General features: G+C 39.4%; 1 protein-coding gene across 1 annotated transcript; it reads left to right on the top strand.

The window, feature by feature from the left end:
* The first annotated feature begins 6,146 nt into the window (after nt 1-6,146).
* CUL3 (cullin 3) lies at nt 6,147-60,030 on the top strand. The gene is made up of 16 exons (XM_058030756.1): nt 6,147-6,268; nt 24,754-24,951; nt 30,937-31,050; nt 37,701-37,861; nt 38,744-38,858; nt 40,118-40,346; nt 41,974-42,119; nt 44,972-45,148; nt 46,183-46,353; nt 47,727-47,834; nt 50,757-50,881; nt 51,239-51,335; nt 52,283-52,417; nt 57,332-57,518; nt 58,254-58,399; nt 59,037-60,030. Exons 1-16 carry the CDS (start codon nt 6,203-6,205, stop codon nt 59,166-59,168), a joined length of 2,307 nt encoding a protein of 768 aa, XP_057886739.1. The 5' UTR covers nt 6,147-6,202; the 3' UTR covers nt 59,169-60,030.
* Nucleotides 60,031-60,948: the final 918 nt, after the last annotated feature.

The raw sequence follows: 60,948 nt of genomic DNA on the forward strand, positions 1-60,948 counted from the left end.
ACATTTGTTCACCTCTTAAGAGCAGATTGTTGTGATGTGATAGGGAAGATATCTGAACCTGAACCATCTGTCTGACCGCGCCACTGCAGCTTTCACCCTTGGCTGGAACTCTGTAGCATGATTTTTTTTTTCTAATGTGAGCCTTGCACAAACAATGTGCTCCAACTACATCTCCTGCCACGCTGCTGGAAGCCTGTTTACACTCTGCCCTCGATGGTGAAGCAGTGGTTTCACAGCTCAAAGCTGGGGCAGTAAGCCAGGCAATGGGACAGCCTCTCCTCTTGCAGTGAGGACACACGGACACACAGACACACTGACCCATGGTGCTGCTGCAGCCCCTGCTTGACACAGACCCAGGCAGGGCGTGGATTGCTGCCATCAGGGAAGCTGCAGTGCTGGGGAATTACAGGAATTACAGGCCATGGTTTGCTCGTGTCTTCTGCAGCCACATTGTGCAAGATCACTGCCAACGACCTGCATCAGAGATGGGAGTCTGCACTGGGACTGACACTTAGCCTGTTAAGGACTGCAGTGTTATTCCAAAGAACTTGAAGTGGGTCAGGTACTGAAAGGGAAGCCAGTGGTGTTTGGACAGCATTAATTTTGGTTATTATGTGCATTGTCTGGTTAGACCTGTTTTTGAAATGTGCCACTACATGATGTGCTCATTAGGGCAGCCTCATCATCTCCTCCTGCCCATGCTCAGCACCGTGCTGTAAACAGCCCACTGTGAGCCGGCCGGCACTGCAGGCAGCTCTTGTGCAACCTGTGCTGCTGAGCCTGCTGCTGCTGCTGCTGCTGCTGCTGTGCAGAGCCATGCTCAGAGCTCTGAGGGACAGCCTGCCTTCTGCTGTGCCCAGCAGCCAGGGCTCTGTCCGAAAGTCAGGGCAGGAACAGAGAAAACTGGCTTGAGACAGTACCTCCACATCTCTTCCTGCTTGCAAAAATATTTGAAAGTAATTTAGTCTGTTTTAATTTTGAAACTGTTGAGTTATTTAGACTGTCATATTTTAGCATTTACTGTGTTTGTGGTGGCATTTAAATGCAACAGAAATTAAATTTAAACACATCCTTGCTAAATGTTCCAAGCAACAAGTTTCCATGAGTGAGCAAGCAAATAACTTTATGCTGCTTGTTTTTCTTCTTGTCTTGCCACTCCACAGCCTTTCACTGCTCCTCCAGGCCTCTCGGCCACCTCTACCATGTCAAAAAGACCCCAAACAAAACAAAAAATAAAACCCAACGGTGATCCTTGTTAAAGCAAACAAAATATTTTGTACTTTATTCCAGAGAAGGAAGAAATAAGGGAAAAAATAAACAACTCCAAACGTACAGATCTTCCTGAAATGTAAGTAGCTTTATTACAGTGAATTATACCTTTGCCTAAACTTCTCTGAAATAGTGATTGAGGAAGATAAAAACAAGTTTTTCTTTATCCAGGACATACATGAAAGGGAAAAAAGTCTCTAAATGGATAGAGAAATAATAATGTGAAACGTTATGCCTTGAAATGGTTCTGTTTCTTCAAAGAGAAATGTAATAATGTCCTGGTAAGTCATATTTCTAAATATTGATCCTGTTTCTACAGGAAGCTATTGTCCCTGTACCTACTGAAATCTAAGAACCCTGAACACAAATCAGTCAGTTGGATGTGATTTGCAGGGAAGGGATTAAGGCACTACAAGTATACATTTATCAGGTTGTCTTGAGCATTTTTTTTTTTGTTCTTTCAGTGACTCAGAATAAGATTCTACTTTTGGCAGAATCCTCAATATAATCAATTAAAAGCCAGTCTGTGTTCATTCACTGGATGCTTGAACTGTCTTGTGTATGGTTACTGTGTCACATATCAATTATGCAAATCTGACAGCAACCATTGTGTGCAAACTGATGCAGGCACTCACAGAAACAAAAGTGGAAAAAAAATAAAGATTTGGGGTGAGAAAAGCCCTCCTGCTGAATCTGGGCTTTACAGGGAGGGATCTCAATTTTTCCCACCAAACAAAGAATTTTTTTTCCACCTTACAGTGAGTTCAAGCCCTACAATGTTTGTCCCTGAGTTTGCAGTCAGGCGTTTAGTGCTCTGCAGACCAGGATGTGGTCATTCTGCATCCTTCTGTGATAGAAATGCTTTTTTCTTTATCTTTTTGTATTTCAATCCCTCACCCCTGCATAAGGAAGACCTGAGAATATGAATGTATGATTCTTGGAAAGGATGATTACTTAAAAAAAAAAGTCACAGTTCTTGGCTTTGGTGAAACACAAGCCTTACCAAGCAGAAATTCATGATTTGAAATAAAGAAATCATATTTGCACAGGTATATATTGAATATTTTTCTGGAAGTTAGCACAAGCTATGTTCTGCCTAAAGGCCTAATTATAAAAATGTAAATTTAGATCAATTCCAATACAATGTGCTCTTTACATTCTTCTAAAATTTCTGATGCCTTTCACATGATTAAGATTTTATGTTAAGCTATAAATCAGATTATAAACCCAGTACTTAAATAATTAAAGATTTGCTGTGACCTTCAAGACATCCAGGTCAATGCAAAGGGCCATCCTTCTGGTGCTGACAGCAAGGAGGTGGATGTGTTATTCAGGTGGAGATATTCTGTGTGGACTGGTGAGCACCTAACCAATGTCCCCTGTCATTTGTGAGATCATCAGTATCTAAAATCAGAGGACTGATAGGACTTCAGGAAAACGTAAAACCCAGACTGTAAATGACTTAGGATCATGCTGAGCTGTTCTCTGCACTAGGGTAAATGATTCTGGGGCTGTTCATATCTCTGCATATTGTGGTTGCTGTAAGCTGGATTTAAGGCTGCTCAGAGCCCAGATGTGAATTTTCCAACAGGGTGACCCTCCTGTGCACAAGAACCATTCCCTCATGGCTGGACCACAGAAGGACATGAGATGTTTGGGACACAGCTGGGGTGACCTGGGAAGCCACAGGCTGCATCATGCTTCCTGTGCTGATCTGTTCTCCACCACCTGCCTGTCCTCCTTCTGGTTTGACCCACCTGGAATTAACACTATAAGCACTTAACAAACACCTCAATTAGTTCCCTGTGTAAGCTCAAAGGCTAACTTTTAGTGAAACCTCCTTTTTTATATTATGCATGGAAATAGAAAATTTGCACTAAAAAATAATTGTCTGCACCTTGGACAGTCACAGAGCTCAGACATGAAAGGAGGAGCTCCAGAGGAATCTGTGCTAGCAGATGTGACACACTGGGTCATAAATCTGCACCAAAAGAAGGCTCAGGCTCCAAATTCAGCATTAGGTAATAAAATCAGAGCTATCATTACACTTGTGCTAGTGTGTGGTAGCTAGAAACTCATGTGTAAAAGAAAGCTATTTGATGTGAGAATTGAGATTACTTGGTAGGAGAATATTTTATTTTTTGTTGGGTGTTATGTGCCAGCCTGAAGAGTGTCTGAGGGTGAGTCAGCACTCTTCCACTTTTAGATAAAAAATGTGCATTAACTTAGAAGGCAAAAGGCTGGTTGTCCAGGGCTGCCATAAGCATAAGGCCAGTGGCAGGAAGCACAGAAACAATCATTAGAGAATTTAATTCCAAACTCACTGCAGTACTGGGGACAGTAAAAGTTGGGGTTTTTTTTTCTTTCTTGAAAGAAGAAATGCCAGTTCTTCAAAAATGGTTTGTGGGGGAAGTTTTGAGTTTTGAAAAGTGCACTAAATTTGCTGAAAAGCGTTCTTGCAGCATTTTCAAAACGAAAAAAATCTGTGTTTTAATATAAATTTACTTTTATTTTAGTTCTGCAAACTGTTTTTTCAAGAGTCAAACATTTTCAAGTTTTTTTATCCTAACTGTTATGGACTGGGAAAAAACCTGCATTAACATAAGAGGTTGTCCTCATTTGGCAAAGAAAATACTTAGGAGGAGAAATGACATTGAAATTATATTGAAACAATGTGTAAGCCATATTCTTCACATTAACAGCCAGTAATCTTTCCCTTCTCATCTCATCTTTGATCTGCATTTTGACTATACTGTAATTTTGAAAAGGACTGGTTCCTATTGCATAGTCATGTTGCAATCATTGTTGATTGTGTTGCTCTTATATAACACCTACTCTAGGCGTATATACTTAATTCTGATTAGGAGATTAAAAAAATATGTCATATAAGAACATGCACAGTCTCAATAGGAAGTGTTTGTAACCAACTCCAAGAGACAAAACTGGTGAAATCAGTGGGACAGAAGGTAAACTAGCTCAGAGAAGGAAAGCTGTTTGTGTGCCCTGTGAGCAGGTGCAGTGTACAGGCACCTGTGGAAAACACGGATGATGGATTACAAATTGTGCATCACACAATGCCGTGGTATTCAGAGTCCAGTTCAAGAGTCACCCCAAAGAAATTCTCTTCCTGGCTATGGCACCTCCTTCCTTTGGGGAATCTTGAGCAAGACATGTTTTGACGCACATTTCACTCCAAAACCCACTAACTTTCCAGTCAACCCCCTGGCATCTGGGACCCAGATTCTTTCTGGCTGACCAGCCTAACTTCCAGAAGTGCCCCTCTGTTAACTGACAGAATCTGACATTTTCTAACCATTCTACAGCAACTGCCCTTTGCTGAACGACCTATATTTAACTCTGGGCACATATAAGTGTTGCCTCAGGTGGCACCCTCATTTCCCAAGCATGCATTGCAAGGCAGACACAGAGCATTGGTGAATACACCTGGCACTGTGCAGCCAGAGAGAATCACTGAATACACCTGGCACTGTGCAGACAGGGGGCATCACTGGATACACCTGGCACTGTGCAGACACAGAGCATGGGTGAATCACCTGGCACTGTGCAGACAGGGGGCATCACTGGATACACCTGGCACTGTGCAGACACAGAGCATGGGTGAATCACCTGGCACTGTGCAGACAGGGGGCATTGCCAGATACACCTGGCACTGTGCAGTCACAGAGTATCTCTGAATACACCTGCCTTACATCACGGCTCTCTGTGGCAGGACCCGCCTGCCACTGGCATGATTCACAGGGGCAGCACTGGCAGCCGGGAGATTTCCAAGGGCTAGGAACACGAAAAGAGCCGCGGTGCCAGGCTGACACCCGGTACCAGGCTGAGAGCAGGTACCAGGCAGGGGCAGGTGCCAGGCTGACACCCGGTACCAGGCAGGTGCCAGGCTGACACCCGGTACCAGGCAGGGGCAGGTGCCAGGCTGACACCCGGTACCAGGCAGGGGCAGGTGCTGCCCGGCCAGGCCGTGCCCCGTTTGCCCGCGGAGCTGCAGCAGTTGCGAAGCCCACTGGCACAACTCTGTAGTGGCACCAAAACCTGCGCTTTAGACCTAATAAAACAACTGGCACAAGCCCGACGAGTGGGATGTGGAGCAGGCGGTGGAGTCGCCATTCCTGGAGGTGTTTAAAAGGCGTCTGGGTCTGGCGCTGGGTGTGTGTTCAGTTGCTTAGGGGTTACGGGGCAGCGCTGAGTGGCCGGTTGGATTTTATGATTTTACAGCTCTCTTCCGCCCCCGACGCCGCCGTGATTCCCGCGGCACCGGAGGGGCTGCAAACCCTCCCGGGCAGCCGCGGCCCTGCCGCCCCTCAGGGGACGCGCCGCCCGCCCGCCTTGGCCCCGCCCCCCTCGCGCGGCGCCGCTTTCCGCCAATCAGCGGCGCCCTCCCCGCCCGCGCGCCTTCCCCGCCCTCCGCTCCCCGCCCGCCGCGGCCGTGTCCGCCCGCCGGAGACAGGACGTCTCGCGAGAGCGGCGGAAAGCTCGCGAGAGCGGCGAGGCCCCCCTCCGCCCCCGCCCCCGCCCCCGGCCCTCCCGCCGCCCCCGCCCCGCCGCGGCCGGATCCGAGTGTGCCGGGCGGTGGGAGGGGAGGGAAGGAAGGGAACGAGAGCAAGGGAAGGAAGAGAAGGGAAGGAAGGGAAGGGGGGGCGCCCGGCCCTGCGCAGTGAGCGATGTTTGTCCGCCATCGCGGCGGAGGCTGAAGGAAGCGCCGCCAGCGGAGCGAGGGGCCCGCGCCGCCGCCTCTCCCGCCCGGCCCGGCCCGGTCGGCCCGGCCCCCGCGCCCTCCGCGCCCCCCCGGGGGCCGCGCTCGCAGCGAAGGTCGCCAGCGGCCTCCCCCGGCCCCGTTCCCGGGCGCACCGCCCCGCCGCGCGTCCCCCGGCTCTGCCGCCCCGCGCCGGAGGCGCCGCCGGCCCCGAAGATGTCGAACCTGAGCAAGGGGACGGGCAGCCGGAAGGACACCAAGATGCGGATCCGCGCCTTCCCCGTGAGTACCGGGCCCGGGCCGGGCCGAGCGGCCTCCGCAGGCCCCGTGGGCCGCGCTGTGCGGCGGGGCCGCGGGCAGCGGGGGCAGCCGGAGCTGTCAGCCGGCCTGGGCGCCCCCGGCCCGGCGCGGCCCCGGGAGGAGCGGGCGGAAGGGAAGGCGCTCCTCGGGGAAGCGGTGCCGCACGGAGAGTGGGAGGCGCAGGAACTGCTCCCTGCGATTATCGCCTCCCTCATCGAACAAATCAATTATGGAAATCCACGGACGGCACTGGGGAGGGGGGCAGTGGGCACCGATTTCTTTGTTTTCAAGGAAAAGGCCTCAAAGAGGGAGCCGAAGGTTATGCGCCTTCATCAACAAAATTAGTTAGCCCCGGAAGGTGAGGGGGGGAATATTTATTTATGTCTTCTGCGGAGCTTCCTCTTGCTGAATTTATCTCTCCGCTCCGTAGCAGAGGCTCTAAGTCGTACGATTATAAAATTTAGGTGGCACAATGCCAGCTGTGGAGAAGGTGCTACTATAAACATGTAGGCATAGGTAACTTCTGCAGGTTCGCTGGAGTCGTGAGCGTTCCTTAGCTTTGAGTTGCACAGGGGAAGGAGCCAGATTATTAATTTGCAGTGCCATAACGCTGCTGTGTTTTGACAGTCGGCTCAATTAAAGCTTACAACAGAATAGCAACTACAGCACGAGTAATGGCGTTGGGGAACGAGAGGAATAGGAAAGGTTCGGGCTGCCCGAGGATGACCAGGAAGCGTCTGTGTGTGTGTGCAGCGGGGGGTGTGTTAAAAAGAAGATACTTAGTTGAGTCTCTGGCTTTTAAGGCTTAGCGTTGGCTTCTCAGGTTTAGTGTGAACTTTTCAATGCTCTGTCTGATCCCAGTAGGCAGTGGTGTAGCACTAATGTGCTGTGCCTTTACAGAGAAACTGGACATACCTGTTTATCTCATTTCACTGGCAAGGCATATATCAATATATTTGCTTCATCCAAACTCTTGCTGATGAAATTAGAAGATTCCTTATAGTCTCAGCAGCCAGCTTTACAGCAATCTGAGTTACACTGTTTTGCTCTTTCCTCTACTTTTAATCACTGATAGTTGCATTTAGTGGTATAAGGAAAAAGAAAAAGTGGACTATGAGATGAGGAATTTGAGCTGATGATAGGATTTTCATCTCCATATTTCATTTATTTCTATAAAAAGCCTTTTCCAACAATGTCAATTTGGATTATAGAAATAAAGGAGAAGACTTCCTGCCATGTGGCCACGGTTTTACTAACAAGCAGTAGGAAAACCTGTACAAAAATAAACCACGAGAAAAGCAATGTTTGTGTCTTGTAGCAAGCTGCATCTGAGATAGCAGTATTTTAATTTGATAAACAGATCCATATATTCCTACTGTGAATATGTAGCTATGGGTCAGACAACAAAGGCAGACTTGGCAGTGTGATAAGCTGAAGTTTGTATATTTCACCTCTTCTGTTTGTGAAATTTGTTTTATAGTGGTGAGAAATACTCTAATGGAGCCCTGTTGTTACGTGCAGTTAAACATTGTCAAGTTTTTTATACCTGTTTTTACTAGCATAGTCTTTCTTTTCAGTTGCTATAGAATATCTAGGTTAAAATGTGAAAAACAAAGTGTCTTCTTCCTAAAATAACTCAGTAAGTCACAAGTCATCAAGGCTTGCAACTGTATGGGGACATCTGTTGATAGCAACTTTCCAGGTGTCCCCTCAGATATTGGTTTTTACCTAAGACATTTTGTTGACAATCCTGTTGTTGATCAAGTGTTTATAGAAGAGAAGCATGTACTTTGTTGAGAGATTTGGAGGGGTGTCCCTTTGTTAATTGCAGAACTCAGCAGCTGCAGTTGATGCAAAAATCTTAGCATACATTTTGTGTATGTCTGAGTGGTTGTGCAGCTTGGTCCAGGAAATGACTTGGTGCTGCAGACTGCAGTGGGATTGTTTGTGTCACTGGGCTGCATTTTCGTGGGGAGTGGAGTCTGTGTTTAGAAAATGTGGTACTCATGCAGCAGCTATGGACCCTGGCTCCTTTGTCCCAGATGTGGTGGTTCTGCTCTTTGGCTCTCAATTAAGAGTGCTTCCAGAGGTGCTTTTGTAGGCTGCTTCAGTTTGTCTTCTTATTGATCATCTTTCCTCAGGAGGTCTTTCTGTTTTAGATTGGTTTGCTCCGTGCATGGAGGCAGCTGTTTACTATTGCATGAGGTCAGAAACAGCCACATTGGAATGGTGGTGTTCCTGGAGCAATATTAGCATAACTTCCTTCATGCAGGTTCTGGGTTTTTTAATATTTTACGTTTTTATAATGTTCTTCATACTTCTGTTATTATGTTTTATAATAGCTAAAGGAATTGAGTAATAGTCATTTGCCAAACATTACCAAAGTTTATCTTTTCTGCCCTATGAAAAATTTGATAGAAGTGGGCCACAACATTGGAAAAGCACCAGTCTTCCACCTGGAGATCTTAATATTTAGGAGTTAGTTTCATTCTAGATTTCTTTTTTATTATTCTTGTAATTGGTGCCAGATTATCTGTCATCCCAAGGATCCATTAAGATTTGCTAGCTCCTGGTGCATGCTGTGGTGTGCTTTTTCTTACCTCAGGGCAGTGGCATGGGGTACACTGTTTTGCCTGTACACAAATGGGTTGTAGAGTAATCAAAAATAACTGAGGAGAAAGTTTATAAATTAGGCAAAGAACAACTGGTTAAACACACAGAGAAACTATCTTACTACAAAGAACTTTGCACTCTCTTGTTCATGCTGACTTAAAGATGGTGATAATATTTTTGTCAGAGGTAGTCCAGATGAGGATGCATTCTCTGAGACTTCAGACTTGAGCATATTCCAAACCTAGAAAGAATAACAGAAATAAATTTCTGAGACAGTTTGTTGTATATTCAGGAAAGCAAATCATGAGGTTAAGCTTGTGCAGTTATCCTTATGTACCACCACAGAAGACTTCCAGTGTGCTACTTTCAGGATCCACTTCTGGTGCTTTTAACACCTCCATAAAATGTAGCTGTTCCACATTTACCTAAGGTCTATCCAGAGAGCATTCAGGGTGATGTTAATGCCAGAGATGGAACAGTGCAAGAGGGCTTGCAAAAGACAGAAGCTTCCTTTTTCTAAAGCAATCTTCAAGCTTTGGTGTTTCAAATTCATACACACTGCAAGAGATATGAATATGGATGCTAAAAATAACAATATATGGGAAATGTCATGTAATTGCCATGAAATATGTTGACTGCAGTTAGTAAGTTGGGGTTTTTTTAATTATTTGGAAGAGTGCAGTGGTTTACTGATTTCACGTGCATTATATGAAAATGCAGGCTTGATGCATCTACAGAACATGAATTGCCCCTGTTTTGAAGTGTTGGGGGTTGTTTTCTTCCAGGTTTAAAGGTGCTCTCAGGGTCTCAGATTGGCTCTCACTCCTTAACTCTCAGTGAGCCCATTACTGCTGGCTGCAGGAATACTTTCAAAGCTCTCAAACAAGTTTGCAACAAATCTGATTTTAGGATGATTTAGTTCATCTGTCAAAAATGCTGCCAAAAATGGTATGTTTGCACTTAAAACTTTGGGAGAGATGTGATTTCTGTAAGGGAGATCTAGAATGTGTAAATTATGTTTCCTGCAAGTGTATTTGAGCTGTTTTGCTGTGACTGGTTAGCTAGTGGAAAACTGTAGCCTTAAATGTATTTTGACTGAAAAGTTGTACATAGTAAAAAAAAATTTGACATTTCTTACAGAAATAATTAGAATGTGGGAATTCAGAAAGCATTTGGGGAATTAATTTTCAAATTTTAAACAAGCAGCATTAAGCTGTGTTGAATGAACTTTTTTTGGAAGAGCTCATTTGTCTCTCATTGCAGTGTCACCATAAATTGGTTGGACAGATCTTTCTGAAAGCCAGCATGACCCAGTGTAGGTTATTTGGTTTGATCATTACAGTTGGAGGGGTTTTTTTGAATGCTTCCAATAATTTTCCTTTCCTGCAGAGATATCTTTCTTCTCTAGAGCAGTGCTACAAAGTAGTGTTTTGCCTGTTCTCAGAACTATTTTGGTGGATCGGTGTTACACAGTTACATTATGAATTCTGCCCAGCATTTAGAGAGAGATTCTACACGTGCACTTGGAATGGAACAAGTCTTTAAAAATATGGAAGCTTATGACTAGTTTTATTTGAAGTACTTGTGCCCAAGGAAATTCTCATTTTGATCAATCTTGTGCAGAAAGACAGACAACCTTTGGCATCCTTCAACTATTTATCAAATGAAGTTATGTAAACTTAGAAGCAAAGAACTCCAGCTCTTCCATGAGAAAGTATTAAGACTCATATTTTCATTTTCAACACTCCTTTCTCCTCCATCTAACAGCCACTTGTTCTAGGCTTTGTGTAGGCAGAAGGCTTTTTTTTTTTTCAGGGAGCACCAACTGCTTCTGTGGTTTGTTTTGAGTCTTGGGGAATTGATGATGCAAGTTGAGATGAGCTTTGTTAAATTTATGCTTCAGCCTACAACATGAAGATCTATCAGTTCCAGAAGTTGGTGTAAATTTGGTCCATCTTGAGCATCTTAGAGCAGATAGCCCCTAGAAAAAACACTGAAGTGTGGTTAAATTTTGAAGCATTCAGGTTATGTAAGAGGATCTGCTGTGGCGTGTAACCCTCCGAGCCTGTGTGAGGTGTTGGGGAGAGCAGGGAGAGGCAGGGAATGTGGGAAAAGAGTGCAGTGGGGGGTGCTTTACTGCAGCCTTTTTCTGCTCTGAATGAAATAATGTGAACATACCAAGTGCTGTGAGATCACCTGGTAACTCCATGTTTTACATGTTTGCCTTGTGGATCTTGACTGCTCTGTGTTCTCAGACATATTTATGAGAGCATCTTGGCTAAACTTATGTAGCATTCACAGTCATGAGTTCACATTCAGAACCTGAAATTTGGTAGGCTTAAAAACTAGGAATAAAACAGACCAAAACACTAAAACATTCAAAGGTAGGGGCTTTGTGCAAATTAGGAAAAACATGGAAATACTTGCTTACTGGACAGTTAAGCTTATGAAATCCTTCCAGTTTTCACAATTTATTTTTTTTAATGAAATCCTGTGAGCAAATTGAATGTCCTGATAATACATTTAGAATTTTTAGAAGGTGAGAGCACTAATTGCAGGGCAGTCTGAGTAGTTAGTTGTAGGTGGGTTTTTATTTGGTTGTTTTATTTGCAACACATGGTGCATATTATCATTTAGTTTTTGTTAGCATCTCTTTAGCAATCCTCAGTTCTGTAGATGTTCAGGTTTCAGTTACAAATTTTCTTGATTTTCCTTGTTAACTGGATCTTAAGTTCTGAGCAACCACCATTTGTGTTGTTAGAGAGTTTTGAGCCAGTGCCTTTGCGTGGCTCAGGAAGGAGCAGTGCCATTTATGAATCTTGCTGTATTTGAAATTGCTTGATTTTGCACAGGGCTGCAAGGCTAAAGCTGAAGTGATCTGTTAGGATTTTTGTACTGGCTAATTCAATCTGATCTGTTAGGATTTTTATACTGGCTATTTCAATCTGAGCTTTTTCAAGTGGCTTCATTAGGGTTCTTCACTCAAGTTGTGTAGTAATGCATTATTAAACAGGAATTACTATTTTTCCCTGGTAGTGTTAGGTAAAGGAACTCTATGAGAGTACTATAAAACTGATGAAGAGTTTTTGATATTCTACATGAATGATTGTAATAGCAGTATGTAACATAAAATTAGGCTTTTTTCTGTAAAAGATAGTAAAATTTCTCAAAATTTTCCTTTTAGTCTGTTCTGGACAGGTACACACAGCATAAGTGACCCCATTTTTCAGAACTTCAAGCAAGTATTCTGAGGTCTTGGGCTTTGATCTGTAGGGCAGGTAGTCCAAGTGCAGATGCTTTTAAATTTCCATCACCACGACTGATGTGCAGTGTCAGTGTCTCTGTATGTGGTGAAAACATTTTGTGATGGACTGGGACAGATTTTTCTTAAGATAGTTTGAGTGAGTCCATTCATAAAACAGAGTGATTGTGTTACAGTCTGTAATAGGTTCTTGACCTTGTACATATGCTCACTGGATCTTATCTTTGATTTCTAGTAGCTGTACAAGTGGAAAAGCAGCTCTTGAGAAGTAAGGTCATGCTTTTCATTCTGAGTCAGGTTTTGTGGAAACACAGAGCAGGAAAGTAGCATTGTAGAAACTGCAGCACAGCCAGGCACACTTTTAATCACATGATTATTTTATTTTTCCAAGGTCAGTTAAAGCCAGTAGAATTTTTAAATGACTGATGTTTCTTTTCTGAAAGTGCAAGTACTGGCATCTCAGCATAAGTAAATACTGTTAGATGGCTTAACAAAAGATCTTCCATATTGACTTCTACATTTTAGAAAGGTAAAAAGTGCACTTAATGCATGAGTGCTGCAAGGAGGGCAAAACTGTAATAAACACTTATGTGTGGATGGTGTTTGCAGTGGAGTGGCCTCAGTTCTTTAATTAGCTGTGTATAAAATCAGTGTTTGAGGGCTGAAAATGTCTTGCTTGTAGTTTAAATAAGGTATAATACTATGCAAAATGTGAGCAGATAACTTGCTTTATTGGTGTATGGTTACGAATGAGGTGCATTTGTGGAAAAGACAATTTTTGTTTAACGCTAATGAGAATAAACATAAATTAAGGCAATAACTTAAATTATACATGTGAATGATACAAAATTGGAGAAGCTTATATAATAAATTCATAACACGAATGTCTTAGATTGCATGTGGTCTGAGCATAGGCTGTGCATGTCTTTTTATTACATTTTGTAAGTGAAAAATCTTTCTTGAAATGAATATTTTACTTCCACACTAGTTTTGTTTTTAAAGTGTTGATAGCATCTGAGTGGACCTGTTTTTTATATATTATATACATAGATTTAATTTTCTGTATAGTGTGAATTCTTTTCTTTTGCAGAAATTTCAGTGTTAGTCTTAAGTGTTGCAGGCACTGCTGATCTGTGCATCTGATCATGGAGTTTGCACCATGTGGTACAAAAATGCCCCTGAGAGAGGTTATTGTCAGGACACAGTGGCATTGATTAGCTGTAAATTTGTAAGAGATTTATTAATTGTGTCATCCTTCTCCTACCTGAAGCTGAGGAGGAAAAAAGAATCATCCTGTGTTGGCCTCTGTTTACCATAAAATTTTATCTTTCTGTTCCTATGCAAGTTCCCAAATTGTTCTGCTGCTGTTATTATGGAGGAGGAGTTTTCATCAAACCCTCAAAGCCCTTCAGCCCCACCATCTCCCTTTCTTCCTTCATCCCCCTCTTCATTCATTGTGTTCCTTGTTTTGGAATGACCACAGGAAATGTGTCTGCAATCTGTATAAGCTGCTGTGTATTTCACAGATTTCCTCTTTACACAGTGTTGATTTTTGGACAATTGTAAAATACTGAGCTACTTGTAGGTTAATTGAAAAAAGCCAGAAACAATTCCTGTGGGATTTGCCTTCAATGTTGAGTAGGTGAGGAATGGGCTATTTGTGGTTCAGGAAAGCTCTCTGAATTCAGGTCATCAAAGCTGGAAAGTTAATGAACTAATAGATTTTTTCACTTGGAGAGATGATAGCCCTGAGGAGACTCAGTGCCTTCCACAGGAGGTATGGATGGGCAGAACAGCATTGCTCTTTCCTTTGGCACTTCTTAACTGGGATTGAGGCATGCAGCATCTGTCATTTTTTAAGGTTATTATAATGTTAATATTATAGAAGTCACCAATACAAAAGATTTGCCAAAAAACCTATTAATTTAATCCCTTATTAAGATTTTTTTTATTTCTTCTTTTTAATGTTTGTTAGGTGATGGTCTTAAAATTAAATGGACATATGATCACATATTGAATCAAAGTTTTAGTCTGACTAGGTTAAAAACAATATTTCTGTTAATTTAGAGTTAGAAATGATCTGAGCAGTCTGGGGTATAGTGCTGCTGCTTCTGGTGACAGTGACCTGCTGTCAGGTGTTGCACTCTCAGGACAACCTGCTGCTCCTCACCTGCAGTTCTGAGCTCCCACTGTTGTAAAAGGAAATGAAGAGAGTCAGGGACCTAAGTCCCACTAAAAATTGAGATTTCCAGCTATCTTCAGTGTTTGCTAGTACATCTTAGGTTATATGTAAGCAAACCTTCCCTTTCTGCTTTCAAGTCTGTGGTAAATTGGAAGTAGCTCCAGTGGGAGAGGAAGGAGCCACCTTCCTTCTCCTGCAGTGTAAGAGCCTGCACATGGCCCCTTATCCCGAGTAACAGCTTTGGGGAAATTGCAGGTGAGTGTAATTTGTGTAGTTTGCTCACAGTCCTCAGGTTTTGAAGAGCTTGTCCTTGGCTCTTACAAGCTTTTATTGCACTAGGATGCTAAATGGCTTGAATGAAATTTTTAGGATTTGGCCCTGTTTGTATATGGGAAAAGGCATTCCCAGTAATTGATACATTTTGTGCCACTGTTTGCAGTCTTGTCATTTCACCTTTGCCAAGAGCCTGTTAGACAGACACAGACACAGCTGAGCTGTACCTGTCCCTCCCCACACTTACAGACCTCCAGGATCCTGCTGAAAAGTGAGAGGGATGATTCACTGCCAGAAATCCAGGTTTTCTTTGTTCAGTATTCTGCTGTTCTAATTAGGTTCAAATATTTTCTTTTAACACCAACTTTGTTTAACATAGAAACAAAGCTATTGTATTTCTTTCAGGAACATGTTACACAAGCCTTTTACATTTTTTTCCATAGTTTTAGTTTGAGGAAAGTTGTTTTAGGATTACTACTTCTGAAGTGAGTCAGGAGGACTCTAAACTTCTCATTAGTTTTCAAAATACTGACAATAAAAAATATTCTGTTGGGTAAGACACAGGAAGTAGATCTTTGGTGTCAAATCCTTGTATTTCTTCCTCTGTTTCATTCAGAAAGGATTTTTCTTGAGTTAAGCAATCCTGACACGATGCACTCTTTTTTTCCCCCATGTGTTATCTGCACCATAAGTGACAGTACATCTACTAAAACTAGTCCACAACTTACTTCAGGTCTGAAAATGCTTCTGTTAATTTCCAAAGCTAAAAGGGAAAGATCAGACTTTAGTGAACTGTGGCTTAGATATGGACTTCAGCTCTGAGTTTGCACAGAAGAGTGTAGACAGTGTATAGCAGTATAGAGTGTACATGGAGAGTGTATATACAGCAGTATAGACAGCTCTTCTTTACCCTTGTTAGTTTGAAGTGCTCTTGGGAAATCAATACTTTCATTGCAGGTGTTTTATAATCCTCCTCTGTTTTCAGGTACTGTAGAAATGTCACTGAATGTTTTTGAAAAGAGCCTTGGTTAATAATGTCACTTTTGGCTGTTTAAGCACTTCCATTCTGTATCAGTGACAACTATCTTTTGAGCTGGAACTTCCTAGATTTAGCTTCTTAGCAGTTCAGTTCTTCTAGAAGCTTGAACAAAACCAATTAATTGGTTTTTTTAAACACAACTTTTTAAAGAAGTTTCATAATGTAATGTCAGGTGGGCAGAAACTTGCATCATTCCAGGAGAGATTTACTCATTCATGGCAAATGCCTTTTGATATTTGAAAGGCATTTAGATTTGTCTGCACATGCTGGGGGAAAAATGATGTTATTTATAAACTTGGATTTCTGTATTTTAATTAATATTTTTCTGGTGTCTTCTTTGGGCAAAACATGCAACTGTAGAATAAAGTCTTGAGTGTAAATAGTAGCACCTTAGAAAGTTCAGGTTGAAAATAAGTGTGTTTATTTTGGTGTGTTTTCTTTGTTCTTCCTCTGTATTCAGCCCTTTTGGAGGACAACATCCATTAATCCATGCTGAATAAAGCATATGCTTTTATCAAGCAATTTGAGTCTTGTGGGAAATAAGTAGCAAGGCAGATGAGTGAGGAAGAGACAGAGTTAAGTTGGTATAAATGATCACAGATGCAGGTGCTCCCAACTTATCCCCTCTTGTTACTTAACCTGCTGATAGAGATTTTAGAGAGAGCCTTGAGGACTGGTCTGTGTACATCCATATATAAGCACCAATAAATGGATGAAAAATGAGACTGCATTCATTTTTCATTGGCCCACTCAGACAAGCAGTGTTCTTGCCTTTGTCTGTATTAATAAGAGTTCTTTTTTATCTGTAATAATAGAGTGACTGAAGGAGCCTTTTGTAAGTTGAGCATCATAAATTGCAAAGTGAACCATAAGTTGATTTTTGAGGAGTATAACAGTTTGTAGTTGCCCATTAGTATGAGATAGTGTTGGGAAAGTGTGCAAAGGTCTGTAAGAAGAAAGTTGTCTTTGTTCACAGAATCACCGCTGTGTAACTTCATGTTTCAGTTTGTTTGCCTCTTCAGAATGTCTCTGTTTCTTGCATTTTTTAAAGAAATGAAACAAACTTTATGATTATCTTTTGCCTTGTGTTTATCTGGTAAATGATGGCTGCTCACAATTACACAGTTCATAGTCTCAGTTCAGATGAAGCAGGTGTTTGGCAGTTTTTTTTCTCAATTTTCTCCTCTTCAGCATTTTACGTTCCATAGATTTGCAAGACTAAAGATGAGGAAGGGCGTTTGGGAAAAACAAAGAAATTGTACTAAATTGAAGTTGAAATCTAGAGTAAGAGAGGTATGTTGGTAGTTCAAGATTAGTCTCATCCTTCTGAGTTGGTTCCTGAAATATGACAGATAAATGAGTATCTGATCCTTAATTTTGTTCAGATGCCTAAACATGTCAAAACTGTTGCTGCAGTATTACATGTTCTAACAAAGACTTGTTTGAAACTTTTCATGTAGGCTGTTAAATTTTGCTGTTGTGTAGTGAAACTCCTGTCAGGCCTAGCTATAGTGCAGGCAAGTGTTACATTTTGAGAGAAGAAATGAATCCTTTTTCCTGGGACTTACTAGAAAAGTAAGTTCTTGGAGCATATTGCATTTTGCTGTAAAGCTCAAAAGCAGCCAGGCAAGCCTTCCTCTTCAAGCTGCTACCCCAGAGCAGCCCTTGTGTTGTGAGGAGAGCAGCATGCTCTGAGACAGTGCCTTGGAGTGAACCAGATGTGTCAGTCCTGGTGCAGGAGTGACTCCTGCTTTAAGGAGCCATCACTTTTGAGGCTGCTTAACCCAACTGCTCTGTGCTGGCAGAGCAGCTTTTCAGTGCTGCAGAACCCAGTCCAGCCAAGTGGAGAGGGGAAGGAGTTTCATCTAAACACTGCAGCTCTTGGATGTTTCAGTCAAGAAGGAGGACTCCTCTCTGATTTCATTGCATGTTCTGCTTGCTTCTGCTGAGCAAAGCCTGGGAAGGAGAGGTGGACATTGCAATTCCTGCATTTCTGTCACTAAATGAGTGTTGTCATGGAGCCCTGCCTGCAGGGGCTCGAGCCTTTCTGAGGATGAGACCAGAGTTGATTCTTCCCTTGGCCTTCAGAAGATTTCTCTCAGCACTGGTTACTGATCTGCTGAGCCTGGAATGGAGCACAGTGCAGGCTGGGAACATTCCTTGCAGGAGCAATCTGGGGAACTTTAGTGTAGGGTTTGCCCACCCAAACAAGGGCAATGCTTGAATATCAAGGGAAGAGTGAAGAACAAAACACAGATATTAAAATTTGTGTCAGTGTTTAATCTTGTAAATGACAACTGGCAGATGTCATAAGCATGTTATAGGCATTGGTTCCCCCCACCACACACACCCTCTGAGGGAGTGTAATACTGTAATAGGCATTTCCTGACACTCCTTAGGAGATGTGGATAATACTGGATTGTCATCTTTGATTGTTGCTAAAGGTCACCTAGGAGCAAAAGGTGTCCTACTTATTAGGACAGTTTTGGTAGAGCATTTCTAGGACTTCCCTGTGACTCTTGACAGATGGCCTGAGATGAATAGCCCAGATGCAGGACAAGAGCAGGGGGACAGGGTGCCCCTAACTTTCTTCATGCTCCTTCTCTTAGCCTTCAGTCGTGCTTTTGGTGTGTCACAGCCTACCTGTTCAGGTAACACAGTTGGGGAACTTTGTGGAGCTTTGTGGTGGTTTTGGTTGTTCAGAGATCAGTTGTTTTTATTTGTGGGAGAGTGTGTAGCCCATGCATCCTCTTCCAGATGTTACATGGTGAGGAAAACTTAAGAACTCAGAAAAGTGTGGACATTGAACTCTCCATTTGACATTAATAGGAGTACATTTTATCTGCTCTGTAGTTGAAAAAAAAAGTAGTTCCATATCTTAATATGCCATTTTTCAGAGATACTCTTGGAGCAAATGCTAGACAATGTATCTCTGTCATTGGAAATTCTTGTCCTTTAAATTAACAATATTCAAAGGGTTTATAAAAATTCAAATAGTGATTAGGTTCTGAGGCAGGAAATGTGCTGCTCTTGCCCTTTTCTGGATAACCTCAGCCAAACTTCATCCAGAATGAAGGATACAGGCTCAGGGTACTGAGTTACTGTGTGACAGACTATTTAATACCATCTTGATGAATGTCATGCCTTGCAGTGGAAGGGAACAGTGCTGGTGACAGTCTCCTTGTCCTCAAGGACTGTGCCCCTGTGGTGGCAGTTTTAGATGACAGCAGCTGGACCTTTTTCATTTTTTCTGCGAGGGATAGGAAATGGGGGAGTGAGGATAGGTGGCAATTATTAGGTGCAAATGTTACTCCCAGCACTGGTAAGTAACTTTAATTGTTGGTACCCACTCCCTTCAAGGTAGAGAGCATAAACACCTGTATTCTGTAATTCCACTTGGTTCTTGTCCCAGTGCTCTGTGGTGTTAGACATGTGAAGGATGTCATGGGAAGGAATGAGGCAGATGGTTGCTTTTTTTGAAAGCTTTGAGAAGCCTTGTTCTGCAGTAATCACTTCCAGACTGACGTGTTTCACCTGGTAATGTGTAGAATTGTGGTAAACACTCTCCAGCTGTGCTGTAGAAAAACTGCGTTGTAGTGTTTGTAACATTTTTGAGTAAAAACGTCCTGCAAATGTGTTGACAGTCTATTAAAACTCCTGAGATGTAACAAGTTTGGTCTGAGATCTTTGTGTGAACTTTGTAGAACTTGTCTAGAAGTTTCTTCTGCATGAAGGATAAGAAGCTGTGTCTGGTCACTAATCTTGAGAGTACTGGTTTGTGTGTCTCCTGTTGCTACTAGTGGACTTCTGGGGATCCTCCTGCTGGCACTGTAGGACATCTGCTTACCTCTTCCTTGCTTCTTTCTTAACCCCCTCTTGTTAAGAAGACTAAATAGCTACTTAAAGCTGGTATAAACTATCAAGATGTCAGCAGGCTACTAGCAGTTTACTTCTGTAATTTTTCCTTGCAATTCACAGCATTTCAAGCATGGTTATGTAAGAGGAGTGAGCTGTGTAGTGTTAAGGGCAAGATGATGACGAGTTAAAAAATGATGAATGTGAAGTTGTGTTCAGAGGAAACTGCTGTAGAAGTTAAAGTAAATAGAATGGAAATTAGACCCCAAAACATTTATTTCTTTGCAAAGTAATCTGGATTTCCAGCAACAGATATGTTGGGTGTTCCTGGATCTGGGAGCTTTAGTGGGTTTTTTTGACTGTAGTTGGTAGAAGCTAGGGAGCAAACACCAGGTTCCACTGGTGACCTCAAGTATTTTGTTGCACACCTTTGTTACCATACAGTGCATTTCCATTGGAAGGCTGGTGCAGACAGTTTGAAAAGGTCACATTTCCAGGGAGCCCTGGTTTTCCAGCTTCCTCAGCCTCCAGCTGTGATGTGTGTCACCAGATCACCCAGTGGTTCAGGCTGGAAGGCACTTTGGGAAGTCATCCTGTCCTGCCCCACTGCTCCTGCTCAGGCAGGGTCACCTGGAGCTGGTCCCTCAGGACTGTGTCCAGATGGCTTCTGAATGTCCCTAAGGATGGAGAACTGTGCAGCCTCTCTGGGCAACTTGTGCCAGCACTTGGTCACCCACACAACAAAAAGTTTTTGTGACGATCATGAGGAATCTCCTGTGTTTGTTCCTGCTGTATCTGCTCTTGTCACCTGCATCACTGCAGAGGTGGTTCCCCCTTCAGTACACCCTCCCTTTGGATTTTACACATTCTGATTTGATCCCTGCAGGGTTTCTCTAGGCTGGCTCTAGAGGCTGACTCTGTCCTTCCTATGAGGTGCTCCAGAGGGTTGTTACTGGCCCTTCACTGGACTGTCTCCAGTGTGTTTGTGTCTCTCTTGTACTGGGGAACCCAGAACTGGGCACAGTGCTCTACATGTGGCTTTCCAGTGCTGATAAAGCCCTTGGCCTGCTGGCAACTCTTCCATATGCAGCCTAGGATACCATTAATCTTCCTTGCCTCAAGGGCCCATTGGTTTGTCATCAGCTTGATGTCCACCGAGAGCCTTGGGTTCTTTCCTGCCAAATGTGCTTTCCAGCCATTTGCCCCAGCAGGCATTAATGCCTGGGGGTTGTTCCTTCCCCCTAGGGATGGGATGTTGCACTTCTCTTTGAGCTACATGACTAGAAGGGGCTGATAACATTTTGTATGAAGTTACATGTTGATCAGAAAATAACAAGAATCGAGCTGTTTGCTCATTCTCATTGAATGCTGTGGTAGGTTACTTGGAACAGGTGGTGCCTGTAAGCTTCTGGAGGGAGAGGCCTTCAGGATTGTTGCCAGCTTTACCTGCTTTACAGGTGATAAGGGCAATAGATTGCTGACAGTGATTTATTTATTTGACTTGATGATTTTAATAGGGTAGACAGACATTGTTAAAGGAAAGGGCTTGAGTGTATCTGATCCCACACTGTGGAATAAAGGATCTTTCGAGTCCTTTGTAGTTTCTTTTTTGTGAAATGACTGTACTTTCATGTACACTGACATTTCAGTCTAATTTCCTCAAGATGTACTTGTGTTACACTCGGAGTTCAGATGTTTGTGCTCGAGTTGCATCTTTGAATCGTTAGCATTTGGGCAGCAGTGTGTGGAAGGTTTCCAGCCAGCGGCTTCTTATAAACAGCTCTCTCTGCTGCCAATGACAGCCTTGGTCGCTTTCCCATTCCCCAAGAAAGGTAATGTTCAGATAAGCGTGAGTGCATTAACACGTTTCCTCTGCTTGGACACTGCCTTCTTGCTATCTTGGTGAATCTGGGTGTAGACACTACTGAAATCACTGGGATTTTGCTTCTGAAAGCCTTTCCAAACCTGTGTGGTTTTTTTCAAAGACCAGCAGAAGCAGCAATCTGCGTTCTGCTTAAATCTGCGAGAATACAAAGACACAAGCAAGGCAACTGCATTCTAACTGTGGATTTTAGCTCTAAAATATAACCATTAGAAGAAATCTGGGAAAAGCATCTTGGCTCTGATCCTGGGTTTGTGGAAGAAGATCTCTTACAGACTTTGTTGCTAGGGGTCTTGAGAGTTGCATAAATCTTCATTGGTGGGTCAGACTGGGGGATTAGGATTGCAGTTGTGTTGTCAGAGATGCTTTTGTAGAGAATTCTGAAGAATTCTAGTAGCATCAACAACTTACTGATTATTTGTTTGGGTTTTAAATCTGCATACACGCCTGACTTGAGAAATGGGATGAAAAGACATGAACCTGTGAGTTAAATAATCCAAGAATAGATTTAGTCATTGCAATTCTTACATACCCTTGAGAATACAGGAAGATCTCTTCTGCTCAAGTGCTGAACAACTTTTCAGCAGCAGGGAGGAAATAATACATATTTGCTCAAACTTCACTGCAGTGACTTACTGCCAAATAGAATGGGATTATTTAAAGTATTAGGAGTCTTTGCTTTGTTAGAAAACACTGCTGCAAACAAGTTAGCTGTGCTAGATCTTTTTGGAAGACAGTGCTCTTCTAATGTGATATTCTAGAACTTGAGCAAACCTGTTCCCATAAAACCTCACTGGTGTTAATCTGAGTCAGAAACAGAATAAGAAGCTGCATTGAAAAGCAGAGTTTTTAATGCTTAATCCTAAAAGGTAGTAAGATAATTTTATAGTACTTTTTCAAATATTTACCTCGTGGAGATGTGTACTCCTTAAAATTACCTTCTATTGACCTTTCTTGCGCTGTCAGAATAGCTCGTGGTGTGTCAGTTATTAAGTGGCAAAAAGCTCTGTGTTCTTGTTTGTATTCAGGGACTTTGGAGCAAATAATTCTTTGCAATTATTCTTTCTATTTTATAGCATTTGGATTAAAAGTACAAGAATTAACAGTTTGCTTTTAGCTTTTTGCTGAAGGGATCTGAATTCCCGGATGTGCTGCTTTATCTCTGAATGTCATGTACTGAGATGTTCCCTGTGACCAACCCAGAGACAGGAGCCCTGTAATACTTCTGCACACTGGTGCCCAGTGATTTGCCTGGTTTATACAGATCATACCTCTGCTCAGAATACAAGTGCAATTAAATTGCAGTTAAGATAAAAGGGTTGTGTTGGCTGAGAGTTTTTTAATTAGCAGGGGGAGCCTCTCCTTTGTTTGAAAACAAAACTTTGGGTTTGTGAAAGGAAAGCTGAAAAGCTTTTACTTGGATTGCTGTCTGCAAATCTAAATAGTTGCCTTCATTATCAGTACTTGTGGAATTGCTGCTTCAGGAAGGCTGTAGAAAATAACTTCCCTGAAGGAGCACCAATGTAGCAAATGCAAATTAAAAACAAAACTACTGACCTTTGAGTGCTGTACATAGCAGAAAAAGGAAGTGTGGAGGGACCTGTGACATTCCATCCACCATTCCTCTGTTACTTTGAGGCTTTGCATTTAGGAGATAGGGAGCTACAAATTTTTCAACGTGTTTGTGATTTTATCTTGTTTTTGCTTTTAGATATATAATGGTACATCTTAAGTTTTGGGTACATGAAATGTAGTAGTCAAGTGGATCTGGTATCAGAGGAGTGGAAAAAGTGACTACAGGATTATTTTTATCATAAAAATCCTTGTATTTAACCAAAACTCCAAAAGATGCACAGGATAGAAGATTGCATGTCTTGTTTTCATTTTATTGAGCAGCCCATTCCCTCCCAAGGCAGTGCATGGCTTCTCTTTATTGTGACCTGTGTTGTTATTTATCATGCCTAGGAAACTTGATATGCTATTTTGAAAATACATGTAAAAATATACTTGGAGTAAAAAGATTCTGCTAAATAATTGCATTTTGATTACAAATGCAGTCAAATCTAGTCTTCGTGTCTTTCCTTTATTCACTTAGTGGGTTTTGTTGGAAGGAGGAGGAGAGGTGGATTAGTGCTGGTTGTGATTTTTCTCTATACTGTCCTACCATTATTCTTTACTCTTTTAATACTTTCAGTTCCTATTTTCAAGACTACTTTGACAGTTTTGATAGACTCTGGGATATTTTCACTTCCCATAGTAGTTCTGGGAATAGCAGCTTTTTTCCCTTCTCTCTTCAGCCCTTTTCTGTAGTTATAAAATGCTAAATCTGTTCCTGATTTTGTATAAACTAAACCAAGCTTAACTTTACATAAAATTGGTTCAGTTTAAAAGTGTTTGGGGTTTTTTTTCCCGTTTGGGTGATAAAACTTGGCTGAATCACAGATTTTAAGCAGCACTGGCATCTGATATTTTTTGCTATGCTGACTTGCAATCCCAGATACTGCTTTATCTGTGAAGCATCATATATTGAAGCACCTTTGCATTGGTAAAGCACAAGTGTGAAATGATTCACACTAGGTACTAGGTAGAAGTATTTAGACTATTAAGAGTTTTTCTCCTTCTCTGAATCTTTTTTTTTTCTTTCTTTCTGTGTATTTGCTGATGTTTACAGCATCTGAATAACAGATCAAGCAGATGCTTAGTGCTTGGTACATGTCATTTAGAAAAGTATTTAATTGTATTTGTGCAGAGGGAATATCTTCAATGCAGGGGTTTATGTTGGGCATTTGTGGGTTTTCAGTGGTACCTATAATTATTTAAATTGTAGGTACAGTGTTGTAGGTATGTAATTCTTTAGCTGTTAGTCCCTAGTTAGCTCAAGCAGATGACCAAGTTTCCTAAATCTGTGTCAGACATTATTATCTTTTGTTGTACAGGTCTGGTGAGGCAGATCAGTATTGCAGTACAATTTATGAGGTGTCAAACAATGTGTTAATATGGAATGGGAGTTAACCATCTATCACTGTTAACCTGTGGAAGAAGAGTGGGGAAGAGACTTTTATCCACAATTACCTGCCTTTCCTTTTATCCACAATTACCTGCCTTTCCACCCCCAAAGGCTCTGGGATTGGATTCTGGGCATTTGCATTCTGAAACAAAAAAAGCATTAAACTTTTGCAAATTACAGTTTTCATAAATATTTCTTGAATCTGTACTAGTCTCATAAATACTGGTTTTCTTTTGATGCAGTTTGAGAAATCTTATGATAATGGAATCAACAAGATGGGGCAGAGCAATTACCTCATATTATCTATATTCTTTTTTTTGTTCAAAACAATAACGTAATGTTTTATTTTTACAGATGACTATGGATGAGAAATATGTGAACAGCATTTGGGATCTTCTGAAAAATGCAATCCAGGAGATTCAGCGTAAGAACAATAGTGGTCTCAGTTTTGAGGAGCTGTATAGAAATGCTTATACAATGGTGTTGCATAAACATGGTGAAAAACTCTACACTGGACTAAGAGAAGTGGTCACTGAGCATCTAATAAATAAGGTTTGTCCATTTGTGTATTAAAATAGAAGTGTCTTATGTGAAAGAATTCTGAGTAGTTATTTAAATGACAGAAAATCTAACTTTATTATGTTCCCTTGTATTGCAGTTGTGTAGCTTCTCTCAAAAATGGTAGCATAGAGCTAACATCAGATGAAATCAGAGGATTTCATGTTCCTGGGACTGTTTCTGGTAAATTACTGATGGAAGGCAGACCATAGGAAGCATTTGAAAGAGTGTAACAGGAAACAACAACTATTTTTTGAAGAATAACTGTCAAGAGCTGATAATTTTTTTTAATGGTTTGTGTCATTTTTGGTGGCATTTTGTGACTTTCTTAGGCCACATTTTGTCTTGTTTGCCACTCGGTTTTTTAATCTGTGGAACAAATAAATACCAATGTAAGAACTTGTTTTCTGTAGGCAAATGAACTAATTCCCAGGTTAATGAGACAGTTGTGCTGGGATTATGCTCTTTAAAGAGGTGGAAACAACAACTCAGCAATAGCAAAACTCCTGAGTAGCTCACATTCTGCCATGTCAGCCTTTGCAAAACCATGTAGGTCAGTCAAAATGACATGCAGAAGCTTTCTGAACATCTGTCATCTGAGAAAAGGAATCTTCAGGTCTTGTGTTAAACCATGGAGCCACTTCTTTAGTCTTTGAGAGAAGTTTAGAATTGATTAATAAATGTGTAAGTGGGAAAACGTTGGAAGTCACTTTTTAGGACTCCAGATAATATTTCATGGCAATAGGATTCTAAGGCTGTGGGAGATGCCATGGTAACATCCTCATGGTAACATCCATAGCAGAGAGGTACTTGCCTGCCTTGATCCCATATTCTGGCCATGCTTCAGATGGAGTATCAGATTTTTATCCTGTGTTTACAAGATATGAAAAGGAAAGTCAGAGACCATCATGTGTCTTGGATGATTACTTCTGGCTGAATTACAGAGAATAGATGGGAGATTTATGGCTAAATAATGCAGGATGCTTGGGGACTTATTTTGTGTGTTCCAAGTGGAGTTACTGCTGTGGCAGAGAAATGTGTTATTTCTTTTCTAAAATCCTAGTTTTCAAAGGTGTGATCCAGATAAGTGTAGTCTAAAACTGCTTTGAATGTGGGGCTTTTTTACTGTGTGCACCAGAGGAGACATCCTCTCTGAAGTGGTTAAATAATTTGCAGTTCTTTTCTATAATTGTAGCACATCTGTGACTCTCAAAAACTTCTGGTTTCATTATCTGTGCATTCATAATCTGTACTATTCATATAAAATGTGGCAAATGGCTGAGGCTTTTTTTTTGCCTTGTTCTTGCATATGTCTATGCACTTAATAATCGTGACACTAAACTTTTATTATTCCTAGGCTTTAGTTTATCCTGGTTTAATTTGATGGGTGTCTTTTTATCTTTGTTCCTAGGTATTTTGCCACTTATCTTAGTTCCTAGCTATTTTGCATATTAAATCTATGCATTTGCAGAATTAATTATTCTGAAGTGCTGATTGTGGCAGGCTGACAAAAGAGCAGAAAGTTCTGAGTTTGTAATTTCAGTGCAGAGGCTGAGAGGGCTGCACAGATAGCAGTGCAGAAAATGCCTTTCTGACACTTAATATTCCTGTATCTGGTCCTTTAAATAAAATCTTCTCCAATGACCAAATATTCTGATCATTAATGTGATTAATCAAATTATATCCATGTGTGTGGGTGATAAATGATGACCAAAGCTTTTTCAAATAAAAAGGTTAACTGAGTTTTAGTAGTTAAAGGCTAAATTATTCTGATTATGCCAGCCTGTAAAATAGTCCAAGGAAAAGACTAAAAAAATGTGACTTATGCCAAAAATTTCAGAAAAATAACAAAAACTGATAGGGGCTAAAAGCTACTGCTTGTCTCTTTTGAATGTTTGCTTAGACACATTATGTTGAGGCATATATAGATGGAAGCATGGAAAAAATAGTACATTGTTTATCAAGAATAGAATCAGTTCTATAATGACATTAGTACTTGTAAGACAGATTTAAAAAAATTTGTTTAACCTCACCTGACTGGGAAAGGGGAATTTTTTTGTACCCATCCTTCAGAAGTGTAGAAAGGAGCACCCTGGCAGCTCCAACCTGTCAGCCTCACCTCTGTGTCTGGGAGTATTGTGGAGTACATCCTCCTAGGATCTATGCTGAGGTACATGGATGACAGGGAGGTGATTTGGGACAGCCAGCACAGTTTCACCAAGGGTGAGTCCTGCCTGGCCAATCCAGTGGCCTTCTGTGAAGGAGTGACCACATCAGTGAACAAGGGAAGAGCTACAGATGTCATTTCTCTGGATGTCTGTAGAGATTTTGACAAGGTCCCCCATAACCTTCTTGTGTCTAAATTGGGAAGAGATGGATTCAATGAGTGGAGTTCAATGGATATGAAATTGGTTGGGTGGTCACACCCATTGGATGTGGTCCATGGCTCTGAGTCCTGATGGCCATCAGTGACAAGTGGTGCCCCTCAGGGTCTGTCCAGTACCTGCTGTGTCAGAGGAACAGTACAGGCACTGAGAGCACCTTTGCTCAGGGGGGCACAGAGCTGCCTCAGTGCAGGAGTGGGGTACTGGTCCAGGTATAGGCTGAAAGAAGTATGTCTACTCTGGGGCTTAGAAAGTTATGTCTGGGGTCCTTTGTAAGCTTTAAAATTTGCTATCTTAGTGTTGCATAGAAAAGGGAGAGATAAGAGTCATCTCCATCAGGGAGTTTGAAATTGTTTCCATAATATCAATGAAATAGGGAGGAATGACACGAGAAGTTGTGTAGGAGGCAAATTACCTACTGAGCATTAGAGTGAGCCTGACTGGCAATGTATGAGTGGTATCTGCCTTTATATTTTCTTAATGATGTTTTCAGATGATCTTGAGCAAGTCTGCTATTATGTGGAGGGCAAAAGGATATGAGGGAATTGCTTGAAAGTACATGACTGTTGAGAATCCCCAGTATTCTGCAGTGTTTGTTCTTTCCTTTTAGCAGTAGGATAGCAGCTGCAGGGGTGAACAGACATTTCTGGAAGTCAGTCCATTAACCTGCTTGGGACTCCTAAGATGTTAGAATACTATCTTGTAGACTACTTGGATTTTTCTAAAAGAAACTCTATAATAAAAGTTCTGAGAGCTTGAGGCCTTGGTTCAGAAAGTGCTGTTCTGTACTGCTCCTCCCCTCAGGTTGTTCTGGCTGTCTTTACAGTAGTGGAAATTACATAATTGGACTATTTGTGCTGCTGCATCAGGCCAGGCACTGTAAGATAGAAATAGTAGGCCATAAGTCTTCTTTATGTACACTTAATCAAGAGTTATTTAAAGGTATTGAAAGCTTATGCCAACAAACTACTGTTATTGGGGGAAGGTTTCTGTATTTCCTGAAGACCTGTATCCAGTAGAAAATACAGTTGGGCCTGAAGTTATACACAAAACCTCATCCTTGTAACTATCAGAAGGCCTTACATGTATTACAAAGTTGCTAATTTATTTTCAAGTCCCTCTGTATATGACAGTCCCACTTAAGCTGGCTTTCCCTGCTGTTTACTTCATAACTGCAAACACTGTCACAGAAATCACCACAAGCTCAGCTAATTTAAAGTAACATTCTGCTGATAAAAATGTTTGAGATTTGAAATTTTCTAAGCCTGTGGCAGAGCAGCAGCTGTGTGTCCTCTTTGTTCAAAGAGTGTGAGTATGCACATTTTTTTACTTGAGATCATTTATTCTACCAAAGTGGTGTGACTCTGCACCTTTGCATGGCTAAGATGTTTTGTGCATTATAGCAGTTTCACTGTTGTTTTGCTGAATTAATGGCCCATACAAAGAATGTGTTGAACACTTGTCAACTGTAAAGTTGCTATAAATGATAATTTTCTTGGCAGTAGTTTGGTTGGCTTTTGCAGCAGCTGAAAGAATGGCTTTCTAAACCTCTTCTGCAGTTTTAAATAAACCTAGAAGAATGTCATTGAGGAGCTTCACAGGGAAACTCTGAAGGTAGCTCTGTTGTACAGCACCCATTTCTGAGTTTCAGGCCCATTTCCAGAAATCCACGTGGCACACCATGTGGAGCAGAGGTGCCACTACTGCAGAATGTGCCAGTGTCTGCTTGGAAGCAAGTTGTCACTGCTACCTGGTGGCAGGTGTCCACCCCCTTGTGTGTGACTTGGCACTGGCAGGGTTAGTGTGAGGGATGTGGGATGTGTGCAGTTACAAGGGCACACTGCCTCTGTGTTGTCAAAGTACAGGGTGTCATAAAATTGATCAGTAACTACCCTTGATTATTTGTGCTTATAATCTAATCAGGCTTTGGTAAGTTTTATCAGTGTGGATGAATGGACTACCAAATAATGTTTATAAAGCTTTTCCATACTCACCAAAGAAGTGAAAGCAACCATGTCATGTTTGTTTCTCTTGTTCTGGGAGATTCTGCATATTCTTCACAAGTATGTCTGCTGAAGTTTTTAGCGTGTTGGCTAAAAAACTACCTGGACTGGGTGACAACAGAGCACACATTTGGGAGACCAAAGGGTAAATGATGATCATGATCAGAAAGAATGATGCAGCTAAGCAGTGCTCATACCTGCATATTATGTTTTCCAAAAGCAAGGAGGAGAGGCCTTGCTCAGGTGTGCAGAGCAGGTGTTTGAAGATGTAAGAAAGCTTTGAACAACCTATGCATACCTATATTGCCTAGATGCAGTAACAAGGTGAAAATTATTGGGATAAGTTTCCCTTCCTTCGTCTTTCCCCTCTTCCTTCCTCCCTCTCCTCTTTCTCCTCCTTCTTCCCTCTCTTCTTCCTCTACCTGCTCCTTCATTCCTCTCCTTTTCTCCTTCACCCCTCCCCTCCTTGAGAGCATTGTGTTGGATGGTGTTCCATACTGTGTCTCTGGTTTGCTCATCTGAGTTAGTGAGTGTGTACAGTAGTGTGGCAGACAGGATTCTGTTACCCTGGTTTGGCCTAATAACTTCATAAACTGGAATGGCAGAGTGCAGCCTGTCAGGTGAGTGCATGAGATGTTGCTGCAGCTTGTGGCTGCCTGGCTTGTGTGTTTTGTTTTCCTGTTTGAGTCTCTGTACAGAAATTTACACTATCAGCCAGGTATCAGTCCAAATCAATGAATGTGAACATCCTGTTTGGTTACAACAGAGGGCAGAATATGTTTTGCATGTTGATGTAAAAAGTCAATTCCCACATTTTAACTCTGGAACAGTTTTTTTTTTATATTCCCACAAGTTTCTCTTTGACTTTAGTTTCAAGTTTGAGCACTGCTGTATATGCCTACTAGAAAAAATCAAAATATGAAACTGGATGGGCTTTTTTATTAGTAGGGAGGGTAGTGGCAAAGAGGCATAAAACCTGAAGTTGATGAGACAGATAAACTTGCAAATTGCAAATACATTTATAAAAAAAGAAGATGACTTTCTTTTTTTCTATGAAGTCTTATTGTTGATATTAATGTAGGAGTCTGATCTTTACCAAGCAATTGCTTCCTTTCAGAACTGTTGTTTGTATCTTTATGGTATCTCAGCTTGTCTCTCTAAATGTCATCATGGCCAATTTTCCACCTGTACTTGTTCCTGTTTGTAGCATTTACTGCTGCTACCCAATGTTCTGAAATGACTTGTGATAGTAAAATTACCAGCAATTGAAACATTATAGCACAGGAAATAAAAGCAATGAGGAGTCGTCAAAGACTATTTTTAACATTTGAAACTTCAGGAATTCCTTTGAAATTTAAAACCCATGTTTATTTTGTTTCTCTTGTTTCTAGCATAATTTTTCTTACTTATTTTTCCACAGAAGGGAAATTCGAGGTAGGGATAGTCAGCACCCAGGAAAAGTAACAACCTGTAAAATTCAGGTCCGTGGAAGAGCGAGAATTCTTGTGCTGAAGCTAAGTTCAGGCTTTAAATGCTGCAGGAGAAACTGACTTGAGTTTATGGCGAAATATCTTTTATTTTTTTCACTTCAGGTGCGAGAAGATGTGTTAAACTCCTTGAATAACAACTTTCTACAAACACTAAACCAAGCATGGAATGATCATCAAACAGCAATGGTGATGATTAGAGACATCCTGATGTACATGGTGGGTATTCTGCTATTTCACACATTTAGCAGTGTAGTCCTCTTGCTTACCAGTCTTCTTCCAAAGACTACTCTCTGTCCCTTGTTTTCAATTTTCTGTGTGCATGCAAGACTGCTACAGGTGTTTGACAAATTGTAATTGGATTTGTGTTTTAGATTATCTCATTAGCACCTGAAAATTTGATCTAAGAAATATTTGAACTTTGCAGTTCTTAAAAAATAAGCTATTCAGACCCATTCTGACAGATTTTAGATGTTAGTTCAGGTAATGGTGTTTTCTTACTGTGGAAAGCACTATGGTGTAAAGCCTCCTGAAAATTCCAGTGTGGTTGTTCTTTAAGCTTTAGAATTCAAAGAGGATAACTTTGCTTAGGTACAGTGTGTGTCCTTTAATGTGAAATTGTAGTTGGACCCTTTGCTGTTCATGAAGAACTTGTGTAGCAGATTAAGCAGTGTACATAGAATGTGATTTTCGGTTGCATGCTTGATGTTTCTCACCTATAGCCAACAGTAAAGAGATGTTTGTTTTTTTTAAGAGAGAGGTCCTAACATTTTTGTGTCTGGATTGTGTTCTGCTTTAAAATTCCCATAATATTGGGAATTGGAGATGTTTTAGGATGCAAGAGAGTATTTTTTGCTTAGCTTCTAGACAAAGGTTTTGACTTCAAAAGGAAGTGTTGAGATGCTGGTTTTTTTGTGTAACTTTTTTTCCCTTCAAAGTATCCTAAATATAATAATGCATGCAGTACTTGACAGTGAAGGACAGACAATAATGGACTTTTTGGTCCAAAAAGCAGATGAACTGGAATTGTACTCTATCTGCTAAACAACAGGAGTTAAGATCTTGTCTTGTAGCTGTTAAAGATCTCCTGCTGTGACATTGACAGTGTTTGTTTTAGCTGTGAAGTTATCTTTGGTCAATAAGCTACTACAAGTTAAAGAATTTGAAGTAATTACAGAATCACAAACAATTATTTTTAACTGATTTACTGGCCTTCATGTTGGAGGAATTGGTTTATTTCAGTAGGGAAAAGACCGCATATCAAAAAACAGAGTGCTGGATAACATGCCATCAGTGACCCTGAGTGATTTGTGTGCCAAAAGGAAGATGGACAGATTGTTTTCAAGATGTACTGTCCTTGCTGTGAGAGATCCTGGACTCCCTAATTTGTTTGTGAAGGAAAAATACAAATCAATTGCTGCTAGCTGCTTCTAGGCATACTCAAGAGTATTTAATGATTATATTAACCTACTAAAGGCAGTGGTGAATTTTCAGAAAGGTTAGAAGATGGAATCCAGAGCTTTCTAGGAGAGCAGATTATATTATATTATATATTATTTCAGCACAGGAGGTGCTGGATTGTCCAAAGTAATAGATAATGCAAGGTTATCTGCCGCTCTTAACGTCAATAAATTTCTGATTTTTCAAACAGAGGCAGAGAAAACTTCTAAGCTTTCCTTGTTTTAGTGGCTTGACCAGTATATTAAAGGCCAAAACCTTTTCTCTTTGAGGAAGGGTTGCCTGCTTCAGTTACCACTCCTGGGGGAGCAGGAGAGCTGTTTCCTGAGCAGTATTTGCAGTCAGAAGAGTAATGCCTTGACTTTGTTTTGAAGCCTGGGAGTGCTGTTCAAACATCCAGCCAGCCTTCTCCTTTCCACCAAGATTCCAGGAAAGGGAAAACTGCAGCATTCCTTCAAGTGTAAATTGAACTTCATTGGCTCTCTTTTAGATTGAAAACAGAATAATAAATAAGCTTGAATACCTCTGGACTGTGTAGCCTTCTGTGTGCTGTTGACAGTTCCTAATTATTTCAAGTGGGTGTTCAGTTGAGCCCTCTGCTTGACTAATTATTTGACTCCCACAGATTTTTTTTCCTTTTACCACAGAAACAGAAAAAAACTATCCACAATAAAATATATTTATAGTATAGTAGTAAAAATAGAACAAAATTTTCTTTCAAAATGCTTATATAAACTTAGGGGCACTGATGTTTGTTTGTTAAACCTCTAATGTAATATGGGGTTTATAGTTAAAATTTTAATTTTTATTAGGTAGAATTATCTAGTGTGAAGGTCTAATACAATGGGCAGTCTCTCTCCTTTGACTTGGATGGACATAAGACAAATTGTCAGTAATACATGTTTTGATTACATATTAAAGAATAATCAATTACTTAAAACAGGACTACTTTGAAAGATTTGCAATTTCACCTTTGTAACTGGCATGTCCTCTTGAGTCAGACATAATTTTCTTCATTCACAAAAGACAAAAAACATCCCTGTCTTGAACATGTGTTCATTCAAAAAGTTTGGGAAAGCTGCCAGTACCACAGAATTATAAAGCACCTGTGAAAGATCAGACCTGTCTGCTTTTCAAAGAAACAATTTTCAAGAATTTTATAAAATAAAGAATGATTTGTCCTTACTTTCTGAGTTGAGTCTGACTGACATGTAGGTTTATAATGATATGCTTATGTCAGAAATGATTTATACACTTCTATTCAAGCAAATCTAATATAATGACATTAAAAATATTTTATCTAAAAACAGCACCAAACACTGTATAACCTGAGTCACCTGGCATTGTAAATTAATATGCTTGTGTTCTAGCAGGAGAAGTATCTGCAATTATCTTATGTTAATAAGTAAAGCATGACCCAATCCTTCTCTTGTTTTGTAGGCCATCTCGATTACACATCAGTTTCAGGAAATGTACCTATTGCCCAACAGGCCACACTGTGACATCAGTGAAAGTAAAACATTTAATACCCTCTTGAATTCTGGTCTTACTCTCTTGAATTCCTGCTTCAGCCGAGTGATTTTACATCTTGAACATCTTAAACCAAATTGTATCTGTTTTAATGCCACATTTTTTTTTCCAACTTTGTTTCACCCATTAGCTGCCTTATGATTTAAGTCAAAACAAACACCTTTTCAACCCACCTTAATTTCTTTCCTTTGTTTAATTTTTCCATTTTTAAAATAAAAATCAATACAAACAAATCTTTTTTAGGAAGTTATGTGTTTTGTACAGTGGGATTTGTGCATTTTGGTGTTTAATGACTAGAACACTTGCTGTTTGAGGTTATGGCAGGATTTCATTGTTCATGCAGAACACCCTCCACAAAACACTCTCAAGTTTGCCTTATATGCTTTTAAAAATGTGTATTGCCTTGTCTCTTGTGATTGCTCTTTGGGAAAAGTCTGTTGCTTTCATTTCTGTTGCAGGTGTAGGATGAGGTTTTTGCAATCTTTTGCACTTATTGTGCAAGTTTTGTCTTGATTATTTTGAGACATTCCAGGTTCCCTGACTGAATTTCAAGTTTATGTAGTTCCACTGGATTTTGTTTGATATAGCACGAGCTCTCTTCCTTTTTACATGTTTAGGCTGCAGTAATTGGTGCCAGAGTAGATGTAATACGCTGTAAATTCTGGCACTGTCTGTGACAAGCAGTGAGGCACTGAAGCAGTCAAGCCCTGTGCTAAACAGCATCTTTGCTGAGTCAAATCAGGTGCTGAGACAGGTTGAAGTACAAAGTACATTTGGGCACATCTGGAATTCAGCCTGACAGTGGCAGTGCAGGTAAACATAAGTGGGCTTTATTTAGCTGCTGTATGGAATAGGAGCAATGCAGGTGGAGTGTTTGGGCTTTTCTCCAAGCAGTGTGGATGTGTGTATTCTTATAATGTCAAATGGAAACCGAGTTAAACTGGATTCTATCGTGTCTCTATTACTTGTGCTTGCTAAACTTAAAGCAATTTCAGGTATGCAAGTGCAGCAGTCACACCCCTGGCTGCATTACAGGCCTATGGGTAGTGCCAGTTACACACTGTCAGAAGTGAACAATTGCTCCTTCTCATCTTGCTGTGCACAAAGCTGGTGTCTTTTTTTTAGGCCAGCACTGACAGGTTGGATATGGGAGTTTTGACGAATGACTCTCATTGTCCATGGCTTACACACAAGGAAATAGAGAGAAGTGTTGTTTTTATTTCCAGAACTAGGCTCAAAGACACTTAGTGCATACACAAGGGTGTCTGAAGGCTGCTGCGTCATCCAGGTAGTGCATCCATGCAGAGATGGGTAAAATGTGGCTACTGGTACCTTATAGTGACTTCAATTCAGAATTATTCTGGAGTGTAAGCAGATTGTGATTCAACAATAATTGCTGTCTGAAACTCATCCTTGTCTCCTGAAAGTTACTCCTACCTTTAAGCACCCACTGCTTCTCCCCATGGGAAGTGATTTCTGTTCAGTGGTGTGTAGCCTTGTCAGTCAAACCTGTTCCCAAACAGGGCTCTCTGGGATTTTCTTTTTTAGGCTGGGAGAGCTTCCAGTACATGTGATCTGTTACCAAGGGTGAGCAAATGGGCAGGATCAGAAATGTTAATGTTGCTGCTCTGGTTTGGGTATTGTTGAGAGGTCTGGCTTACTACAGAGGCTGCTGATAAACTGAGAGGAGTCACTCTTTCACAATGGCAGCGTTCAGCACTGCCACAACAGAAGCTATGCAGATGAGTCATGGCCGTGGCTTTAATCCTTTTAGATACCCTGCTGCCTGTGCTTCAGAGGCCTGAATATTCTTTTAAAATACTAATTATATTCTTTTCTCTTCAAGTTATAGTACTATACACAACGTTTTAATTTGCTTTTTCATCTGTTTGAAAATGTATTTTAAGTTTGTCTTACTTGAGAATCACATTTACTTCTATTCTTGATGTGTGTAAATAAGGAAGTGAAATAAACAACCCTGTGTCTAAAAACAGAAAAGCAAAAGTGACCTATTCCAAAGACTTAACCCACCACACATCTCTGAACTGACTTCATGAGAGCAGTTAGTAAATGTTGTGCTTTGAGACAGCTGAGCTTGCTTCAGGAGCCACAGAGGAGGCATATCTGACATGTTCCCATCGTGTTTTTTCATCTAAATTCAGGGCTGTCTGTCTGAAGGCAGAGAGTGGGAAATCACAAATTAGTTGCTGAACCCAGTGTTTTGCTTTCCTTTGGTCACCAAGTGCCAATCTGGCATATAATTAGTCTAGGAATAATTTTGCCATGTGAATACAGGTGCTAAATGCTGGACTGTCTCTTCCTTCTTGTCTTTGAAATTGTGGAATGTATGTAAACTTACCAGGTTAAAATATTTTTTCCATAGTCTGAAGCATAACATCTGTTCTTTTAATGGTTTCATTTTCCAGGTGTTTGAGTAGCTTTACTCTTTAATTCTGTGTGTGATAAAGCACTTATGATAGTGATGGAACCAGTGGAGAGGCTAATCTTTATACTCATTTTCATAAATTAAACATCATCCTTTATAGAATTTGATTGATTTTAGTATTACTGGTTTTGTTATAGCTATATACATTCGTACAAACTTCATCCTAGTCAGATTTGTGAGTGGGTACAAAACTCCTAGCTTTTTCTAATGTCATTGTCCTGATGCTTAAATGGTAGCAAAGCAATATTTTTTGTAATTGCCCAAACTACGATATAAGAGAAATGGATTATGCCCTGACAGAAACTAACAAAAATAATGATTGTTCATCTCAGAAAGGGGCTGTAAAAACTCACAGTTTTTCTATTCTTAATATTGTTTTAAGTGGCCTGACCCAGTAGTGGCTGTTAATCAAATACATACATTTTCTGTCTGCTAGGGACTTTATTAATAGCCTTCCTTTTTTCAGACTTAAGTTGGGAGAGAGGAATAGGAAAGAAGAGAAATTTTTGGAGCATTTCTTTGGGTAGCAGTGAGAGACTCAGGTTCTGCTTAGCATTCCCAGTCAAATCTGTACGATGGATTTTGGAACTGTGCAGTTTTAAAAATGCTGATCTGAGGATCAGTGTTGGTTTTTAAATGTAGGTGCATAAAAATGGGTAGTTGAGGAGCTTGATCCTTCCCATAGACAGAGATTATATTGGGAGATAGAATTTAAACATACATGGAAATGTAAAAAATATTTTCTTTTCTCCCTCTTCTTTTTTTAAGGAGGAGGTGGTGTATGGGTGAGATTATAATGAAACATAACAAAATTTTGAAAAATTGCTCTAGTGGAATGAAAGTGAATTTGGGGAGGATGGAGGGAGGGATGCCTACAGAATTCTTATGTAAAATTTTGCAGTACTAATCCATAAAGATTTTGATTGTAACTCTTTTTGGTTTGGCTCTGTATTTGCTGCTCTTTATCTAATGATGCTATTTCAGGAAATTTCACTAAATATTGAATATCTTTTGCTTAAAAGGAGTGGTAGGAAGATGCATGGAGGGGAGGGGGAAGTTAAATTATTTTTCTTAAAAGATCAGAAAGAGATGGAAGGATTTGAGTAGGTAAGTAAAACCTCTTGCAAATAGTGCTATGCATTTAGTCAGTGCTTGGAGACTCCTCTGCACTCAGACTAAAAAGTGGGAAGGCTGTCGATCTGCTTGAGTCATAAATGCTGTGCTTATACTCCTAAGCCAAACAGAACTTCCAGGGTAAATGAAGTTTTGGAAAATAGGACTGATTTTGAATTTTGAAGGGTATGCATAATTTCCTTCTGTTAAGAGAAAAGATACAGTTGGTCATATTTCCACTGTGGAGAAGCAATCAATCTCTTGTATTTTGGAATAGCATTGATGCAGTGAATTCACAGTGTCATTGCTGCCCTTGCTGCAGGACCGGGTGTATGTGCAGCAGAACAACGTGGAGAATGTCTACAACTTGGGCCTGATCATTTTTCGAGATCAGGTTGTGCGTTATGGCTGCATCAGGGATCACCTGAGGCAAACTCTGCTGGATATGATTGCAAGGGAGAGGAAAGGAGAAGTTGTAGACAGGTAAGATGTTTGTAAGTGGAATCTTTTGTTGTAAATAATAGCTGTCAGTTTTTAAAGAGTTACTCAAGAACATATACAAATTCAATTGATTATTTAAGATCACATTTGTGACTAAAATTTCTTCAATTCTGGAATCACATTTCTTTGTGTATTATATTTTAGCATAATGGTAAACAGGGAAGCTTGCTAATATAATTTTCAATATTTACCTTGCTACTCTGCCTGCATTTCTGTGACTAAGATTGCCCAACATGCAATTCAGGAAAAGAAAAAGACTCCCCAGCTACAGCTGTGTATTGTCCCCTACTGCCAGAAAGTGGAATCTTTTTCTAGATGCAGTTCTTTTGTTTTCATTAACTTGCTGATACATTTAAATTTTGGTGGCGTTTATTTTGTGTTCACCTGGGGTTTTTTTCATTTTTTTAGGTTCTTGTGGGGTTGTTTTTTTTTAAACAGCCAGCCATCCAAAAACCTCAGACTTTGCATAGCAACTTCCACATGTGCAGTTGTTTTGAAGTTGCAGTTGCTCAGTTCTGTGTGCAGTTTTCTTTGAAGTACTATTTTGGGTTAATTTCTTATATATTAATATATATTCTTCGTAATTGTATGGCTTAGTGGAACTTGAGCCATTTGTCCCTGTCATTGCATTTAAAATACTTAATAAACATTGTCAGCTCTTTAGTTTTGAACAAAACCAAACAACCGTGCTTGTGTAGTGTTCCTGAAAATGCCAAAATGCCATGCACCAAACAGATTAGAATGGACTTTCTATTGCTACATTTTATTAAAGTTAATATTGTGTTATGAGTTGTTATTCTGCTGTGTACTCTGTCTTACAACCACGTAGATTTCTCAAGTTGTTAACAACTTACTTTTTGGCAGAGGCGCAATAAGAAATGCTTGCCAGATGTTAATGATTCTAGGTCTTGAAGGAAGGTCAGTCTATGAAGAAGACTTCGAGGCTCCATTTTTGGAGATGTCTGCAGAATTTTTTCAGGTACAGCAATATTCTATTGCCAAATTTGGAATGCTGTTATAACTCTCAGATCTCTGAACTGTCAGATTTGGTGGTATTTTACATACTTGTCGCTTTTTTGATGAGTATGTCCATGTCCATTAAATGAAATAAGAAAAATAATCACTAATTTGGAAGGAAAAAGTAACAAAGATTTTACAGAATTAGCATAATTTGACTGTAGTTTTGAGCTGTGGGTGCCAATGACATGTACAGTAATCATGCTAATCTTGTGCCTGCTTTAGATTATTTCATGTAACTTAGTCTGCATCTGCTTTGCCCCACAGTCTTTTTGAAATGCCAGTAGCATGAAAGGTTCAGGCTGTTTCAGGCTTGGAAACCTGTCAAACTGCCTTTGAGGAAACTTTGATACCTTCATAGTTTCCACATTTGTGAGTTTTTTTGTAATAAAATAATCCAAGTCAAGGAACTAAGCATAACCAAGTGGCTCTCCAGTTGTTGATCAGACACCAAATAATACATTCCAAATACTCTCTGAGGGGTTCTTTTTGTGAGATACTTGAAAGAGGAAAGCCAATTAAGTGCTTGTTGAGTGTAATCATGATCATCTATTGCTGGAAATTGATAGAAATTTTAAAATCATGTTAAAAATATCTAGATAAGGTAATTTGTGAGTCTCCCAGTTCTTATGCAGGATCAATTGTCATATGCTCTCATCTCCTAACTTCCTAGAAAAACAGAAGCATATGTTGCACAGCTATTTAAATGTCAGTGTTCTGTTTTTCATTGGTGTTTATATAAAATTAAGAGAAAGAACTACTTTCATTTAAGTTCTATTACTTAGCTTTGCCAGAAAAACAAGACATCTTTTCTCCAAAGGCTCTGCTGACCAGTAGGAATAAAAACAATTGGACATGAAATAACATGCTCAGAATAAAGAGAACTACTATCAGCTGGTATTTGGAAGGAATTTTTGATCCTTCCCTTTCCCCATCTTTGTTTTCTTTGAACCTGTGGCTAAAGCTGTAATTGGTAACTGGAAACTTAAGTTGGCTTGGATTGTTTTACTATGAAAAATACATTGTTTATATTTCATGTACCCCCTTACGTAACACATTCGGTATAATAGAACCTTTATTTTGTGTTAGGTGTGTATGTGAATCTTTGATGTGTTGGACATGCTGTGTTTGATTTGAACTTGATTATAAACGCTGATCTGACATGTTTTCTTTTTACCCTTCACAAAAAAAGTCTAAAGTATTAATTTTTGTTAATCACAGATGGAAAGCCAGAAATTTTTAGCTGAAAACAGTGCTTCTGTATATATAAAGAAAGTAGAAGCTAGAATTAATGAAGAAATAGAGCGGGTGATGCACTGTCTGGATAAATCAACAGAAGAACCCATTGTGAAAGTTGTTGAGAGGGAGCTTATTTCCAAGCATATGAAAACTATAGTGGAAATGGAGAACTCTGGGCTAGTTCATATGCTGAAAAATGGGAAGACAGAAGGTAAGACTGCAGCATTTGTGAAACACAAATGCCTCTGATACTGCTTATTGTTTCTAAACATGGGATAAGTCAAGCTTAACATCTGTGTTTCTGTGTAATCATGGAAACATTTAGTAACTGTTTCACAAACATCTGAGAATATTCAGTGACTATTAGATGGCTCTTAAAACAGAGCCCATACACTTAACTTGTTTATGTTTAGTACCAGATACAGGTAGTTTTTTGGTAAACCAAGTATCTCATAAAAAATATGAGATACTATTGAATACTATTGAATTGAATATTGAATACTATTGTGGGTTTTGTCAGCAGTTGACCATTGAGCCATTTTATTTTATTATTTCCATTCCTCCAATATGTATTTGTGAAAATGTATCACATTCTTTTGGCCCACAGGCAGTTATTTAAAAAGTACTTGTGTAAAAGACTTAAACAGAAGCATTGCAGGACCAATTCTTGGGGAGAGGGTGTTGTTACAGAAAGGAGTTGGCTCTTTCTGAGGATAAGAAGCAGCTTATTGAAGTGGTTGAAACACAAGGGCTTGGCTTGATTTGCTTTTCCCTAATAGAGGTTAATGTGGGACAGAGTGAATGAAAGTTATTATGGAAATAGAAGCTAAGTTTCTAAAGCAGCATAACGAAGAGAGGGATTGTAGTATCTATATTTAGAAATCAGTGCTCACTCTAAAGCCGTGAGAATGGGGAGCAGCCTTGCTGCTCTGATTAATGGCCTTTGTTCATTAAAGCAGCTTCACAATTACTAGGTGATAGAGCACAAAGTGAGCACATTTCCTAGCTCTAAAAAGAAATTATTCTGTTTAAAAAGAAAATTATAATATTATACTTAACACTTTTGTCTTTAATATCCAGTTTAGATAACCTTCAGGCTGAGGGTGCAAGGATCTTGAAGGGTATTCATAAAATACAGGAATTTGTTTAACTTTTATAGGCCTTGGTTTTATCCAAGTAACTAGTAGAGTGGAAATGCTGCTTTGTGAAGATGAGATTTTTCACAAAGGTACAAAGATGGATTGTTCTTTTGGAAAGCAATGTTCAGCCTAAGCCGCTTGTCATTATTTTAGGTGGATGAAATGTAGTAGTGTAAAAGTGTATGACTGGCTTTAAGACAAATATAAATTAAACTCTTAAGTTTTTACCAGTTTTTGCTTTTAATACAGAAACAAGCATCTCATTAGTGCTGTCCTATTTGGTTTAACTTGCTTTCAAAAAAAAAGTTGGATGCAATGCTTGATTTTGGGAATGACAGTCTTGGAAGCTACTTTCTTAAGTAACCCTGGAAAGCATAATCTTGCTGAAGGTCTAATAGGTTCACTATCCTTTAGAATTAGCATCATCTTTTGCTGGTCTGGAGGTCAGCAATGACAGCTTTCCTGCTGCAGACAACCTAGAATAATTGAACACAGTCTTTGGTTTTCATTTTGATGCTGCTGCAATCAGCAGCTAAAGGAAAGAGGAGATCAGAAGAATCTGGTGCCTGAGCTGTTACAGGAGGCTTTCTGTGGCTCAAGAGGCTGAACTGCAGCTGTCAGCTTTAGCTGTGAGATGAATGAGTTACGGAAGTGTAGCACACAGAGGTGTCCTGCATAATGTCTCACTCTTCCTTGCAGACCTTGCTTGCATGTACAAGTTGTTCAGCCGTGTGCCAAATGGTCTGAAGACAATGTGTGAGTGCATGAGCTCATACCTGAGAGAGCAAGGCAAAGCACTGGTTTCTGAAGAGGGAGAAGGAAAGAATCCAGTTGACTACATTCAGGTAGTGAAATACTTTAACTTCCTTTTCTTTCTCACATCCCCCACATTAGCAGTTCACCACATACACAATTTATAAGGTATACCTTAGTATTGATTTAAAAAGGGTTGTTATTAATAAGGTAAATTTATAAATTCTTTTTAATGTATGTTCTCTGAATCTTCAGACATGTTTAGAACTTTTACTGAAATTGGTTGGCAAGCATATACTAAGTTTTTGTGCTTTTAGTACTTGCTTTTAATAAACAACTTACTCAGCCTAATTATCTAACAGCTGGAAACTTCTTGGATTTCCCTAAATGCTGTGCCTCCAGAGTGGGTTGTATGTCTGACAAATAGCTTTATAGTGTCCACTTTGTTGAATTTTATGTAACATTAGCTATCAGTGTTTATTGAGGCAAAAATCACATGGCAATATTTCATGGCAGGCTTAGCTGTGACTGAGAGGGGAATGTGTTTATCAGTCATAACAAATTACTCATTCCATTCTCTGTCTTCATAAGAAACAGAACAGCTCTGCATGTTAAAAGATGGTAGTGTTCTTTCTTGTTCTCTCTCACCAAGTGATGTGTACCATTAATTTATCAAGATCACAAAATATGCTTCAGAATTATTTGTCATCTTTTCCATCGTCTCTGAGAAGATGGTTTGGAACTTGCATATAAAACCTTTAGAGTTTATTGAACCTTAAAGCTGTGTTTCTATAGCTGGAAGATGTTTTATATTTCTTGTGAAAGTGTGTATTCATTAAACATTGCGGTTTTTTAAAATGTGTGGTTCAAGTCCTTGTGTCTGTTCTTCATGAGAAACATTTAATGTATGTCTGTCAATCTGCTGTTTTGTTTGAAGACAATAACTGTGCTAGAACTGGTTACTCTTTGAAGAAGCCATTTGAGTATAAAAACATTTTTGATTGGATTATTAATTTTCTGGCAATGCTGAAGCAAACTTCTTACCAGGCTTGCACAATAATCACCTCTTCAAGGCCTGGTAAAAAAAAAAGAGAGGATGCCCTTGAAAAATTATTAGCTTTAATGATTAAGGACTCTTGCATTTGTGGTGGTGTGATTTAGAAAAAAATAAAACAGGGGAAGAGGAATGTGTGGAAATTATGTGGAAAATAGGGGTCTGGATTACTTTGAAGTAATTTTAGCTCCTGATGGGCCTAAAGAGGTATCGTAAAAAATTTAACTGAGAAAGACAGATCTAAAAACTTAATTATAAAGATAGTATCAAGGTTTTCTGTCACAAATGTGGAAGGGAAAATGAGGCTGAGGAAGACTTGCCCATGTGCTCTGGCAGAGCTCAGCCCCTCAGTATGGACTCCAGCATCTCATGAAGATGTCCTGGGGCAGGGACTGACATTCAGGCTGAAAAACCCCTGGAAAGGTTTATCCACCCCCAGAAAGGTTTAAAGCAGAGAGGAATATCTATGAATTGAGAAAGCACCTTGCTCTTTTCATCTCAGCCATGTTCATGTGAATCTGTCAAGGACAATAGCACTAAGGAGACAGACGTGGAAGCTGCATTAAACCATCAAGAAAAAAAAGTCCATCATAGCCCAGCACTGCTTCCACAACATGACATCACCCTGAGCATAATTGGTGAGATGCTTGCAACAGCATTGCCAGGGGATTAGATTTAAAACTTTGTATAATAGTTTGAAGGGATGTTGAAATGCTTTTGTAATTCAAGGTACTAACAGTTTCTCCTGTTTAACACCAGGTTGTTCAGATGGTGTACTCCTGGAGAGGAGACATGAGCTAACCTTGGTAAACAGAGAGATAGTGGGATTTACTTTGAATTTAAAATTTCTAATACGCATTAATTAGCCTGTCTAAAGATCATTCCTTTAAGTGAGATGGTGAGTTCCTAAGAAATATTACTACTTCTTTGAGTAATTCTTGAATGGCTTCTTTAAGTAACCTCATTTGAATAATTTCTTAAGAACCTGAAGATGTAAATATCACTTAACTTAGAGTTTTTGCAGGCAGTGATTGTCCCTGACAAATCTAACTCAAGTAAAATTCTCTCCACCTGCCTGCCAAATGCTGTCTCAGTTAAAACCTGTGTGTATCATATTTATTTAGCAAGGTTCTCAGGTGATTTTAAGATGCTTCCCCCTTCTATACTCAGTTGCTTTAAACTTGGATGAAGATCTAAAAATGATGCTGAGAGTCCAATGGTTTAGTTCAGAAGAGGTGGTTCAGTTCAGGACCCTGATGCATGTATCTAATTTTCATATGCTCCCAGTGACTCCTAATGATCAGCAAGAAAAACACAACTGAATAATGCAGAACATGTCCCTGGATTAAATTAGAGGGAAACATAAACACTGACAAGTTTAGACCTGTTGTTGCAGTGTGTTTTCTCCTCAAACTTGTTCAGTAGCTCTAGGGATGCACTTAATGGGTGCTCAGCCTCAGCTTTCCCATATGCTGTGTTTATGATACTGACTTTGTCTATGTTGTTGGAATAGAAAAGGCTTAATGAGTACAACAAATACCTCCTTTGAGTTGTTGATTCAAAAATACAGGAAGTCAACCTGTTTAACAAGGATGTTTAAAAAGCTTTCTTAATCTGAGAAGGGCATTATAACAAACTGCACCAGTGTTTGACACCAATGCTTTAGCCAGTTTATGTGAAAATTGCTTCTGTAAGAGATTCATGGCAGCAATAGAAATTTGAAAAGGCAAATGACATTTCAGATACCTTCTAACAATTCTGAACAGAGAGCATTGCAGAACCTCTGACTGTAGATCTGGTCTTCTCTATGGCCTCGTCTATTATTATTGTTTCCCAGCTTACAGCTTCACATCAGTGAAAATGGCTTTGCTTTCTTCTCATTTTTGACAGGGTTTGCTGGACTTGAAGAGTAGGTTTGATCGCTTCCTCCAGGAATCTTTCAATAACGACCGGCTCTTCAAGCAGACGATCGCAGGGGACTTCGAGTACTTCCTCAACCTCAACTCCAGGTCTCCAGAGTACCTCTCCTTATTTATTGATGATAAGCTGAAAAAGGGAGTCAAGGGGGTAAGTATAAACTAGCTCAAAATGTCATGCTTTTTGTGCTGTAAACTTGGATGGAATTAAACTAAGCTACTTTTTGCAGAATTATTTTTATATTAAGAGAAATTAGAATTTTACCTTGAAAAGGTGTGTGTAACATGTCTGAGCTCATAACACTTTAGATCTAAACTTACAGAAAAATCGGGCATAAGGAGATCTGTGTGGCTTGTCACCTACCTCTGAAGCAGCATACCTGAACTCCTTATAGCAAATATGTCTCAAAAAAGCAATTAGGTTGTGGTAGATTCTGCAGCTCTCTTCTTTTGAAACCTTATATATCATTTCCTTAAGTATATTTATAGTTTAGCAGCTATTCTCATTATCTAATAATTTCTTTTGAAAATTAATTTGGTTAGAGAAAAGGGTTTGTCTTTGCTGCTTTTTACTGTTTTTGCATATTAGAGAACTATTACCATATCTGTCTTCTAGTTCTGAGTACATCTGTTGCCTTCAGTCTTAACTTCTTTCATGACATTTTCTGAGGTACTGAATCCAGACTGGCCAGGATGGTTCAGCTGAGGCTTCAGTTACTCTAAATAAAACTTAGTATGAGAGCATACAACTAGGACTTTGGGAATCAAATAGTAAATTCTGGTTTTTTTATAAAACAAATAATCATTTTATTTGTGTGGCACTAGACAGGCTTTGCAAAGGATGTCTTAACAGAAAAAGCTTTAATTCCAAGTAACTTTTCTACTCCTAATACTGCTTTCCCTCATGCTGTTTTAAACTTACCCAGGAACTTTTACTGTATTTATCAAATTCCAGCCATTCATTGTTTCCCTATTCCCTTGCTCTTGCCTTTCCCTTCATTTTAGATCTATTTCTTACTCCACTTTATTGAGTTAGTGCACTGTTCTCTAGGCTGTCAATCATATATTGGACCAGTTTTGTTGGTTACTGTTAGACCATCTGCTGCTGTGAATTACTTGAAGTACTTAGGTTGTGTAAGACACTTGTGCTGGAAAATTAAAACCAGCAAATTATTTCTTTTACAGCTAACAGAGCAAGAAGTAGAAACTATATTGGATAAGGCAATGGTTTTATTCAGGTTTATGCAAGAGAAAGATGTTTTTGAACGCTATTACAAGCAGCACTTGGCAAGAAGGCTTCTCACAAATAAGAGTGTTTCAGATGACTCTGAGAAAAATATGATCTCCAAATTAAAGGTAAGACAGTACTTGCATAATTTTTAGGGTTTTTTCTTTCTTTTTTGTTTTTCATAAATATGGTTTCTTCTGGTTTTACATGAGACATATAGATAATATAATCTTGCTGGCTGCTAAATACAGAGCTGATTTTGAAAGCCCCAAGAGAAACAACAAAAGGTTTTTCAAATATTTTCATTAAAATAAAAGGAAGGAAGTACTGAAAAGCCCCTGTGATGAGAATGCAATCTAGAAAACAATTTTTTTTCTAAGTTTTTAAATAATAGGACAACTGCAGTGATTTAATTTGAAGACTGTGTATTGTCCTGGATTTTCTGCTATTCACAGTACAATTTTGTTATTGCTTGTGTTGCTGTTTTTTAGTTGTCTCCATCAGCAGACTGGTGATAGTGCTCAATTCCTTTTTGATTAAGTGGTTTGAAAAAAAAATCTTCATATCAGTCTTTAGAAACACATTTTCCTTAGTTGGGTAAATACTAATTAAATAGACCAAGAGATGGAGTAGAAGGTAAGGCCTAAAGTTGAACAGACCTTAAAGTTATACTGCAGCTTCTTCTCAAGTTGCATGATAAATGATTAGAGCACTTTTGAAGCAGAGGGATCCTAAAATGAAACTGCACTGATGCTTATTTTTGAACTTCATATTCTATCAGTGAGCCAAGCCTGTTTGTATCAGATTTCTCCAAATTTCTCATTATTAATTCCTTCTCAGTTACCTCTCCACCACTTTGAGCCTGATGATTCAGAAAGCACAGGGCACACACGCATTTGCAAAGTGAATCAGTGCACATGAAGTGCTCTCTTCTCTTTTCTTACAGAGCTGCAGAGTGGTCAGGATGCTGAATCTAGCAGGCTTCCTTTGCCATATATTCACAGTATGTGTTAGAAACAGGCACACAGCCCTGCCTGTGCACATCTGTCCCTGTGCAGGTGTTCCTGATTCTCACAAGGCCTAGGAATCTTGCTGGGTAATCTGCAGTCAGCCTTCACAATAAAACACTCCTAGGACAAAAGAGTTTCTTTGTGATATAAATAAGGTTCATTCCCCTTTACAGAATAGTGCTAAAAGCAGGTGAAAGTGCATGTCGTGATTTGATAAGCTTTCACAGTTTTTTTAATATTATATATAAATCTAAGACAAAAATACAATAATAGAGAAAAGAGAAGGAAAGCACGTTAAGATCTTTGTAGGGTTAGATCTTTATATAAGATAGGAATCTTTTCTGAGAGCTGAATGTAATGGAAATTCCAGTAACCAAAAGTGTAGAAATGTAATTTTGGGGATTTATAAGCTAACTTTAGTCTTGCAGTTTGCCTATCAGAAGCTTTGTTATCACAGTGCTGGTACAACAAATGATTTTGTGTGGTTTTAGACTGAATGTGGATGTCAATTCACGTCGAAACTGGAAGGAATGTTCAGGGACATGAGCATCTCAAACACAACGATGGATGAGTTCAGGCAACATCTTCAGGCAACAGGGGTAAGTGCTGGGATCTGTGTTCTTGACCTCCTGCTTCAGTACATCTGTGTCCACGCTTGTGGTTCTTCATTTGTTGGTAAATGCGTGTGCTGAGGACTTGGTCAGCTTGTACAGCTTGTTCCTTTTTTCACTGTGTGTCTTATCTTATAAACTGTATCAGCGTTTCCTGAAATGCCAGAGTCAGCTGGGACTTCCATGAAGTGCAAGTTCCATTCCATAAAATCTGAGAGTCCGCAGGGCTGGGCCGTGGCTGCCGGCTCAGCGGCTCTGCCGGGCGGCACCGCCAGGGGGCGCCCTGTGCCCGGCCCCGGCTGCCAGCTGTGCCCGCCCCAGCGTTGTGCCCATGAGTGTTTCCCAGCACAGCCTCCCGTTCTTCAACGTTAATGCTCAGTTGTGATGTGTATTTTTTGCTAAGAGCAAGAAAAATGCTGCGTGCTGCAGGTATTTGCAAAGCACACCATCTCATGTTAAGCTTTCCTGGCACAATTAATGCCTTTGCTAAATCTGCTGTTTTATTGCAGATTTCAAAATCTGGATTTTGATGTTTTCTTGAAAATTGTCAAATATTGATGTAGTTGTTTAATTAGAAAAATTACACTGCCTTGTAAAAGTAGGCCCCTGGAATATTTTAGGGAGACATCATTCTTTTCAAGATATGAGTTTACTTGCTCTAAAACATTATTTTTCTGTACTGATGCTCAGTAGCACTTATTAGCATATAATAAAGAGCCAAGTAGTTCCCTGTGTGCAGGTGAGTAAGGTCAGTACATCAAACCTGTTTGAGTCAGTTTCAGAAATCTAAATGCCAGGAGTATTTTCATGGATATACTCTGTCCAGTGTCCCTGGTTGTGCAAGGTGATAGGAAATCTTTGTTGTCTTGAAGCAGTTGGCTGAAATCCTCCTCATCAGCATTCTGTGACTCATCATGAGTAGGAGAACAGCATGTTCTCTAATGGGATTCAGAAAAGGATGGAGAGGAATTGGATAAAGGTGTTTTTGGACAGGCAGCTTTATTACTGGTTTGTTTGGTTTCTCTGCTTTAGAGACTAGTCATGTTTTTCTTCTGGAATGCCTGAAATATAAATTTCAATTAAAATTTGTTGGAGCATTCCCTTTTTTTGGTAGCATAGCAGGCTTGGACATGGTGGGAAAGAGGGAGTTGTGCTTAAAGATTCATGTACTTTACGTGACAATCTCAAAATAAGTGAGTTAATAAATGATATCTCTATCTTCTTTTTAGCTATATACAGCTAAGAAGATGAATTTAAAATGTTAACAGATGTTCTGTTAGGCTTTATTTGAAACTTCATCTTTCTCTTGGCAAGACACCAGCAGTTCATGTGATGGTTTCCTTGTGGTCAGCCTAATTGTGGCCTTTTAATGAAATTTCCAGAAGTACTATTTAGGAAATACAGGAAGATTTGGGGGATTTTGTTACTGCTAAATTGCTGGTGATGCTGTGTTTCATATGAAATAGTTTGTTCTGCTCCTTTTTAAACCGTTTCAGTACCTTGAATGTGTACAGTGCCTCCTAGAGGTGTCAGGTATCTGCTTTTCTCTAAAGAATCCTGCCTGCAAAGTTTCCTTCTGGATCCTCTGTCCTGAGATAGAGGCAGTGCCAGCGTCTGGGTAGATGATTGATTTGCTCTCAGAAAGTGGAAAGCTCAGCACCAGGGGAAGTCCAGGCTTAGACATTGAGAAATTTCTGTAACTGGGATCCTGCAACATTCCAAGGAGTTCTGTAAAGAATGGGTCACTTCAGGGTACTTTCCACTACTTCATACCATTTTCATGCTGAAAAGACATGTTGTAAAATAAAGTGCTGCCAAAACTTTGTACCAACTGCTTATAATGTAGGATGGGAGACATTCTGAATTAGTGCTGTGTTCTGATCTGGCAAAGACCAAAAATATTTGGGAAATTGTTGCCATCTCAGCTCAAATGTTTCAGTTCCAGATAAATATATTTTCTGTATCCTTCTGTCTGCACTGATGGCCTTTTCCCACACTTTGTCTGGAGGAAGAAAACTGTTGAAGCTTGTTTAGGTTTGTCAGAAGTTTCCTGGGCACAAGCTGGTTGGTGCACACAGGCATTCAGTACACACAATACAAAAACTCTTCTGTAGTGCATGGGAATGCTGCTCTGCTATTGAATAGTGAAAGTTAGAGTTCAGGTGGCAGTTTTTGACCTTCTGAAACATAATGTGTTCTATTTCTGTGAAGTGGATTTATGTAAGTTGAATATTGTTTGCTTTAGTTTTTTACCTTCAAAGAACACACATAATAATGTGTGTTCTTTGAAGGTATTGATTCTACCTCCTAAAGCTGAAAGTAGTCAATTTTAAGCTTAATAATGCTCAGCTTAGCTGGGGAATGTTTCCTCACCAGTGCTGAATATTCAGAGTCATGGCTGTCCTTAGGGAGAGAGAGTAGGTGGGCTGTGCAAAAGTGAGTAACTGTTGGCATGGCAGTCCAGAGATAAGCTCCCTATGGTTTAATATTAGATAAGCAGTATCTCCTCCCTTCTTGCAGAGAATACATTTAGAAAGAGTTATTTGGAAACTGACACATTTCATGCAACCCAGCTTTATTGCATGTCATCAAAAAACCCATTTACAAAGATTTGTTGTATGTATCACAAGTTCTGTTTATGATCACAGACACTTAGTTCTTGATTAAGAATTCCTTTTGTTCAATTCTGTATGCTCTTAAATGCCAGAGGGGAATAATGTAGAGGATTTTTGCTGTACCATCTACTCTGATAGTGATGAATCAATGTATTTGTCTGGTTTTGCAAAAAGAATGTTTACAGATATGTCTGTTTCTTTTGTAGCTAGACAAAATTCTAAATATTTTACACTGATACAAAGTGAAACATGGTCTTGTTTTAAAATAGTGTATGTTTTCTTCCAACTACCCTAGGTCTCACTAGGAGGTGTTGATCTCACAGTGCGTGTCCTCACAACAGGTTACTGGCCTACCCAGTCAGCCACACCAAAGTGCAACATCCCTCCAGCTCCCAGACATGCTTTTGAAATATTTAGAAGGTATGTATTACTACAGATTTTTAGGTAGAGGTTTAAGAAGAAACTTTCTAAACTTAACCTGTACAGATTTTTTTTACCTGTACAGATGTTTTTTATCAGCTTTTCTGTTAAAGATGTGCTGGCAAACTGTTCTTTTTCAGCTCATGTGAAAATTAGAGAATGCAATGCTTGCATTATGATGCTTGTGGTTTTGGGAGATTTTAAACAAAATTCTGACAAAAGGTAATGTTTTGAAAAAGCAAAAATGTTCTAAGAATGTCCTCAATAGCTCCAAAAGGCTATGTAACTTTTAAAATGTATTTCCTCTTCAATACAAAATGTGAGCTATATGTTGTTTTCATTTTAATTCTATTACAGATTTTATTTAGCCAAACACAGTGGGCGACAGCTGACACTCCAGCATCACATGGGGTCTGCAGATCTCAATGCCACTTTCTATGGGCCTGTTAAAAAGGTAGAGAATCAAGATTATATAAATATTGTATCTTTTGTTAAAAGTAAGCAAATGCTTTTTTTTTTTTGGTAACTCCAGACTTTTGTAAAATGAAAGCAAACCTATTGAGAATGTAAGAGTAAGAAAAATATGCTTTCCATCAGCCTTATAGTCTGATTCTTTCTGTGCAGTAGTTTTGCTTTGACATTTTTCCCCTCTGAATTTAATTTGAATGCATCACTCAGCATCATCTTTTACTTGTAGAAAAGTAATAAATGTGATCTTGAAGGGACCTCAATCATTTGAGTGGTTTAGATTTTTTTGACTGTCATTGAAAAGTGAAAAGGAACTTGTTACTTATTTTTGCTAAGTCAAGTTTAGCCTGCTTTTCACATGCAGAGTGCAATGCAGACAACATCTTTTCAAAAACAAGACTCTAGCAGAGTTTATAGAAGTACAGTGCATAATTTCTATATGTACAAGAAAGGAATTTTATAGTGATTAGACCAGTACTAAAATGCTAAGCTAGAACTAGTAATGGCAACATGCTTGGAGATGTGGGAGGCAATGCAAATTGAAAGCAAAATTCTTAGAACAAAGTATTAATAACATGCACTTGTGAGGATGTTGAAATTGTGTTGCTGAGGGAAGCTTAAGAAAACTTGAAGGGTGGACAAATAATGGAACAGGGGCCTCAGAGGTGGTGAAGTCTCCATCCTTAGCAATGGTCAGTGTTTGATTGGTGGCTGTAGATGGCCTGGCCTGGGCTCTGTATGGAGCTCAGTCTCCCTGGCTTGTAAGGCAGCTGCTGGAGCAGCATCCTGGCCATGCCCCCAGGTGTTTGCTTTTCTGTCACCTCTGTAGGCTGATCCTCTAAAGAAATGTTTCACATGAAACTTTCATCTTACCAAGATAAAACATTTTTCAGTGAAGAATAATCTAACAGTAGTTTTGGAATTTTAAAATAGGAAGATGGCTCAGAAGTCGGTGTGGGAGGTGCCCAAGTAACTGGCTCGAACACACGGAAGCACATATTGCAAGTCTCCACTTTCCAGATGACAATATTAATGCTATTTAACAACAGAGAAAAATATACCTTTGAGGTAAGTGTGTGATTCTAAATAAGTGGTTTGGGCACTTCCTTGTCCTCTTGAGTTAGGTATTTGAAGATCAGGTGCCTCTCATTTTATTTGAGTATGGATCAGGCCAAGCAGATCACTAGCAATGCACCTGGGAAGCAGTTCTGGGGGAGGAAATTATTTAGGAGCTGAAGGTTCCAGAAATGTTTGAGAATTGTGAGTGTGGTTGTTCTAGGCCATTGAGCTGTAGAAAAGCTCAAGTTGAAATGCAGCAGGTGGCTCCATTTCCTCATTTTGTCTTTGAGAAGCTGGATTTAGAGGCCAAAGGGTGGAGAAGGGTTTGTATCCTGGCTTCTTGAATACCTAAGTCAAATTGGCAGGCTGGACCGAGCTTGGAGGATGAATCAAAGAACTTCCAGCCCTTCTCTGAGCTGGTCAGCCAGAAAGGACAGTGAAAAAGGGTCTGGATAGATTCTTAACAAGGAGACCAGAGGGGTGTTGCTGGGAGAGGTTGAAATGTCAGCTGAGAGATGATGATGAAGGCTTTAGGAGAGGAGGAGGATCATGTGCTTTGTTGTGTGAGCACTTTATTGTTAAGATAAATTGATAGTTTTGTTTTGGACATTATCTTCTGTTTGAGAGAGCATTGGCAGCCTTGAAAAGCAATACGGGTGCAGTTTGAAACAGTTGATTTCCAGGTTTTCTCATCTGCTTTTGACTGTGCTATGCATAGTAATCATCTGCCTTTTTGTTTGGATTGTGTTTTCAGCTTATTTGGCATACTTCTAGCCTGTTAATAAAGTAAGTTTCTTTGAAAGGGTCTCAGTAGTGATTAAGGAAGGCAGGATTTGATAAGGTACTCTTAATAAACTACTGATAATTTAGAATGTTATTATAGAACACAAAGTCCTGTGTGTTATGAAATCCATTGCAGGAGCATTAGAGCTTTGAGTACTTTGCAGAATATTTGAGGGAGTGAAAACAAGAAGGGGAACTTAACAGCTCTCTTTTTTCTTGAAGCTGATTTTGAAATTGGGCTGGTAGCTGCCTTTTTCCACCAAATTGCAGTCTTAATGAGTAGTAGAGCCTTACCCCTATATGAATAAATAACACTTGGGAGAGCAGTGAAAAATACAGTTTTTAATACATGCTCTAAATTATACTTTATTTTACCAAGACCAGATGATAGAGAAATATGTCCATCTGCTTTTAGGCTGTATGTTTTGTTTATTTCTGGTTTGGGAGTTCTTAAGCTCTTGCTTTGTGTCCCACTTGAACTAAAACGTTAAGGAGGCATATTTGTGGTGCTTGGTTTCTTGGGTGAAGTGTGTGGGAGTTGTCTTTAACCCCAGCCAGGAAAGCTTATGAAAACTTCAGAGGAGAATACATTTTATCTTTGTTCATTGATTATTGGATACCCTGATGGACTGCTGAGTGCTGGGCACCCATTCCTTCTCTCTTGTGTCAGATGGGTGCTTTCAGTGCAGCAGAGCACGTCAGCTGACTTGTGTGTGCTGGTGTATCCAAAGCTGTCTGATACACCAAGTGTTTCTGCAGATTCACAGCTCAACAGATTCCTCTGAAGTTGCCTTCACAGCTGAACAGACTTTGCTGTTTTATTTTGCATTCAGTGTGATTATTAATTGCAAATTTGATAAGATCCTCATAATAATCCTAATAACCATTAGGCCACGTGATTGAGGGGAAAAATGGGATACTGATAATGCAAAAATTATCCATAAAATACTCTGGAAATGTAAATCGTTGCGTAGAAAAATTTCTTCACAAAAAATGTATACATTTATTGTATTCCTGCACAGCAACTTTTAATTGTATATGCCAGATATCTACTGACCTTATAGGTGTAGGTTAATGCTTCTGAAGTGGAAGAGGAAGAATCTTCATGCAGGCCTTCAAAGAATGCTAATTTTTTCTGTAAATTCAGTTTTATTAATCAAGTCTTATATAGTACTCAACATATTTTTGAGTTGATTTACATTACAGCTCAGTATTTTAAAAGGTGAAATCCTCACTTTTTGTAATGGCATCAGAAATAAGCATGGTTCTTTATGTTTAACAAACAGGAAATACAGATGTGACCATAGTAGAAGTTGTGGAATAATTCCACAAAAATGAGAGATTAGAACTATAAACTAGATATTAGAACTGTAAACAAGATTCCCTCTTTTGCTGTATGCTCTGGAAGGCACACAAGTTGCAGTCTGTAAATAAAACTAAAAATACTTTTTATTATAAAAATGATTAAATTATTTTCCTTTTTTTTCCTGCACATTTTCCTTCTAATAATCTGTGTTCTTGTATAGAATGGACAGAGTTCCATACCTAGAATTAGCTCTTTTGTAGCCCCCAGCTAGAGCTCTCACTTGGTAATATTTTAGCACTGAGATTGTCTAATCAGTACTACTCCTGTGCACAAATCTAATGTGTTCTTTAAAATAAGGCATTTGTGGAGATGAGGAAGAAGTATACATTTCTCACTGCTACATCAAATATCTACATAAAAATATGTTCAGGAAAACATTATGCTACAGGCTGAGGGAAAGAGAGCACAGGAACATCTGTTATTCCAATTTACATTCATAGCTGCGTTGTTTTTTTTTTTATTCAGCTTGAAATTTTTGGCTCCTTCTGAGGCAGCATATTGCAGTGCAATTCTTTGTGGTCCTTACTTTAATGCTGGGTTATAAATTCTAAAAGTGAAATAGTTCAAGTGTGTTCATAGCTCAGTGTGAAGTACAACAGCAAATAGTGGTTTGTATAAGGATGGGTAGCATGAAACCCCCTCAAATTCCCTTTTGCACTTTGTTTCAATTTTGTTAAAAGCAGAGTATTTGTATATATGGCCTTGTAGAACTGATGTTGTTTTTAAAGGATCAGTTTTAACTATTTATCAAAAATCAAAGTTTGGGAGCCTACATGTCACTGGCATTACATCATTAATAAGCTGGGTTTGGTTTGTAGCCTTTAGGGCTTTTTATTTATCTAAGCTCTAAAATCTTTCACCTTCCCTTGGTTTGGTAAATTTTATGCTGATCAGTCCATTTCAATAAAGTTTGTTTGTTGTGACCATGTAATTAAAGGATTATAGCTGCTTGGGATTTTTTTTTAATACTACTTTGTACTGAATCTGAAAAAAAAATGTGTAAAGGTGACAACTGTGTTTTAAATAAAGCAGCAAAGGAAGAAATAGTAACTTTCTATGAGCAGCTTGGGAAGAAACTGTTTGATACTAGGAAATAGTTAAAATATGTGGATATTCACAACTTCAAATGGTATAAGTATTTCTGAATGCATTATTCTAAGAATACTCTCAGGAACATTATAGTATTTCCTAATCATCTATCAGCAGAAGGTAGCAAAACCCCCGATTTTTTTTTAAATTTTTGACTGGGTGATTTTATTCTTTTTATCTCATTCCAGTTCACTTGACCTTATGTCAAAAAACAGTTTTATGTGGCTTCATGTAAAGTCACAACTCTGTGTGTAGTGTCAAGGTGAAAAATAATGCCCATTTTGTCTGAGCCTTGGCATCACAGAGAGCTGGTAGTGAGATGCTGTGCATGAGGTGCAGTCTAGTTCCTGATAAAAATCTGAGTCAAAGCCATTACATCCAAATCATTTTTATTGTATGTTGTCAGTGGTGCCTGAAGACAGAAAAGTGGCTGTTTTTCCTGGGTTGATTTAAGAAATAACTTGAGTATACTCAAGAAATAATATTATTTGATAGAATTTAGTTTGATTTTTCTGGCCACTCTAAACTTTTAACAAGTTGTTTATAGTTCTTTACAGATCTTAGCATTTTGATCACTTGGAGGTGTTACTGCTGTTTTTAGGCTAAGGTCATCACATGGACTTGTGTGTCACGAGAATCAGGAATTTATGGGGACAGTGTAAGGGCTTGATACTGCCCTTGGAACCAGAGTTGGGGAAGCTGAGAAAGGGATGGCTCTTGGGGACAGCTGCATGTCTGCAAGGGTTCTTTTTCTCTTTAGCTGCTACAAGTCCCTCAAGAGTCTGAATAGGAATGTGAAATCAGAAGTGTCTGCAGTTTCCTCAGGCTAGAAATAGGAAGAAAAGAGATGAGAAGAAATGAACTTTTACTGAAGAGAGCTCAGTAAACACATTAGGTCTGAGAGAGCAGCATAGTTGGCCTTCTCCTAGAGCATATTAAGACATCATTCTGCATCCAGTGTAATTTATTTACTAGCTCATGATCACTGTTGACTTGCCTAACATCCATCTCTCAGCTGCCTCTTGAGAGCACTGACAGAGGTACACAAGGTTATGTACATGTTTTACAAACTGTCTTCTTCAAAATTCAAACATTTGCTGCACTATAATGGGCTCTTTTTGTATTTCACCTGGAGCAGTCCTAGCCAAAGGCATCTGGGCTGTAAATAAATTGTTGGAGCTATTCAGAAGGGAGAGGTTTGATGATCTAGAGTATTTGTATGCTACAGTGAAACCAGACATTGTTTGTTCCATTTGTAAAAATCTTTTTAACAGCATGGCTGAACACAAAAGTGTTTGTGCATCTCTTGGTCAGGAATGGTCATGAACCATCATGGATGTTTTCCATCACTGAGTGAGTCAGAAGGTTTGGTTTCACCCTGTTCAACAAACCCTGGAAACAGTTAACAAATCCTTTCAGCCCTCTCAGAAATTGCAGGGAAATGGAACAGCTGGTTATTCATTCTTCTCCTTCAGCTCATGGTGACTGTTCATGTGACAGAATTCACTGAGTGCTGACCCAGGTGGATCATTTGGCACAGTACCCACTGAGACCTTGCTGCTGAATGAGTTCTGACCTTTCAAGTGCCACAACTGTCACAGTCTTACTTTAAGCAATCCCTGATGTTGTGTGCAACACACAATACTTCTGCCACAGCCATGAGCTAACAAAGTATTCTTCTTTAGGAAATTCAGCAAGAAACTGATATCCCTGAAAGAGAACTGGTTAGAGCCCTACAGTCCCTTGCATGTGGCAAACCAACACAACGTGTCCTCACAAAAGAGCCCAAGTCAAAAGAAATAGAAAATGGTCACATATTTACAGTGAATGATCAGTTCACATCCAAACTACACAGAGTCAAGATTCAGACGGGTAAGTCAGCTTTATATTCTATTCTCTTGCAGTCTGCCTTAAAACTTCAAATTATCTTTTGCAGGATTGATGTCCATAGAGGTAAAAGGAGAGAATTTTTTTTTCTTGGTGATTAGTTGCATCAAAATGAAAATTCAAATGCCAAGAAGAGTGTGGAAATCAGTTAAGCCTTTTACTTTACAAAATGTGTAATTATCTCTTACAGGAAATACTGAAAGAAAAATAAAATTCAAATTAAATAATAAAATGAAAAATATGCTACTGATTGATTCAGAAATAGGAAAATTGCCTCATAAGTTGCTGTACTGCAGTGAAATGAGTGATGTTTTTAGCCCATGATACAACAGCCATTTTCAAGTACCAGGTAGCTTATAATGGTTTTGGGCAGTGATTTGGGTTTAACAAATAAGGGAAGCTGAGTGTATAATAACCACTTCATTAGCTTATAGAAGTGCTGCTGCTTGTGCCTGTAAGCAGATTTGAGTACTGTTCAAATTTTATCATAGTTGTAATTAAATAACAGTTTGTTATCTTGTCAGTTGCTATCAAAATATGCCAGAAAGTGTTAGCATGTTCTTGTGGCTGCTTTTCATTTAAAAAAAAAATCAACTTTGAAAATGTCAAAACTCAGGAAAATATAACTTGATGTCTAGATGAAATAAATAGTGAAGCTAACACACAATGAAACACATTTTAATTTTGCTAACATAATTTACATTCTCTATTTTCTTTAAGTTGCTGCCAAACAAGGAGAATCTGATCCAGAAAGGAAAGAAACAAGGCAGAAAGTAGATGATGACAGAAAACATGAGATAGAAGCTGCTATAGTTCGGATAATGAAATCTAGAAAGAAGATGCAACACAATGTGCTAGTAGCAGAGGTATGCTGGTACAGAGTTTTGCTTTTGCTATTATCTCATTAAAGTTACACAGCTCTAACTGACATGATTCTGAAAGGCTTTTGAGAGATGCTGTGTTTAACTCATCCTTTCTTTTCTCCATGTCTGTCTGAAGACACCTAAATTGTTACCTTTCACTTTAGCATGTACTCATGGGTGTATCTAATTTTCCTTCCTACTTTTGGTGCTGTTGTGATCTTAAATTGCTTGAAAAGCCAACCAGTGTGCTTTACATTATTTTTGGCTTTGATCATGTTACTGACTGTTGGGTCCAGGTTAGAGAGATTTGAGCTCTTAGCAGAGAAGCAGTCCTGCTGCTTTTCACTGCTAAGATCACACAGCTCCAGGACAGGACACATTCTGCACTCCTGAACTCCCTTAGAGCTGTGAAACTGGGAGCATTCTCAGGTTGTGACCATGCCTCTGTGGAGCTTTGAATCATACCCCAACATGAGCAAGCAAGTGGAGGGACTGTCAGAAGTCTGCAAGCTGCTTTTTATGCTCTGTAGCTGTCACCATCTCTGTCTTAATACCTTTTTCTGGTTGTTGTGTTCTGTTAGGGTACATCAAGATCTTCCTTGCGCTGTGATTTTATATTGTTGGGTTTATTTTGTTTTAGGTAACTCAGCAGCTGAAGGCCCGATTCTTACCAAGTCCAGTTGTTATTAAAAAACGTATTGAAGGACTTATTGAGAGAGAATATTTGGCACGAACACCTGAGGATCGCAAAGTATACACTTACGTAGCATAAAATGCGTTCAGAAAATTTGATTTATTCTTGGACTATACTCTTCGCATGAACTGGGAAGTTCTTTTAAATCATTAATATTAAGACGACCATCTTCTCTATTAAATTACAGTACATGTTCTAGACCATTCAGATCAAGCCTTTTACTCCTTTTGAGAGTTTTTGACATGAATTAATTGAGCTTCAGGCTTTTCAACGTTATCCCTGTAGAGATCATCCTTACAATTCTTCGGGAAAATGTGAATGTGCCGCGTTTGTTTTCAATACTGTATGAAAACAGAGAAATAAAAATTACTTTAGAAAATACAGCTCATTTAAAAAAATAAATTTGTTGGAATTTCATTTCCCCAGATCTTCAGTGTTGATGTAAATGTGTTTCTGTAGTGTTGCTTAGCACTTCGCGCATTGTATAAGTTGGGTTTAAAAGAAACCACGAGTGGTAAGGCAAAATTCCCACTTACCTTGCTCTGCTTCAAATGTTTTTTTTTTTAACTAGACATGTTTAATTTAAATACTTGCTAATTTTTTGAAGACCCAAGAAGACAACTTGAGCATGCTTCACTCTTCCAGCTGCACTCACTGTTCCAACAACATGAATCAGGAACTTCTGGGGCCTCAGAAAAGACCGTAATAATTTTGGCTTTCCCTTCTGTAATTTGAGTTCTTCTAAATTAAACTCTATATTGATTAGTTTTTTTCTGGTTTCTTTATAGGAAAAAGGACAAGATTTTAGTGTGTATAAACTGTATAATAATTTTTGCTGTTGTACTCACTGCTGATGGTGGATTGTACAGGGCGATGTTTTTATTTCACTAAATGTAGACAAAATAAATTTAAAATAAATGGATTTAGTGTACACAAACAACTAATTCAAGTGTGTTAGAGTACAGGATTGACAATCTTTGGAACTAAATACTGTCCCCTGGGGATGTACTGGGATTGTATTTTGTTAATAAACATCATAGATGGAGCTGTAGCCCCAGGGCTTCCCATCATAAATGCATATTTCAGGAGATTAAAGTGAAGCCAGCGTGCACTATTTGTTTTTAAAAATGCATTTTAAACATGCAATAAAAAACTGTTACTGTAATGAAATTTTTAGTTCTTACCCTAAAACTTTTTTTCTTCTTGACAGTATGCTGCAAAAATAGATTAAAAATAGGAGTTTGGTGGCATCATTCTTCTCACAGTTAGAAATTTTTGAGTGTGCATTGTACTGCAGCTTTTATTAAACCATATTTCTGACATTCCAATGCACATATTCTGTGCTTTCCCAGCCATAACTATTTTTCTACTTTAATTCAAAACAGTATTTTTTGGCGTGGTTCACATTACTTTCACCCATAGATCTTGATAAATATAGTTGGGAGGGGCTTTCCAATATGAAGAGCTGGAAATGAAGCAAAATGAAAATTGTAGAGCATCTGCCAGAGCAGTTCTTGATGGGCTGTGCTAAACAAGTGCATGGTGCTGGTGCAACATTTCAGTGTGACTGGAGGGTGTTTTTCGCAGTGTGTCCACAATTTTACCCCTCTCCAGCCTGTTAAGTACAAGTCCTGGCTGTTGTTCAAGAGTAGGATATTTCTTCTAAAGAGAGGGACTGGAATTAGGATGATATTTTAGCTTGACTATTTGGAAGCTTTTTTTATGAAGCTTTAAGTTTACTGCACACCCCCATCACACCTACACGCACACACACAGAGTAGTTTTTGAATCAGCAGAAGGAGGTGGTGGCTGAAGAACTTTCTTGCTTTGTCCATCAGGAATTTAGCCCCAAACGAAA

The sequence above is a fragment of the Melospiza georgiana genome, chromosome 10, assembly GCF_028018845.1.
Source record: "Melospiza georgiana isolate bMelGeo1 chromosome 10, bMelGeo1.pri, whole genome shotgun sequence".
Taxonomy (NCBI): domain Eukaryota; kingdom Metazoa; phylum Chordata; class Aves; order Passeriformes; family Passerellidae; genus Melospiza; species Melospiza georgiana.

Excerpts from the sequence above, each read along its gene's own strand:
- CUL3 (XM_058030756.1), top strand. The coding sequence starts at position 6,203 with ATGTCGAACCTGAGCAAGGGGACGGGCAGCCGGAAGGACACCAAGATG. Across the intron at positions 6,269-24,753 it reads TGCGGATCCGCGCCTTCCCC|ATGACTATGGATGAGAAATA; the intron begins GTGAGTACCGGG and ends TTATTTTTACAG. Across the intron at positions 47,835-50,756 it reads AACATCTTCAGGCAACAGGG|GTCTCACTAGGAGGTGTTGA; the intron begins GTAAGTGCTGGG and ends CAACTACCCTAG.